The following is a 72,089-nucleotide window of genomic DNA, read 5'->3' as shown; positions in this document are numbered from 1 at the left end:
TTGATTCAATCCTATTATCTAATTCACAGAAATTATTCATATTTCACCAATTATACCAACAATACTCTTTATAGGAAAAAACGTCTCTGACCATGTATCACACATTGCATTTAGTTGTCGTGTCTCTTTAGTCTCATTTAATCTAGAACAGTTCCTCAATCTATATTTTTCTTCCATTACCTTGACCATTTTTAAGAAAACTGGCAATTGAAGAAGGCCTCTTGATTTGGATTTATCTGAGAAATCCTCATGATTAGATTAAGATTATGCATATCTTCTGACCACAACAATAAGAAACTAGAAATCAATTAAAAGAAAAAAATCAGAAAAAACACAAACATGTGGAGGCTAAACAACATGCTACTAGACAACCAATGGTTCAAGAAAGAAATCAAAGAGTAAATCAAAAAATACCCTGAGACAAAGGAAAATGGAAGCACAACATTCCAAAATCTACAGGACACAGCTAAAGCAGTTCTAAGAGGGAAGTTTATGGTGATACAGGCCCACCTCAGGAAACAAGAAAAATCTCAAGTCAACAATCTAACTTTACACCTAAAGGAACTAGAAAAAGAAGAACAACCAAAGCCCAAAGTTAGTAGAAAGAGGGAAATAATAAAGATCAGAGTGGAAATAAACAAAATAGAATTTTTTTTAAACAATAGAAAAGATCAATGAAACTAAGAGCTAGTTCTTTGAAAAGATAAATAAAATTGATAAACCTTTAGCCAGACTCATCAAGAAAAAAAAAGAAAGAGGGCCCAAATAAATAAAATCAGAAATGAAAGACAAGAGATTACTACAAACAATTATATGACGACAAATTGGACAACCTAGAAGAAATGGATAAATTCTTAGAAACATACAATCTTCCAAGACTGAATCAGGAAGAAACAGAAAATCTAAACAATTATTAGTAATGAAACTCAATCAGTAATCAAAAAATTTCCAAAATACAAAAGTCCAGGACCAGATGGCTTTACAGGTCAATTCTACCAAACATTTAAAAAAGAGCTAATACCTATCCTTCTCAAACTATTCCAGGGGCCAGCCGCGTGGCCGAGTGGTTAAGTTCCTGCGCTCCGCTGTGTCAGCCCAGGGTTTTGCCAGTTTGGATCCTGGGCGTGGACATGGCACCACTCGTCAGGTCACATTGAGGCAGCATCCCACATGCCACAACTAGAAGGACCTGCAACTAAGATATACAACTATGTACCGGGGGGATTTGGGGAGATAAAGCAGAAAAAAAAAAAACTATTCCAAAAACTGAAGAGGGAAGAATGCTTCTAAACTCATTCTGCAAGACCAGCATTACCCTGTTACCAAAAGGAGACAAAAACACAATAAAAAAAGAAAATTACTGGCCAATGTCCCAGATGAACATAGATGCAAAAATCTTCAACAAAATGCCAGCAAATCAAATTCAACAGTATATTAGAAGGATCATAGTGGAATTTATTCCAGGGGTGCAAGGATGGTTCAAAATCCACAATGTGATACACAACATTAACAAAATGAAGGATAAAAATCATATGATGTTCTCAAGAGATGCAGAAAAAGCATTCTACAAAGTTCAACATCCATTTATGATAAAAACTCTCAACAAAGTTGTATACAGGGAACATATCTCAACAAATAAAGGCCATATATGACAAATCCACAGCTAACATCATACTCAACAGTGAAAAGTTGAAAGTATTTCCTCTAAGATTAGGAAAAAAACAAGGATGCCCACTCTTGCCATTTTTATTCAACATAGCATTGGAAATCCTAGCCACAACAGTCAGACAAGAAAAAGAAATAAAAGACACACAAATTGGAAAGGAAGAAATAAAACTGTCACTATTTGCAGATGACATGATACCATATATATAAAACCCTAAAGACTCTGCCAAAAAAATATTAGGACTAACAAATAAATTCAGTAAAGTCACAAGATACAAAATCAATAGACAGAAATCTGTTGGGTTTCTATACACTATTAATAAACAACCAGAAAGAAAAATTAAGGAAACAATCCTATTTACAATTGCATGAAAAGGAATAAAATACCTAGCAATAAATTTAACCAAGGAGGTGAAAGACACGTACTCTGAAAACTATAAGACATTGATGAAGAAACTGAAGATGACACAAATAAATGGAAAGATATACCACACTCATGGACTGGAAAATTAACATTGTTAAAATGTCCATACCACCCAAAGCAATCTACAGATTCAGTGCAATCCCTATCAAAATACCAATGGCATTTTTCACAGATCAAGAACAAATAATCCTAAAATTTGTATGGAACAACAAAAGACCCCAAATAGCCAAAGCAATCTTGAGAAAGAAGAACAAAGCCGGAGGTATCACACTCCCTGATTTCAAAATATACTACAAAGCTATAGTAATCAAAACTGTATAGTACTGGCACAAAAATAGACACACAGAGCAATGGAACAGAATAGAAGCTCAGAAATAAACCAATGTTTATATGGTCAATTAACCTATGACAAAGGAGGCAAGAATATGCAACGGAGAAAAGAGAGTCTCAATAAATGGTGCTGGGAAAACTGGAGAGCTGCATGCAAAAGAATGAAACCAGACCACTTTCTTCTACTATTTACAAAAATAAGCTGAAAATGCATTAAGGATTTAAACGTAAGGCCTGAAACCATAACACTCCTAGAAGAAAACATAGGCAGGCAGCTCTTTGACATCGATCTTAGCAATATCTTTTTGGCTCCATCTCCTCAAAGGCAACAAATGCAAAAATAAACAAAAAGGACCACATCAAACCAAAAAGCTTTTCCACAACAAAGGAAATCAACAAAATGAAAAGGCAACCTACTGAATGGGAAAAGATATTTGCAAATGATATATCTGCTGGGGTGTTAATATCTAAAATATATAAAACTAATATCAAAAACCAAAGAATCCAATTGAAAAATCGGCATATACATTTTTCCAAAGAAGACATACAGATGGCCAACAGACCTATGAAAAGATGCTCAACATCACTAATCATCAGGGAAATGCAAATCAAAACCACAAGGAGCTATCGCCTCACACCTATCAAATGGCTACTGTCAAAAAGACAACAAATAACAAGTGTTGGCAAGGATGTGGAGAAGAGGGAACTCCACACACTGTTGGTGGGAATGTAAATTGGTGCAGACACCATGGAAAACATTATGGTGATTCCTCAAAATATTAAAAATAGAACTACCACAGGATCTAGCAATTCCACTTCTGGGTATCTATCCAAAGAAAATAAAAACACTAATTTGGAAAGATGTATGCACCTCTATGTTCATTGCAGCATTATTTACAATAGTCAAGAGATGGAAGCAACCTAAGTGTCCATTGATAGATGAATGGATATAGAAGATGTTGTATAGGGCCAGCCCCATGGCCTGGTGCTTAAGTTCGGCATGGTCCACTTCGGTGGCCCAGGATCCTTTCCCAGACACACACCTACACCATCTGTCAGCAGCCATGCTGTGGCAGCAACCCACATACAAAATAGAGGAAGACTGGCAGCTCAGAGGAAGATTGACAGATGTTAGCTCAGGGCCAATCTTCCTCAGGGGAAAAAAAACTAAAGATGTGGTGGGTATATATATACAATGGAATATTACTCAGCCATAAAAAAGAATGAAATCTTGCCATTTGTAACAACATGGATGGACCTAGAGAGTATTATGCTAAGTGAAATAAGTCAGACAGAGAAAGCCAAAACCACATGATTTCAGTAATACATGGCATATAAAAAACAAAACAAAACAGAAACAAACTCATAGACACAAAGATGTCTATGGTGGTTGCCAGAGGCGAGGCATGTAGGGGATAGGAGAAATATGTGAAAAGCATTAAGAGTTACAGACTTCCAGTTATAAAATAAATAAGTCATGAAGATGCAATGTACAGCATAGAAAATATAGTCAGTAATATTGTAATAATTTTGTAGGATGACAGATGGTTACTAGACTCGTCATGGTGATCATTTTGTAATGAATATAAATGTCAAATCACTATGTTGTACACCTGAAACTAATATAATATTGTATATAAGTAACAAAAGAAATCAGTAGCTATCTGAAAAAAAAAACCCAAAAGACAGATATTATTTTTATAATACCTATTTTACAGCTGGGGAAACTAAGCCTCATAGATGTTAAATAGCCAGGAAATGGAAAAACTGGGGTTTAACTCCAGGTCGTCTGCCTCCAGTGACTTTATCCTCTGAGCTATGCTTAGATCTTAGACTCCGAAAGGGTAGAGAGAGACCACATTTCGTAAACACTCAAGTGCAGCCTGTGGGACTTGAGAGCACACAAACTAGAGGGAGGCTGCCCAGATTCTAAGGGACGCTCTTCCGCTCATCAGCAGTTTCTTCCCGTCTAAAACAGAGGTGGTAATAAGAACACTGCACAAGACTGTTTCAGGAATAGAAACAGATCACGTAAATACGGCACCTGGCATGGCAATTTGGCACACAGTAGGCACACAACAAATATTTTTTTTAAAACACTAAGATGGTCACAGAAAATCTCTGCTTATGATTTTTAACTTAAGCCACACCTGTGCTGTGATCATCTCTTTGATGTAGCTTTAAGCATTTCTTCCAAGAAGCAAAAATATTTATTGCTGCCAAATGACTGCTATCTTCTGACTTCAGACTCTCTGAGACTCTGAAAGCTTCTCCAAGCGTATCCTCAGCTATTTTCCATCCAGTCCAAATCTGGCTTTCGTTAGCCATTAAAATTAAAGGCAACTTTTGGGGCTAGCCTGTAGCATAGAGGTTAAGTTCATGTGCTCTGTTTGGCAGCCTGGGCTTCACAGGTTCAGATCCCAGGCGTGGACCTACACACCACTCATCAAGCCTTGATGTGGCAGCATCCCACATACAAAACAGAGGAAGATTGGCAACAGAGGTTAGCTCAGGGACAATCTTCCTCACAAAAAAAGAAAAAAAAATTAAAGGCAACTTTAAACCAAAGAATAAAAGAGACATTTCCTAAGCTTAGCCTCACATTAGCATGTGAGAGATCCTGCATCAGCAAAAATCTTTTTTTTAATCAACCTAAACCTCTGACTAAATTAATATGAGTTGAGTTTGACCTTTAAAATGCTAAAAAATACAGTTCCCAGTATAATTCTTGTTCATCCCCAGACCGAACCATTCTCATAGTAAATTATGGCACTAACAGCTGGCTGCCAATGAAGTCAACTATTAATTGTATGTTCACTGCACTGCCTGATATAAATCAATATGAATAATGAGCAATTGTCCTCAGTCTATAGATACACAGATCCTACATTGCAAAATAATTTAAGGTTGGCTGTCAGCCTTTTCAGGCTAGATGTCATTTGGTCTTTGCTGAAGATATGGCAAAAATGAACACACGTTGAAAACCGCTTGATCTACTGTCTCTGGAGCAAACTTCTAGTCGTCTCTATGAAAATGAAAGTAGAAATTATTTTTATTGTGTATTCCAAGTAAACAACTTCTACATTTTTACAGATTCCAACTGGATCCGAAGAATGGGGCTCAGGGCGTCACTACTTTATGATCTCAAACTCTCACAATTCCCTCTCTGTCCACCACCTTCTACCTTTCCCACTCCCTCCTTTCTAACAAACTTGCTCTCCATCTTCTTAAAGGCCACTGGCCTCCTATTTTCCTAGTTCCCATTACTATCTAGCTTCTTTCACCTCTCTACCCCATTTTAACCTCATAGACACTAAGGGCTAGTGACACTCATTTTACAGTTGACCATCCCACCTCAGGTATTGCTTACACTAGGCCACCCCAGTGTTCCCCACCTCTGACTCCTGGATGGTAGAGTATTGCTAGGGGAAACAAAGAAATGACACTGACAGAATCTATCATAAATCCACTAACACTGGTCTAACACTGATGGGCTTTCTATACAACTCAACAATATGCAAGTGCAGGTTTTGTAAAGCGGCTTCTATAAGACACTCTCAGAATATGTTGACAAGTAGTTGGCGTGGGTGGAGGATTCCCTGCTGTATAAGCTTGGAAAACACTGGTTTAAACGTAAAGAAGCTCTTTTCTACAGAACTTGGTAAAGCCTCGTGTGCATTGTGGATTTCCAGATAGGACTTACATATGCACCATTTCTCGAAATTTTTGCCTAAGGAACTACTTTTTAACAGTACAACCACAACTCTAGTACACTGGGAAATAAGTTGGGGATATACTATATTAACTCATCTCTTAATAGCTCCTAACACAGCTGTTCTGAACCATGTTAAATAGGTTCTGGTACCAAATTCCAATGGTGGGATGGGGTGGGGGGGTCCCCACACCAAAAAGAAATTCTCAGACACCAGCTGGGTGTCCTACAATTCAACTCAATTCTGACACTATCTACCCAGAGATAGCATCGGGTTAAGGATTCAGTCCTACAAGACTGTCCCCTCCCACTTCAGACGCCAGTCACAAGTGCAGGTTGTTACCTGTGCTTCTGACCCGCTGGCTGTAAATCAGAGGTTCCCACAACTTCCTCCTTGGGTTCAGTTAACTTGCTAGAGCATCTCACAGAACTCAGAGAAACAATTTACTTACTAGATTACTGGTTTATTATAAAAGGACATAACTCAGAAACAGTCAGATGGAAGAGCTGCATAAGGCAAGTTATGGGGAAAAGGCACAGAGCTTCCATGCCCTTTCCAGGTGTGCCACTCTCCCAGCACGTCTGCTGTTCACCAACCCAGAGGTTCAAACCCTCTTCTTTTGGGTTTTTACGGAGGCTTCATTACATAGGCATGATTGATTAACTCACGAGCCATTGGTGATTGATTCAACCTCCATCTTCTCTCCTCTCCCTGGACGATGGGGAGGTGGGACTGAAAGTTCCAAGCCTCTAGTTATATAGTTGGCTCCATTGACAACCACCCCCCACCCTTAGGTGCTTTCCAATTGTCACCTAATTAACATAACAAAAAACGGCTTTCTCTCTCTCTCAACACTTAGGAAATTCCAAGGGTTTAGGAGCTCTGTGCCAGAAACCCGGTTGAAGTCAAAATACATATTTCTTATTATAAGTCACAGTATCACACGTCTACCCTAAAAACTCTTGACGCATTCTTGCCTCCTCAGCTGTAGCAAATAATTTACATGGCAGCTGGAGACCTTATCTCATGAACTCTTCAGCTTCCCTGCTTTACCCCTTCCGTTTCTTTTTCTCTTCCCTCCTAAGCTGACGAGTGGTGGAGGTGCATGCTGACAAGTCTCCCTCTCCTTGTATCTCAAGACCCTGACTTCTCACCTCATCTACAGAAAATTCCTCCATTAGCCACCCTCACTTCCTTACACTTGAAATTCTTCTCTTGGTTTCTTCCCTGTATCTACAAACATGTCAGCACTCATCTGGCATAAAAATTCTCTCAACCAACTATCTAATTGCCTGTGACCTCTCACTGTCCCCTTCATATATACTCCTGCCATGACAAGACTATTCCTGAATGTGCCCTGTACTTTGATTCAACGTCTTTACTCATACTGTTAAGCCCAGCTGTGACTATTACTATCTTCCCCATCTTGAACGCAGTCCATCCCAGAACATTTCACAACCCAGCCAAACAAATAGGAACCCTCAAGCCTCTATTCCTTTAATATCTACCAAGCTATATTTCTTTTAATATTTTTAGGGGCTCTATAGAAGTTTTTAAATCATCTTTGTTGAGCTAATAATTTACAAAATGTACCTATTTTAAGTGTACAGTTTGATGAGTTTTGACAAATATATACACACATTTAACCATCACCATAACCTAGATATAGAATATTTTCATGACTCCAAAAAGTTCCCTCATGACCCTTGGCCATTACTCTATCCAGGTAGTTCAGTCTTAGGCAACCACTGATCTGCTTTTTGTCACTAAATGGAATTAATTTTTGCCTGTTCCATAAATGGGTGAAATGTTCAATAAATATCAATTCAATTGCTTGATAGTATTTTTGGTTAACTGTATTTCTCAAGTCCTCTCTATCGTTACTGATTTTCTGTCTGCTTCTATCAACTGTAATTATGGATAGCCTACTTCTCCGTTTAGTTCTGCAGTTAGATGCATATTTGCTATGTCTTCTTGATGAACTGACCCTTTCAACATTATGAAATATCCTTCTTTATCTCAGGTAATATTTCTTGTCTTGATGTCTTCTTTATTTGACATTAACATAGTTACCTCAGCTTTCTTATGATTAGTGTTTTCATTGTATCTTTTTACTTTATCCTACCTGTGTCTTCATATTTAATAAAGTATGCTTCCTGTAGATAGCATATAATTGGGTCTTGGTTTTTTTCCTCCCTGACAGTCTCTACCTTTTATTTTATTTTTATTACTATTATTTTTTTGGTGAGGAAGATAGTCCCTGAGCTAACATCTGTGCCGGTCTTCCTCTACTTTGTATGTGGGACGCTGCCACAGCACGGCTTGATGAGCTGTGTGTAGGTCCATGCCTGGGATCCAAACCCATGAACCCCAGGCTGCTGAAGCAGAGTGCACAAACTTAAGCACTATGCTACCAGCCTGGCCCCTAATCTCTGCCTTTTAATTGGAGCATTTAAACCATTCACATTCAAGTTGATTATCAATATGGTTGGATTTAAATCAATCTTGTTGTCATTTTTATTCTACTCATCCCATCTTTTCTTTGTTCCTTCTTTACTCTTTTCTTGTTTTATTTTAGATGAATTGAGCATTTTTTAGGATTTCATCTCATCTCCACCATTGGCTTATTAGTTATACTTCTTTGTTTTATCATTTTAATTGTTATATGACTTACAACGCACATCTTGACTTATCACGGTCTCCTTTCAAATAGTGTTATACTTCATATATAATGAAAAAATGTTACAATTCCCCTATTATATCCTTTATTCTACAGTTGAAATTTTAATTTAAGGTTATAGATTCCATAATATATGATTACTACTTTTGCTTTAGACAAACAATTATCAATGATTTCTACTTCCAGAATGAATGAACAACTACCATCAGAACAACCCTCTATAAATAACACCTATAAATTATGGACAAAATATTTTTTAAAAACAACTACCTGAAGGCAATGAAGAGTGAACAAAAACAGGTAGAAACAGGAAAGGAGTCAATTAGAAGAAGGGAATGGCATTGAATGTGTTTCCCATTTTTTATTGTTTTTAACTTAAGAGCAAGCTCAGTCTGCACTAGACTGAATTGCTAAAATTCTGATGGAAAACCCCCAGTCATGCTGGCTTGAAAAAGCAGAAGATGAAGGTCAGGATAACCACACCTGCTAGAAAGTCATGGGGAAAATCCCAGAGGTGAGAGCCAATGACTGGGGACCCCAGATCCAAAAATCTGGTGCAAACATTGCCAAGTCTCTGGCTGACGCCTGAACCATACCTGTGTGAGGTGGATTCCAAGAAGTCCACTTAAGAGAATTAAATGGAAATTTAAGCTGCCACCAACCACAGGAAAAAAATAAGGTGAAGTTTCAGTTCAGCCAAGTAAACCATCTGAGAAAGAGTAAATACTCTCCAGAAAAACATAACAGCATCCAGAGTTTCCACAGGATGTCATTTACAATGTTCAGAATATAATCTAAAATTACTCAACATACAAAAAAAATTGAGAATATAAGATGCATTCTCAAGAGAAAAGACAATTAAAGGAGATCAACCATAAGATGTCCTAGATGTTGGAAGTAGCAGACAGACATTTCAAAGCAGTATATCACAATGTGCAAAGATATAAAGGAAAAAATGCTCATAATAAATCAAAGGACAGAATATCTCAGCAGAGAAAGAGAAATAAAAAAACAAGCAGATGGAAATTCTGTAATTGAAAAATACAATATCTGAAATAAAAAGAAACTCACTGGTGCATATTAATAGTAGAATGGACATAACAGATGTAAGAATCAGTGTACTTGAAGATAGATCAATAAAAATCATCCAATCTGAATAACAGAGAGAACAAAGATTGAAAAAGTTTTAACAGTCTCAGGGATCTGTGGTACAACAGCAAAACATCTATTGTATATGTATTTGGATTCCCAGATTGCAGAGAAAGAATGAGATGGGAAAAATATGTGAACAAATAATATCTAAAAAAGCTCACTGAAACCTAAGCAGCATTAATACAAAGAAAACCACATTGAGATACAATTTTCTCTTAATATCCTTATAATAAATATGATTGCTTAAAGAAAAATTATAACATTGTATAGTGGATTTTATAATATAAAATATGTAATATAAATTATATCTAAAGTAAAAAGATGAAGGAAGGGTATTTGCATTTCTACTGCTAAAAGGTTTCTGTATTTTATGAGAACTAGTACAATAATAACTCTAAGTAGACTGAAAAGTTAAGGATGTAATCTCTGGAGAAACTGCTAAAATTAATGAAAAGCTGTAGAGCTAAAAATCTGATCAGAAAATTTAAACAAAATTCTAAAAAAAGTTAATTAGTTCAAATGAAGACAGAAAAGGTGGAACAGAGGAGCACACAAAAAAGAGGGTAAAAAGAAATTAAATAATAAAATTTGAGCCATAAATTCAATCACATCAATAATGGCATTCAAAGTTAATTCACTAAAAATTCCAATGTAAAAGCAAATATTGTCAGAATGGATTAGCTCATTAGAAGGACGTAAAGATCATAAATATATATACAACTCATAACAGAGATGCAAAATACATGAAGAAAAATTGAAAGAATAAAGGGAGGAATAGATATTTCCACAATCACAGTTGGAGGCTTTTAAAGTTAATTACATTTTAAATAGTTTTTTTAAATGTTTAAAACAAAAAAAGTTGTTAATATTTATCCACACATTTGCCGTTTGCAAGCGTTCTTCATTACTTTCTGTAATCCAAGCTTCCATCTGGCATCATTTTCCTTTAACCTGAAGAATTGTTAACATAACTTGTAATGAAGATCTACAGGTGACAAATTCTGCCACATTTTGTTTGTCCAAAAAAAAAATAATCTGTTTTTGCTTGTAGGTTGAAAGATAGTTTTTCTAGATATATAATTCTAGGTGGACAGCAGTACTTTAAAGATATCATTTGTCTTCTGGCTTGCCCTTTTGTTAACTAGAATTCTGTGGTCTTTTTTGTTTAGACTTATTTTTTAGAGAAGTTTTAGGTTCACAGCAAAATTGAAAGGAAGGCACAGAAATTTCCCATATGTCTCCTGCCCCTACACATGCATAGCGTCCCTCATTGTCAACATCCCCCACCAGAGTGGTACATTTGCTATGATTGATGAACCTACATTGACACATCATAATCACCCAAAGTCCATAGTTTACATTACAGTTCACTCTTGGTGTTGTACATTCTATGCATTGGGACAAATGTATAATGACATGTACCCTTTATTATGTAGTACCATACAGAGTATTTTCACTGCCCTAAAAATTCTCTGTGCTCTGCCTATTCATCCATTCCCCTTCCCCAACCCCCAGAAACCACTGATTTTTCTACTGTCTCCGTAGTTTTGCCTTTTCCAGAATGTCATATAATTGCAATCATACAGTATGTAGCCTTTTCAGATTGGCTTCTTTCACTTAGTAATACGCACTTAAGTTTCTTCCATACCTTTACATGGCTTGATAGCTTATTTCTTTTTAGCACTAAATAATGTTATCACCTGGATGTACCACAATTATTTATCTTTTCACCTACTGAAGGACATCTTGGCTGCTTCCACATTTTGGCAACAATGAATAAAGCTGCTATAAACATCATGTGCAGGTTTTATGTGGATATGAGTTTTCAACTCCTTTGGGTAAATACTAAGATGCATGATTGCTGGATCGTATGGTAACAGTATGTTTAGGGTTGTAGGAAACTGCCAAACTGTCTTCCATTTTGCATTCCCACCAGCAATGAATGAAAGTTCCTATTGCTACACATCCTTGCCAGCATTTGGTGTTGTCAGTGTTATGGATTTTAGCCATTCTGATAGAGGTGTAGTGGTATCTCATTGTTGTTTTAATTTGCATTTCACTGATGTGTGGAGAATCTTTTCATATGCATATTTTCCATCTGTATATCTTCTTTAGTGAGGTGTCTGTTAAGGTCTTTGGCCCATTTTTTAATTGAGTTGTTTCTTTTCTTATTGTTGAGTTTTAAGAGTTCTTTGTATATTTTGGATTTCTTTTATCAGATGTATCTTTTGCAAATATTTTCTCCCAGTCTGTGACTTTTCATCTCATTCTCTTGACATTGCCTTTCACAGAGCAAAAGATTTTAATTTTAATGAAGTCTAGCTTATCAATTGTTTCTTTCATGGATTGTGCATCTTTGGTGTTGCATCTAAAAAGCCATCGCCATACCCAAGGTCCTCTAGATTTTCTCCAATGTTATCTTCTAGGAATTTTATAGTTTTTCATTTTACATTTACACCTATGATCCATTTTTGAGTTAATTTTTGTGAAGGGTGCAAGGTCTGTGTCTAGATTCATGTTTTTTCATGTGGATATCCAGTTGTTCCAGCACCATTTGTTGAAGAGACTATCTTCGCCCCATTGTATTGCCTTTGCTCCTTTGCCAAAGACCGGTTGACTATATTTATGTGAGTCTACTTCTGGCTCTGTATTTGTTCCATTGCTCTCTTTGTCTATCCTTTCACCAATACCGTACTGTCTTGATTAATGTAGCTTTCTAATAAGTTTTGAGGTCAGGTAGTGTCAGTCCTCCAACTTTGTTCTTTTCCCTCAATATTGTGTTGGCTATCATGGGTCTTTTGCCTCTCCACATAAACTTTAGAATCAATCTGTCAATATCAGCAAGATAACTTGTTGGGATTTTGACTGGAGTTGAACTGAATCTATAGATCAAGTTGGGTAGAACTGACATCTTGACAGAATTGAGTCTTACTATCCATGAACATGGAATATCCCTTCATTTATTTAGTTCTTTGATTTCATGTATCAGTCTTTTGTAACTTGCCTCATATAGATCTTGTACATATTTTGTTAGATTTATACCTAAGTATTTCATTCTTTTGTGTGCTATTGTAAATGCATTGTGTTTTCAATTTCAAATTCCACTTGTTCATTGTTAGTATATGGGAAAGCAATCGACTTTTGCATATTAACCTTGTATCCTGCAACCCTGCTATAATCGTTTATTAGTTCCAGTTCCTGGTCAGTTCTTTCAGATTTTCTACATAGACGATCATTTCATCTACAGAGACAATTGTATTTCTTCCTTCCCAATCTGTATGCTTTAGTTCCTTACTTGTCTTATTGCATTAGCTAAAACTTCCAGTATGATATTGAAAAGGAGTGTTGAGATGGGACATCCTTTCTTATACCTGATCTTAGTGGGAAAATTTGTAGTTTCTCATTGTTAAGTATGAGGTTAGATATCAATTTTTCTGTAGATACTGTTTATCAGGTTGAGGAAATTGCCCTCTATTCCTAGTTTACTGAGAGTTTTTATCATGAATCGGTGTTGGAGTTTATCAAATGATTTTTCTGCATCTACTAATATGATCATGTAGTTTTTCTTTTTTAGGCTGTTGATGTGATGTGATTAATTAATGATTAAACAATCATTAATTGATTTTCAAATGCTGAAACAGCCTTGCATACCTGGGGTTGATCCCACTTCATCTGTTGTCTTTTTTATCTTTGTTTAAGTATACATAATGTGTCCTTTTTCTCTATTTGCTCTTAAAGTTTGTTTTTTGACAATAGTTTTCAGCATTTTAATTATGATATGTCTTGATATGGTTTTCTTGATGTTTATTTTGCTTGCCATTTGTTGACCATCTTATATCTGTGTGGGTCTAAACATTTTATCAAATTTGGAATATTCTTTATTTCTCCAAATTTTTCTTCTGCCCCATTTTCTTCTTCTTGGACTCCATGAATGTTAGATTTCTTAATATTGTCCCATAGCTACTGAAACTCTGTTCTTTTTTTCTCTTTTTTAGTATTTTTTTCTCTCTTTCAGTTGAATATTTTCTATTTCTAGGTTTTCAAGGGCACTAATTTTTCATCTGCAACATCTAAGCTCTTATTAAAACTACCCAGTGAATTTTTCATTTTAGATATATATTTTTAATGTCCAAAAGTTCCATTTTGTTCTTTTTATATTTTCCATTTCTCTCCTCATTATGTTCTTGTTTTCTTGTAAATCCTTGAAAATATTTATAATAGCTATTCTAAAGTCCTTGTGTGATAATCCCATTATCTCTGGCATGTCTGGCTCTGCTTCTGTTGACTGATTCATGGTTATAGGTCACACATATTTTTTCACATATCTAGTAATTCTGATGCTGAACATTGTGGATATGTTATATTGTTGAGTGCTGGATATTTTTGTTTTTGAATTTGTTTGAATAGTCATATAAGTTACAGCTTAATCATTTTAAGCCTTTTTAAAAACTTTGCTAGGCAGGTTTAGCAGGAACTTTACTCTCAGGTTAATTTAGTACCGTTATTGTGGTATGACCTTTCTGATGTATCAATTAATTTTTCCAAATCTCCAATGAGGTCTCTCTAAAATTTGGTCATCTCTCTGCCATATGTGAGCTATTTGAATTGTTCACCTTATAGCTCTCTTATGACACGTTCTTTTCCTAGCTTCATGAACAAATGCACAGACAGTATTCATTCAAAGATTGTAGGGGCTCCCTATGCAGGCTCATGAAGCTCTCTCGCTGCATAGCTTTTTCCTGTCTGGTACTCTGTTTTAAAATTCATGCTGCCTCAGCCCCACAATCTCTATCTCCTCAAATCAGTAAGTGTAATGTGCCATGCATGAGTTCTCCCTCCCTCTGCCACTGTTCTAAAATTGCCTCTAGAGACTGGACCATTCACGTGGCTCATGTTTTTCTATTCTTTAATGCATCACAGTCCTGGACTGCCTGCTGTCCCAGTTCTGCAATGTCTGAAAAGATCTGGTTATTTTGACCAGGTTTTTAGTTGTTTGTGGTGGGAGAGTAAGTTCCATGACATGGCAAGTTCTATCATGGCCAGAGCAATGGATAAAGGTTTTTTGCTCTATTAAATTTATTTTTTAAAAGAACAAACAGCTCTGTTAGTTGGTTGGCAAACCTTTTCCAAAATTTTTTATATTCTCAATATATCTACAGACATATATGTATATAAAAGAAAGAAGCATTTGAAGACAAAGATCTGCTTGAGCTCCTTACAATGAATCTAATATGCTTTTCCCACCACAATCATGAGTGCAAAAAGCAGGTCAAGGCATTTTGGTAACACTATCCTCTCTCCATTGCAAAGGAAAGCTATTGGCTCTCCTTACCTGGATATTCAAAAACTCTGTACTCTAATCGCTTTTCTCAGTTACTTATTAGTTTTCTGCATCCATTTTAATGGATAACAGGGATGAAGGGAACTAAAATTGATGTTTAAAGGTACATACACACAGAGAGATGGGAATTTCAGAACTAATTACTTAATCTGAGCTCAAGCCTCTAATATTTGCTTCCACCTGGGTCACACAGGTAATCTAGAAGGTTGAAGGGACGAAGTGAGAACTGAGGTAAACTGCACAATACACAGCCCATTTAAAGAGTTCCAATAGACAACTGACATGAGGGATGCAAACCAAACGTTTTCAGCTCTTCTAATTAATAAGAGAAGAGAGAAATCATAGAGATACAAATTTTTTGAATGAAATCCTCTGACTTGTAAATTTTGGAAATTAATTTAAAAATACTCTAAGAACAGTGAGATTCAACCTACTGGCCACCATTATACTTTACAGCTCCTCTTCCACTCCTGAAATCAAATATTCCAGGTAACATTAACAATTAGGAGCAAAACCAATGCATTAAAGAGAACTTTCAATGGGGATTAAGGTCACCATGTGAATGACCGTGTATAGAAAAAGATTTCTATAATAAGAAATTAATATATTTTGTGAAGAAGGAATGTTCATATGTGTATCTTGACATTAAATTTACAGAGGCTTTTGTAATATTCCCATGAAAATTGTTATTAAAATTGATTCGCTATGAGATTAACGGAGAAGGATAAGAAACTAACTTAGAAGAAACAGGAAAAACTGGGTGGGAATAGTGAGTATGCCTTTAGTGGAACAGTTAGAAAAATGTTAATAGAGGAGAGCTCCTACAATGTGAAATATCCAAGTTGTTGTAGGCACTAAGCAACTTTAAATAAGGAAATAAATAACTCCAGAAAGTGGAGAAACTTTAGACTCTGTCATCAGTGCATGAATCAGGAGTGTGAGAGTGGAAGATAAGCTTCACTAGGGTGAAACATTTGCTATCACCACTTCACATGTTTAGGTGTAGAAATCCAGCATTCAACAGGCTGTTATTCTCCCTGAATATTCTGTTCGGAGTGAGAGTAAACTTAATCTAGAAGAGAAACAGTACTCTTATGCATAGAAGTCAAGCTTTCAATTATCTAGATAACCAGAGAAACATCACATTTTTTGTCTCCTTTTAAACATAAAAGTAACTCTTTATCAAAATATTAATATAACAATGTTAAAAAGTATTTTTAAAGCTATATAGAAATTGTCCTCTAATTTAGATAAATTAAATATCTAAATACAATTTACCACTTACACATTAATTCTTAACTGTAGTCAACTACCCACCTTTATGCATAAACTGAGAAGAAAGCTCCTTTCTAATTAAAGGGCATTATCCAGAAATCACGTCCTTTCCAGGGTCAAATCCATGGCCTCAAAGACCTCAATCCACCTTGATAACAAATGTTTGTGACTTTTTGTTTGATTCTTGTTGTTTTTCTCTATCACACACACACACAAAAAGTTATCTACACTTGACTTTTAAAGATAAAGCAGTGGTTCTTCAGCTCTCAATTTTCCTACTTTACAAGAAAAAGAAACAGAAATCTAAAAAGGCATAGCAGTATAACATAAGTTCCTATATTAGCATTGTTATCCCTTTTTTCATTCAATGGATTTGTTCTAAGTTTCCTTATCCAATTTTCACCGTTCAAGTAGCTGGCCCACCTGGATCCTGTCATGTGTACTTTCTAGGCCTCAGTTTCATCTATTAAAGGAGGAATTTGAATTGAATTATCTCTACGATTCTGTCATCCAGTTGAATTCTATAAAATAGCAAGCTAACACAAAATCTGGCTTGATTTCCAAAAACAGCAGTTTACAGCAGAAACTGTTCTCTAAAAAGGCTGTTACCTCTTCTAGAAAAAAGCACTTTCAAATAATATTTATATCTAAAACTTAAAATGGTTTTTAAACAGATATAAAATAACATTACCACAATAGGATATTAGGAAAATTTCAAAATATACATAGAAGTTACTCAACAAAGTGTCACTGCCCAGGAAATGGACCTACAAGTCACCGTGAGCCTTTCCCAGGGTCCCGCTAGCCACGGGTACAAAAATGTTAAACATAACCAAGAGGCAGGGTAAATAGAATGAAGAAGCAGTATCTTACTTTTATACCAAATCATAAATTATGCACCAAATTCTGGTCCCCACAGCACAAAAAAGAGCCATGGAGAAAGACTATTTCAATAGTAATGAATGGGGATGGCCGAGGCTGTAGTCTTTGAGGTTAAACTTTTTAAAAGTAAGACTGTTTAGTTTTAGTGACAAAGGGTAAAGGGGACACAATCAAAGTTATTATCGTTTTAAATGGAATGGACAGCTTAAACCTGAACTCATTAATCAAATCCTAGAACACCAGAGTACCAATTGAAATTGGAAAGAGGTTTTTACAGAGCAAAGGAAAGAAGATAGCTAACATGGAAATTCTCACTTTCAAGAAATGAGACAGGTCAAGAGGAAAAAAAGGATGTGTGTATGTGTGTGTGTGTGTGTGTGTGTGTCTGTGTGTAATTTCAATGCAATTTGAGATAAACTGAGATTTAATTTAATGAAGATGTACCTATTATTGGGTCCAGAACAGTACTACATCTGAGAGAAACGTTTAAAACATGGACCTTCTCTTTAAGATTTACAATCTATCTGAGAGAAGTGTACATTCACGGATTAACAATTCAGAGTAAGCTGCTCAGAGAACAGCTATGTTGGGGGAATAAATCTAACCTAAACTTTTTTGGTGGCATTGCTAGAGATAGAAGTCTAATAGGTTGACTATGTGTGGCCCTATGATAGTGTTCCGTACACTACCCTATTCTTAGTGAAAACTGGAAAGAATATAAACTATAATTTTCTGTTTACCTATAACCCTATATTTGTTTTTTTTAAAGATTGGCACCAGAGCTAACATCTGTTGCCGATCTTCTTTTCTTCTTCTTCTTCTTCTTCTTCTCCTCAAAGCCCCCCAGTACGTAGTTGTCTATTCTAGTTGTGAGCGCCTATGGTTGTGCCATGTGGGATGCCACCTCAACATGGCCTGAGGAGCGGTGCTATGTCCATGCCCAGGATCCAAACCGGTGAAACCCTGGGCCGCTGAAGTGGAGCGCGTGAACTTAAACACTCAGCCATAGGGCCAGCCCCTAACCCTATATTTCATGAGTCAAAAAAAGTAACCTAGATAGGAAAATAAGAAACATTACCAAAAATGCAACTTACTGTCATAAAAACTGAGAACATACATAAGCCCTAAAGTGATACGCAGCAAAGCAAAAGTGTGTACCTATGGCCAGTCTTTCTGGAAGGCCAATACATTAATGTTGGCTTGAAGAGGCAGTTGTTTAGTGATGAAGAATATGGATCACAGTCAGGCTGCCAGGATTTACATCTCAGCTTCAGCATGGAAAAGTTTTTAGCCTTCATTACAGTCATACACCGCATAATGACGTTTCATTATGCGCATAAACCACATATACGACTGTGGTCCCATAAGATTAGTATCACACAGCCTAGGTGTGCAGTAGGCTTTACCATTTGGCTTTGTGTAAGTGCACTCTATGATGGTCGCACAGCAACAAAATTGCCTAACAGTGCATTTCCCAGAATGCATCCCCATCGTTAACCGACATGTGACTGTACTCTCAAGTTCCTCATCTGTAAAATGAGGAGAGAGAGAGACTATCAGCTTTACAGAATGGCTGTGAAAATCAGATCAGACAATCCACACAAAGCATTCAACACAACGCCAGGCACATGGCAGACTCTCCTTAAAATACTAGCTATTACTAGAACAGCTTCCTGGGGCCAAGTGGTGTAATACAAAGAACCAAGAGTCCCAGCTCTTCCACCAGCAGCTAGGTGAGTTTGTGGAGACCTTTCATCTCTAGGATAGCAGCATCGGTGCATACTTGTAAAAAGAGAAGAATAATAATACGTGCCTCATGGTGAAAACTGCAGTGGGAAACTGAGTAAGAACATGTACAAAAAGAACGCTTTGTAATATATAAAGTGCTAAACTCACATGGGTTACTGTTAAATTAACAATTCCCTTGCACCTCTTTGAAGAGAACGACTGCCAATACTTTTGTCTGCTTTGTTCGCAGATGTGTCCCAGCATTTGGAACCATGACTGGAACATAGTAGTGGTCAATAAATATTGTTGAATGAATAAATGAATATCACCTGTCTATAATTCTCAAATCCACTTTGTTTAAACTTTTGTCTCCTTGAAGTCAGTATAGGTGAGGAATTTGAAGGATGAGAGTAGTTGCCTATACTGTTTTAGTTTTCTATTGTTGTGTAACAAATTACCACAAACTTAGTGCCTTAAAACAACACCCGTTTACGAGCTCATGGTCCTGTAGGGCAGAAATCTGGCGTGACACACCTGGGGCCTCTGCTCAGGGTCTCATGGGATTGAAATCAAGGTGGTAGCCAGGCTGCATTCTCCTTGGAGGCTCGACTTGGGAAAAACCTCCTTCCAAGCTCACTCAGGTTGTTGGCTGACTTCAGTTCTTTATGATTGTGGAACTAAGGCTCCCGTATCCTCGCTAGCTGTCAGCCAGAAGGCTGTCACCTCCTGGAGTCTGCCCACGTTCCTCCTCAGGGGTCCTCTCCATGAGCAGTTCCCAACATGGCAGCAGCAGAATCCGTCAAGGCCAACAGCAGAATCTCCCTCACAGTGAATCCCCCTCAGGTCTGGAATCTCTCTGACTTTGTTCATCCACTAGAGAAAAACTCTCTACTTTTAAAGGGAAACCTGGATAATCTCCCCTTTGCTATATAATACAACACAATCAAGGAAGTGGCAGCTCATCATATTCAGAGGTTCCACCCACACATAAAGGGGAGGGGTTATACAAGGGCAAGGATCATTGCGGGTCATTCTCATAATCCTGCCTACCATAACACTATAGCATGTGAACAAAGACAGACTGTCATAACGCATTGGTGAATTGTTTCTAAAGCTGCTGATAGAACACATGTCCAGGAGGATCCTTTATTTTTTAATGAATGTGTTTAAATATGCAAGAAGAGGGTCTGACAGGTTATATACTGAGCAGTTCACGATAGTTATCCCTGGGGACAGAAAATAAGTCTTTCAGAATAAGCATACACTATGCTTAAAATTAAAAATAATAAAAAGAAGAAAAAGAAATTGACTCACTCTATACTTTTCATCGTTTTTAAATGCAAATTCTAAACACTTGTTTCTCCTCCTTTTTAATTCAGCTCACCCACAAGGCAACAGAGTCAAGTAAAATAATTTCTTCCCCTTTGAGGCATCTTTCTCCAAGAGTTTCACAGATATTTCCTTATTAATCCTGCCCAAGTTCCTGCACCAGGCTTTCCTAGATTCTTCCCTTAAGGTTCAGAGGGCTCTGTCTTGCAGGTCCCAGAGGCAATACGAGCTTCTCAGCTCTGCAAACCCCACTCTTCTACACTATGGACTCGACACCATCATTTTTATCAAGTAAGATAGGTCTCGTCTATGTTTCTCAGCCCAAAGAAGGAAAATAAAACCTCAGAAAACCCTTCAGTTCAAAGAAAACCATGGTGCTGTAGCCAAGCTTAACTCCACAAACCATGTTGGCAGCAGTAGATTGGATCAGCTGTAGAGTCTACGAAGAATGAGTTAGAAATCCAAGCAGTAGGTGCGCTGATATTTTGTTGTAAAATTCATGTGTCAAAAAGTCTTTGACAAGCAGTATTTCCATACTTCAATTGAGCAACGGATTGAAGCCTGAAAAAAAGCAAAGGGAATGTATTCTGCAGTTGTCTCTTAAATCGTGTTTTACCCTCTGGTAGGATTTTCCCACGGAAAAAGCAATCCCTCCAATACACAGAGATTGCAAGCCAAGAAAACAGTCTCTAGTTAAATCAGTTATGTTGCATTATCTCATGTGAACAATGTGCGGCCACAGCAATCTTTCCACAGAAAAATTAAATGAAACATATTTATAATTCAAACGTAGATAAACACGGGCTACTGCATACATTGCCTATCATCTCTTCAAAAAAGCTCTGAGCTCTGAATGTAATGGATTCTTGGCTGGGGTGAGAGATACCAAAGAGATTTCATAACATATTTAAACTTCATCCTGATTTCTACACAGCCTCTCAGATACGCTAGAAAAAGTCCAAACTTAGTGGTCTTTTGTGCATCAGTATCAACCCTTACCCTGATCATCTGCTCTTGTAGTTTCAATAATAATTTTCTCATTGTGCTTCGGTATCCCTCATCTTTGACTGCCCTCATGAAGCCTGGATGGTTTCGCATTTTTGAAAGTATCACAGCAACATAACATATAGATCAAAACCAGCGTTAGCAAAGAGGAGCTGGCCACCTTAAGTAACTTTCCCTGGCTTCCCACGAAGGTTAGGAGTAAGATACATTTTTCAAGATGTTAACAGTGTGTGATCTTGTTGTCATTACTGTGACATTTTTCATTTAAAAATGCATGTTTCACCTCCAGAAAAACCTCTTATCTAAATCTTTCAAAGAACTGAGCAAACACATATGATACCGTCCATTATTATGGGGAAGTGTTTTAAAAAGCCAACTGTGCCACACAAGCTTTAAAAATTACCAATATTCCCACTGTTTAACTTCTGAAATATGTCACGTGCTGAGCAAAGTTGACTTCTAGTTTTCTAGTTAACTAATAGGTGAGATCCAGTGTTCCCTCTAGTACTCGAACGTGGTCACAAATATTTCCCTCAACTCTTAGTTTACTATGAGGGATTGAAGAACTGGGTTTATTTAATTGTATAATATTTATTATTATTTATAATTATTTATTATAAATTTATTGTATAATTGTATAATATCAGGGCATGTGATTGGTAAAAATGGGTCACAAAAAAGCCAAAAGACATAACCTTAACAATAAAATACAACAAACAGCAGAAATGAACCCCATGTTCTAATCCTCAAAGTTCCATTTCTCATGTCACATAAAGATTTAAATAATAGCAACCAAGTTTATTACACAACACAAAATCTGGATAATAAAGATACCATTGAATTAGTTCAGATAATGCTAGCTGCTCTAACGGGTAAAATCTGAAATCACAGTGGATTATCACAAAGGACGCTTATTTCTCATCTAAGGTTCAGGGAGGACCAGAGAACAGGAACTCCACGCAGTCCTTCAGGGACCCAGGCTGATGAAGGCTCTGACATTTTCAGTTATTAGCTGCCAAAGTTGCCCTAAGGGTAAACATCCAGCTAGTAAATGGAGCAAGAGGGAGAGTGGAACATCACAGAGAAAGTGTTCTGGGCAGGCCTAGAGTTGACCTGCATCACTTCCACCCACATTCCATTGGCCTGAACTCAGTACTATGGTCACATCTAAATGCACAGGAGGCTGCAAAATGTGGTCTAGCTGTGTGCTGAGTAGGAAGAAGACTGGCTTGGTGAACTTCAAGCCAGTTTCAGTCAAACTGCAAAGGCACTCTTAACTCTCACCCAAAAATCAACCAAAAAGAAAGAAAAAAGAAGGAAAGAAAGAACGGTTCTCTTCCAGCAGGGCAATGTAGTCTGGCTTTTCCAGAACTTCCATTTTTCCAGGCCATTTGAGCCCCAGTTCTTGCTCTTCTATTGAACGGTATGTCCATTCATATGGCACTCAATAACAGAGGAATCATAAAATATGGAAATAAACAGCTGAGCAGAAAACTTATGCAATTCAGTGTTCAGAAGTTTGTGGGCCAACTTGATTTGCTAATCCACAGTCTGTGCTTCTGGAGAGGAGAAGAAGGGGGAGTTCACAATCCACAAACCAATTTGTGTTGTTTCTGCAACACTGCAAAAGTGCGACTCATGAATATGCTAATGAAATTGCAATGAGAGTTTTGGCACTATTTCATCACCTCAACTAGATTAGAGAGTAATAACACTATGAGTTTACATGTCTTCAGAAACTGCTGTGGTAGTAGAAAAAAAAATTGGATCTGCGATTTTATAATGCAACAAAAATTACAACCATGCTACAATAAAATAATGACAATTATTTTGTATGTAAGTAATAGTTTGCAGCACACACACACAATAGTTCAATATTAAGGTCATTCACTGTTTTCCATGTTTCTGTTTTCTGGTGCTAATGTGAGTCTATATTTGTGAATGGGTTCACATCTCTGTGCCTACTTCCAAAGATAGAAAAGACATAAAAAATGGAAATACTGGGGGAAAAAACTTATTGGCTAGGCAGGAATCTCCTTTGAAAGTATTTAGCACTTTTCTTTGATTGTTAGTTAGCATTCTGAGAGCAGAAGGTCTCCAAAAAATCTATTCTTATGTTTATATTCCGATTACTAACATAATAGTCAAGTTATGTCCTGAGACTCTGGAACTGTCCCACAGATTCAAGCCTATTTAAGAGTTCAAGAATGCATTGTTTTAAGGTAGTGAGCTCTTCAACAGGTAGGGAACCGTACGAGGCCAAAAGATTACAGATTAACTGAAAAGCCTTCCCCAGCTTCATTAAGCAGCCCGAGGCACAAAGAGGCGTGTGAGCATTTTTTCCAAATGGTGTCCAGAGTGCCTAATTCGATCATTCAGCTGAGCCGATTCCCCTGAAAGACCAGAAATTATGCTTGGCCTCCAACTTCCCAATGGAGGTTCTCATTAAGAGTTACAAGAAGTGAAAGAAAATATGGGGAATAAAAATCCGTAGGCTCAAGGATTTGGAATCCTCTCTGATCCCTAAGGGACGAGGAGGCTGCAGGTTCCATAAACTGAGAGGACGCTGCTGATCTTCTCACTGTGTTCCAAAGGCACATAAGAAGAAAAGATACCAGGGTTTCTGTCACATCTGTTTAATCAAGAGAGAAGAAATACCTTTCCAGATTAGTGAGTAATGACCTTAAGTTTGTTAAGAGATATGTAGCCACTAAATACTTTCGTACACATTATCTCAAGTAATGCCATCCATCCGTCAGTCTGAGGCTAGGCATCCACTTATTTATGACGTTAATATTAATAATATTGTAATATATAATAATTATTATATTATTAATAATAATATTTTGGGCTATAATAATATATCCCCAAATGATGAAATTGTAAGGCTATTTATATAGATCTTCTTTCCCTCTGGTGTGTCCACTCAGTTTATGATTTTCAAAACAAACAAAAAAAACTGTCGCCAACTCTAGTGACACATTCAGAGTCTCCCTGACCCAGAATACCTTCATTTTGAGGGAAATTAGGTACTATTAAATAAAGAAGATGATTTTGCTTATAAAGAAGTTTGTTGGGATGCAAGAAAATGAAATAATCCACTCTAACAGTAAATAAGTAGCACTTTACACATTTGGGCTTCTGAGTACTTCTATTTGTGTGTGTGTGTGTGTGTACATGTATATGAGTACACACACACATATCACACACACAGAGGGAAAAAAGGAAACAGCCAAATACGAAATCATCTTTGAGTTGGCATGCATTGTGAGTTCTGTGCTGACTTTGACCCCAAACACATACCTAATGGCTTTCGGTGTTACGGTGTCAGAAATCAGCTCTAGGTTGGGATTTAGGAGACTTGAGTTCCAGCTCAAACAACTCAGTAATGTGAAAAATCCCTTCCAGCTCTAAAATTCTGACTCTCTGCCTTTGCTTTGCCTATGGAGACCTGGTCTCTGCGGCCACAGACACATCTCCACATTTCCTTGGATCTCATTTTGCATAGCTGGAAAACTATCTTATCTATGTTCTTCTATACATCTCCCGGGGATAATCTAGGGATGTAAGTGTGCCTGCTACAGTTGTCAATCTGAAATATTTGGGTAATTACTAGATTAATTCAGGAAGCGTATAATCTAGATAAAAAGACATTAGAAAAAATATTTGGACCAGAAGGGATCACTTATATAAAGATTCATTTTTCTTTGTTCCTTTTTAGTCTCTTTTCAGACCCATTTCATTTGACCAAAGACTTCAGTGGCCTGGTATCAAAAATGACTTCAAGAAATAAAGATTGAAAATTAAAACTAAAAAAACTAGTGTAAGCGAAAGAGTATTCTGGGATAGACAGCAACATAGAAAAACTCAGGTATATGAAAGTAGGATTTTTTAAATTTATGTATCTACAAAGGAAACTAAAGGATTTCATTAAAAAGTCAAGAACTTTTAGTTCTAGCTGGATCATAAACAAGCAGATTTTTATTCTAATTAAGTAACACTTTCTGAAAGACAGAGAGTGTAAATGCAATTTGATTTAATATGACCATCTAGAATATTTATACTATGTCACGGTTCTTACACTCTTTTGTTGGTGAACTCCTTTGAGAATGAAATGAAAGCTATGGACCCTCTCTCTAGAAAAATACACACGCATGCAATTTTGCATATAAATTCAGGACCCTACTGGGCCATGGACCACAGGTTAATAACTCCTGATTTACAATGTTACAGCTCTGTTTATAAAGTACCAGGGCTCTTGGATCAGAAGAGTCTGAATTTGTAGGGTTATTTACATAAATTTGCATACTCTATTCAATCTGCTCTACCTCTATGTTTATAAGATAAATTATTTAGTCTAACCTACTATGATAATATTCAAATTCAATATCAGTGACACGATATACATAAAATCTTTTAGCAGATTTTTAAGCCAGTCAATTTAATCACATCTCACAACCAAGCTGGGAACACCCCGGCCAAAACTAAGATTGTTGTTCCACAGGCTTTCATACAGTGAAGCTGGGCACACCCTGGCTTGGTCTTACCACAAAAATGCTACAGCCCTTCCTAATGTCACCTGCACCCCATGCAGCCCTAGAATGTGATGAAACTTCCCTTGGTAGTTTATTTACTAACCATCAAAGCTATTCTTTCATTACCTTCAGAATGTAATGGTTATTTTATGAAGACTCATTAAATTTAATGAGATACAGCCGTGTTTATTGCTATCCTATAAAAGGAGTAGGGCGGGGGAGACCTGTCTTCAAACTGACTCTTGCTTCTGTGGAGTACCAAAAATAAAATGTCAGCCGTTGCATTGTACTCAGAGCAAGGCGCTTCAGAATTCAGAAGTCATTCCCAAGAGTCAAAGTTGATTTAAGATCATTATGACCACTGTTCTTATTACAACCTGGCCTCATTAACAATAACAGCAAAGCCATACAACTCAATAGCACAAATACAAATAACCCAATTAAAAAATGGGCAGAGGATCTGAACAGACATTTTTCCAAAGAAGACATACAAATGGCCGACAGGTATATGAAAAGGTGCTCAACATCGCTAATCATCAGGGAAATGCAAATCAAAAACATAATGAGATATTACCTCACACCTGTTAGAATGGCTCTCATAAAAAACACAAGAGATAACAAGTGTTAGCAAGGATATGGAGAAAAGGGGACCCTCGTGCACTGTTAGTGGGAATGTAAACTGGTACAGCTACTATGGAAAACAGTATGGAGGTTCCTCAAAAATTGAAAACAGAACTACCTTATGATCCAGCAATTCCACTTCTGAGTATATAGCTAGAGGAAATGAAATTAGGATCTTGAAGAAATATCTGCACCCCCATGTTCACTGAGGCATTATTTACGATAGCCAAGACATGGAAAGAACCTAAGTGTCCATCAACGAATGAATGGAAAAGAAAATGTGACATATATAAAGAAATATTATTCAGTCATAAAAATGAAGGAAATCCTGTCATTTGCAACAACATGGATGGACCTTGAGGGCAATATGCTAACCGAAATAAGTCAATGAGAGAAAGACAAATACTGTATGATCTCGCTTATATGTGGAATCTAAAAAAGCCATCCTCATAGAAACAAAGAGTAGACTGGTGGTTGCCAGGGGATGGGGGAAATGGGGAGATGTTGGTGAAAGGGTACAAACTTCCACTTATAAGATAAATAAGTTCTGGGGATCTAAGGTACAGCACAGCGACTATAGTTAACAGTACTGCATTGTATACTTGAAAGTTGCTAAGAGAGAAAATCTTAAATGTTCTTACCATAACAATAACAACAAAATGGTAATTATGAGAGGTGAAGGACGTGTTAACTAATCTTATTGCAGTAATCATTTCACAATATACATGTATATGAAATCATCACACTGTACACCTTCAATTTACACAATATTATGTGTCAACTATATCTCAATAAAGCTGGAAAAAAACAGTAACAGCAATAGCCATAGTAATAATAACCAATAATAATAATAGCTACCAATTATTGTGCCCTTACTTCGTGCCGAGCATTATTGTAGACACATTAATTTAGTTATGCCATTAGTCATGAAGCCCAATGTTACATTTTCACGTGCAATCTAGAGGCTTGGTACAGCCTGAAGATTGTAGGGTGGGAGATGATGCGTTTGTAAGAGCCCCATAGGAAAGGCAAAAGAGTAGGCGTAGATCCCAAAGTAGAACCAGGAGAAAACCTAAGAAGGAAATCCAGATCCACTCTTAGGGGCAAGTTCTGCCTTGTAAGTTTACGGCCGGATGTCACAGTTGGAGCATCTTGTCTTAGAACTCATCTAACCAAGGGCATCCAGTCTGCCACCAGTGACCAAGAGCTGAAAAGTATTGGCCAAGAACCACTTAAATTGCCTCTGAACACTTGGAATTTGGAAATAGGATTTGCTGCCTCTGCGGTCTATCAGGCTGGAGTTGAAATCTTTAGTCAATGGTAACTAGGAGACCACAAATTTTATATGGCAGCCTTTAGAGCAGCTTTTAGGTTTTATCATTTTTAATACATGAGAATTAAATTCCAAGTTAGAAACCATGATAATTCCAGAATCTAAGTGAGGGGTATATTCATTATATTATCTTAATTTTGTCATTCATAAAGGAAAAAAGAGAATTCCACGCTGGGCCCTGAAATTAAGTTGTTTGTCTGACTAACCTTGCTTGTCTCCTCTTAAGTATTCTTTATTTTTAACCCTGCCCCAGAGGGCATCCAACTTCACAGGCGCTCAAAGGATAAGGTGGTGTGGAGGGCAGAACAGGGAACTTCTATTGCTCTCTGAGCCCAGACTCATTCCACTGAAAAATCCTCCACAGTGTATATGAATGTTGAGCATCTTGAAAAGAAAAATATTTCTATCTTCTAAATACATTTCTAATTAATTCTAAATATAAGCTTACGAGACGATTGCCCCTGAAAACTGACCTGTAACTGTGCCAGAAAATTGCATTTCAGAGGCCAGGCTGAAAGATAATCTGAGTGAAAAAACACTGGAGCAGAAGTGTATTTTTCCCTCCAAAATGTTCAGTCCAGCCTACATGGGGAAAGCCGGTTGATAACCAGAGGAACAAACAAAAAACAGTGCAGTGCTGAGGCTGGAGTCTGAATAACGGATCCTCCCAGGCACCAGGAAAAGTACCTCTGAAGTAGGATGCTTATCTGAAAATTTCGAACTACTTTTAAATCACCTTGAAAGTGAGCGTTAACAGGCTTTTGTTTAGAGGGCACCCATGTGAGCTAAGACAATGTAATTAACAGTCTACCAGTCAGTTTACTAGGAAAGAAGTTTCTCTCTAGGAGTGACAGAGTCCTATAAGGAACCACCCCTTGGAGAGTGCAAATCTTTCCTTTAGGAGCCATAAGGAATTGTATAGTGAAGTACTTTTCCAGGGCTCTCAAAGGCATCCTGTCATCTACTCTGACATCTATCTCACTCAGTTGCCAAAAAGAGCTCCTAACTGCGGAGACCAGGCAGGCCATTTACATCTGGTGGTGTTTACTGTTATACACACTATGGGGCAGTTTTAATTAAACAACACTGATTTATCATCTTCCTTAATAATTGTTTATTACAGCGTTATGTGACGTAAGTACAAAACTTCATTGTTCTTAGAACCAGAGCAGCTATACATATTTTTTAGGCCCTCTCCTTCTATCATCTTAGATTATATGAAAAACAACAGCTGCAAATTAAGATAAGAAAGAGTCTGAAGTTTAAAAATTATGGGTAATATGTTTCATGAAGGCAGCAGTTAAGTTTAAAGCCTGAGTTTGAATCCAGATTAACACCTCTGTTAATCTTGGTCAAGGAAGTAACCTCTCTGAGCCTCAGTATCCTCATCTGTACAATGGGGATCATAATAACAATAATAATCTACTTCACAGGGTTATTGAGAGGATTACATGAGATGACGTACAGTATGTGAAGATGTGTAAAGTATATTACTTAGTGCCTGGTACATAGTAAGAACCCAATTAATGACAACTATTACTAAAATTTGAGAAAGGAAAACTTAAAAATTATATTTACAAAAAGTTATTTTTACCATTCTAAGAAATGAGCTAGAATCTCTACGGAAACTTTAAAAGATAAGGTAAGCTTGTCTACGCTTATTTGGATGAAGTTGAGTAAAAGTCTTTTCCTGTTTTAATGCAGTGATCTAATTAACCTTTTGCCAGTATTAAAATGACCTTCAGTTGGTCTTGTGACCTCAAATGCTCCATGTTGTTGACTTTAAACAGGCTTTTTGGGATGGTCAGAAATAGCATCTGGTGAAAAGGGCAAAAGGTCAAATTCATTTACTTTGTAATAAATAGCAAATGTATTTTGCATTAGCTGCTTACAAATATGGAGAAATGCATAAAATTCACTTGTCAAAGCAAGAAGGTAAGTGATTATGTAAGGAATTTAGAATAAATCAAAAAATTCCAAAAAGGATCCAACAGTGATTTTTGGTCTCATGCCACTTATTTTATACCAGGAAGTGATTAAATTATTCATTTTTATAAACTAAAGAAATACATTTCCAGCTAAGATTAAAATGAAGTAAAGATGAATCTAATTAAACAACACTGATTTATCATCATAAACATTCCTGTCTCAGGCAGAGAAATCACTGAGCTATAGTGAAAGGAAAAAGATAAATGGAGCTTGTGAAAAATGTCAGAACTGTAGAACTGTATGATTTCTAAAACTCTTTCTTGTTTTACCAGCATTTATGCTTCAAAAAACAAAACTCCAGTGGCATCTTCCACATTATGCACAAACTTTATGGAGAACGACTCAAAAATAAACTATTTTATCCACAGACCCACGTTGGGAAAACCATGAATAACAGTACATTGTTTAACCAAAATCTGAAAATATAACCGTGTCTGATTTTTGTATCTCCGATTGAAATCTTGGTGGGTTTTCTTTTTTTCCAGACTATTCATAGAACAGATTTCTTTCTACTCATATAACTCTAAGCTGAGTTTCATCGGTATGTAATAATCATAATTACTCTTGATACAGCAGAAGTAGTCATATCTTTTTATTTACAAATTCCATTCATCAACTTAATGTCCATTTCCGTTTCAAAAGGACACCAAAAGGAGGGCATGAAAGCATTCAAATATACTGTTAATATGTAGGGAGTCTAGAGTCTTTTTCCAAATGAAATCAAGTTCAAACGGCTGCCAGTCCAGCATTGTTAAGAAAGATTTGTAAAGCATCTCCTCATTGGAAACATATCCAGCTTCTCCCTCTTCCCTGTAATAATTGTTAAGCTATTTAGTCAATATTTGGCTTCTGTGCATAGCTACCCACATTATGCAGGAGCACTTTATGCCTCGAGTGATCATGTAGGGCCATCACTCGCCTTATATTTCTCTAACCTCAAATGTTTCCCACTGCAGCAGGCTCATTCAGTTATCATTTATATCAGTTATCGGTTACAAACTGATCATTCCTGTCCCTCCATTATTAATTTTTTATTGCCCCTTAGATCATACCCCATCTTTCAAGTGGTGTTTCAGAGCCCAAATCATTTCTTCCTGCAAAAAATCTAGCCATAAATGCCAACTATTTGTAGTGCATTATCATTTGTAATGTCCTAATTATTTTACATAATCAATAACATCAAGTCCCTTTTCTTGGGGACTTTCTGTTTATTTACATTTTATTCTACACACGTCAGTTTCCATCAAGAGCAAAACCGATTTTCTTGTCCCACATCTGCTCTCAAGACAACCTTAATTCACCATAAATCTATTTGTGTTCACTCCATAGTTAGACCCAGTTGGTTATGTTGATAGAATCCTGGGGCCAAACACATCTTGCTCTGCAAAACAAGACTTAAGCATAATTCGAAATGCTACCCTGCTGATGACCACGGTGACTAGAGGTGGTGTTTTATTTCATTGTTGATATTTTTCCAGAGGTCTCTGTTTATGATGTGATGCATTTGGGCCTAAGCACATTAGCTGCATTATTCATTGGGTACATTTGTCAGAACATGCATGTGTATAAAGAACTAATGATCCATATTAAATTAATGGCGCTATAAAAAAGAAAAATACTCCATACAAGCAGCTATGTCAGAAACTACAGACTTTGATAAACCATAGAAAGGACCTAATCAGATGAAGCATTGGACTGTTCTGTCTCCAAAATTACATTTCTAGAAATGTACTTGTACACAATGTTGGTTTTATTAAAACAAATTAATTCAGTCATTAAGGAATCATAAGGCAAGTGTCTCATAAGTCAGGACCTCCAGTGTAACAAATTGATTAAATGACTGTGTAATAGTCTCTTTAAACAAATCTAGTGTAACAAGTTAATAGATCTGCTCAATTACCATGCTGGGGTGATGAGGATGTGGGCGACTCTCTCATTAAATCTGGGAGATTGTTCTTAGGAGGGTTTTTTTTTTGCCTTTTCTCTCCATTTTTCTGCAAGGGCTGTGTTGTGCTTTGCATTTGAGGTTTATTTTTAGGTCTCTAGAAATTGATTGTTCTAATGGCAATTAAAAATAAAAAACTGAATTTGATGCTGCTGACTTCTTCAGTGGATTTGTCAGCTGCTGTTTCAGATCGGTCCTCTTTCTCTCTCTTCCTCAACCTTTACCTTCCCCTACCCCCACCTCAAACCTGGGCGTTGGCTGAAGGGACGCAGGGCACCCACCGCCCACTCTCTGTCTTCAGTATGTAAAACAGCGAAGTCCCTCCGGGATCAGGCTAGAGCTTTCTCTAGTTTAGCAAAATTTATAGCAAAGCTTTCTAACCAGGGAAACTAGCGCTGCCCACGCCCCCAGAGGGAGATGGGGAGGAAGGGGTGGAGCTGGCAGAGGGCACGTCCGTTTCTTCTGAGTCGCGAGCTAACAGATGTCCTTATGATGTAGCCATGGATTGATTTCGACAGAAGTTTTTCCTCGGGCTTCTACACAAGAGAAAGAAATTTGCCAGCAAGTCCCCAGGCCTTCCTGGGCCTCGTTCACTCAGTCTTCCGACAGGGAAGGTAGAGCATCTCGGAAAGTACTCTGTGTGCGGCTCCGGGTTCTGTTAGTAAGGACTGAGAAGTGACAGGGGAAGGGCGGGAAGCGGGGGAAGAGAGAAAGATTGGGAGGGAGAGAATGGTTTCAGCCATAAACCCCACACTGACATCTCTCCCTGGGGCGTGTTGAAATCCTCGAACCGGAAGATGGAAGCCACATACAATACAGAGGCGCTCGGGAAGCTTTGCCTCTCCTCACTCACTCCGAGGATGCCCATCTGGGGCTGCTTCTGGGGTTGGGACAGGGCAGAGTAACTTTGAACCTCTTGCCTTTTCCGAGGTGTTGATGCCCATGACACCCTCTCGCCAAAGGCCCTGGAAGAAAAATCTATTACCCCACTGCCATTTTGTTAAGTGTTTGCTCCTGCGATGTGACCCTGCCACTTTATCTGTTGGTTTTTATTTTCTGAGTGCATGTTGCCCATATGTTACTCTAATAGTTGCTATAATTCTTGAGCAATGGGGCTCGTATTTTACGGGGCTGAATTAAAAAGAATGCACTTTAATAAAAACCTGAGCAATACACTAATGGCCTGACATTGATATATTTGCATAGAGATGAATTATACGGGCCTGCTTGACACGACTTTTAATAAATGATTGAGGAGGTTATTATAGGGATGCACTTCAGGGTGTGTTAACAGGTTATTTTAGTGCATCCTTAGCCAAAACTGGGAGCAATACAGTCCCGCATACAGTTGCAGGGCACTTTTTTGCCTTACATCTTGTGACATTTATTGGGACCGCTCTGTCCCCACATTAAGGTCGCAAACTACATTTTATTAACCATTAGTAACGTTCACCGTGAATGGAATCGGGAAGTGAAAAAGAAAAATGAAGCTGCCCCCTCCCCCATATGCTCCCACCCACATTAACCATCAAGGTAGTCAATAATGAGCGTTTGATTCCCGGAGCCCTCACTTCGGAAGTCACAGAGGGCTGGCTACGCTCAACTAGAACCCGGCAGGAAAAGCGAACGCTCTCCCGGAACCGTACGGCGAACTCCTGAGCAGGGGCGACGATAAACCGCCAAATGAGAAATTGTCAGCGGAAGTGGATGACTCAGGAAACAGTCTGCCTGGGTCGGTGCGCACATGGACACATGAGGGTCCCTCTGTGCCCAGAGAGCCAAGAGCTCAGACACTCCTTAGATAAGGCACCCAAGAGTATATATTCAAATACCTGTTTGTATGCGCATCGTTTTGTCCTGTTTGAATTTCTTTTTACCATGTGCATGCACTACCTAGAAGAATAAAAATAATATGTAATTCATTTGTAACTGAAGGCAGACCTGCCTTCCCTCTCTGTCTTTGGACAAGCTGCTCAAACTCGCTGGCTCGCAGGGTTTCCGAGCTGGGGACTCGGGCAGCGCGGCCCGCAGTGCGCCGCCACCGCGCCGCGCCCTTCCACCCGCACCCGGCGGGGCGCCCCGGGGAGACGGCGCGGGAGCCGACCTTCACCTCAAGCGGACGAGGAGAGTGGCGGAGGAAAGGCCCCCGCCCGAGCCTAGTGGGCGTGAGTAGAGAACAAAGGTCAGGGCGGGTCCGGCAGGGCGCAGGAGACCGCGGAACGCCCTCCCCGCGCCCTTAGGCCCGGGGCGCCTGCGATCTCGAAACTCGTTTGCGAGTGGCAGGGGCCCTATGCCCTGGTGGCGCGCCGGGGTGTGGTGCGACCCCGCAGCGCGACCCTCCCCCCCCCCCGCCTCACCTTCCCAGCCTCTGCCCGAACAGATGTTTTCGTCCCTCGCGGAGACTTCTAACTGATGTTCGGGACAGCTGGTGGATGGCGCTAGCAACCTGTAACTGTTCTAGAACATACCTGGTGGGAGCTGCCGGGGAGGGGGGAGAGGTAGGAATAGGGGAGGATGGGCAGGGGAAGAATCAGGTGTATGTGTGTGATATATGTACACACGTGTGCACGTTTCTCTAAATGTCTATTTAACAGCTTTTGAAAGGGTGAGGTCCGGCACGGCTGTGGTTGCCTTTACGGTTTCCTCGTGATAACTTAACCGAGCAAGAGAGGCAGAAAATGACGCCGCAGCACCGACCGCAGCGCGCCCAGCTCTGGGGGCCCAGGAGCCCGGAAAGAGGGCCCGCCCCTGTCTATGAACCGCGAACCCCCAGCAGCGCTCCCGCTCGCCGCCCCCGCGCTGCAGCTCCGCCGCTCAGGAGGCCGGGAGGAGCAGCCCCTTCCCAGGGCCGGCCGGCGGCGAAGGCTCAGCGCCCGAGCACGCCTGAGGCACGAACAGACCCCGGGCCGAGCCGAGAACGCCGACGCGACGGCGCTCGGGGCGCGCTGGGGCCTGGGAGGCCCCGCCCGGCCTGCAGGGGGCGCGCCCGCCTCCGTGGGCACCGCCCCGCCTGCCTCCGGAGCGCAGAGCAGCCTGCCCGGCTTGCAGGGGGCGCGCCTGCGTTCATGGGCTCCGCCCCGGCCTGCCTCCAGAGCGCCGAGCAGCCCGCCCGGTCTGCAGGGGGCGCGCCCAGGCCGCGGTGGGCCGCTGCGCAGGCCTCCGAGGCTCAGTGTGCGGCCTCGACGCGGGGCTCCAACTCGGGGAGGTGGGGAGGAAGGCGGAATGGACTGCGCTCGCTCTGCCCTGGGTTTCATTGGTCTGCGAAGCCGCGCCGTCGGGCGCCTGGGCAGGCGGGCGGCCCCGGGAAGGCGGGAAGATGGTGCCACCCGGCTCGGGGTCCTGGGGGCGGCGGGGGCGGGGTACTGCTCTGGCCCTATGGTTTCGGCGGGAAGCGGGCCTCAGGCCGGGAGCCCCACTGGCCGCGCACGAGTGGCAGTGGCGAGTGGAGCCACAAGCACCCCGGCGTGTGCCCAGCGTCCGGGGCTGGAGCCCGCGCCAGGCACAGGCGAACTGGAGCCCGGTGCGGCGACCAGTGCCCTGAATCCCAGCCCACTTCCTTCGGCTGGGTTCAGTAAGGAGTTTACCAAAAGGCGGAACCCGGACCAGAGAGGGAAACACGGTGCCTACTTCCGAACTCTCTCGAATTTCCCAGGCCTTGTCATCCCCGAAAGAAGACAGAGAACGTGGTAGCGAGAGTTCGATGGTGTGCGGAGACAAGTTCCCCGAAACCTGCTCTCCAGTGACTGGGCTTTAGCTCAGTCCAAACCGTGGGAGGGTCTCAAGGGAAGGAAGCTGGAGGAGGGCTCTGTAAAGAAAGGGGGGTGGACCACGGAAGGCAGCGGGCGTAGGGGCCCTTTCCCCCTCTAGAGGGTCTTCTGGAAGGATCCGGGACGTGCTGCGCCTGTTGCCCCGCGGGGAGGCTCGCCGCCCGGGCAGGTGGGCTGTGCGCGGCAGGGGTCCGCGCAGCGCCCGCTCGGGGCTCAGGGCGGCGGTGAGCAAACGAGACGCTCCCGCAGCCGGGGGCTCCGTCCACCTCGGTCCCCACGTCGGCCTGCAGCGGGTGCCGCCAGGAAATCCCCCGGCCGCGCTCTTGCCGTCTTGTCCCCTTTGAGCCGTGGACCCGAGCACGCAGACTGTGCGCATGAGAGAGCCGGGAGAGGACCCGGCTTGAGCCCGTGTGTGGCACTCCCCAGCGGGAGACCTGCCGGAGCAAACAGAAGGCAGCGAGCCAACAGCGTTTTCAAACTGCCTTCCCGTTTAATCAAGATAAATCCCGACTGTCTCCTTCTGACCTTTGTGTGTGATTGAAAGGAAGCCTCGGCCGCCCAAACTCCGCATCTTTTCCTTCCAGGTCCTCTTTAACCGGACCTCCGAGCGCTCCCGGGCTTCAGGCCCTGCAGGGCGTCCCCTCTGTCCTCACCTGAACGGAAAGTTCTGGGAGGCCCAGGCAAGGCACAGCCTCTCCAAGCACTTGGGGAGATTACTTCAGCCCCTGCCCTTAGGCGGGACCGCAGAGCACAGTCCAAACTTTTCCCTCAGGAATAGCCGTCCCAGCCCAGGAAGTCTCTGAGCCAGGGGCGGCCCTTTCCTCGCTGGGGAAGCCCAGTCGCTCATTCTCTGCTCTTTTACAGGCGCCTCTTTTTAGAGAGAGCCTCATTTGTGCCAACGTCGGTGAGAGACGGCTCCGGGAGCCAGCTCCTTAAAAGGGAAGCGTGTTTTCTGCCCATCTAAAGAGGACCAGGTAAAATAAGAGAGCCCGGGCTTCAGCTGTGGCACTGAGACACGCGGACCATGACTCCACTCCCTGGTAAGGGACGCCCCGATGTCGAGGACGCCAAGGCATCACACCCAGGGCTTTCCTAGGCTGCCCAGACTGCCAGGGGACAGTGGAACGGCTGTTGCTGTAAATCAGCAATATAAAAAGCTCCGAAAAGGAGTTGAACGATGAAGCCGTTACAGGTGGAAGAATGCCGTCCCTTTGGGGGAGGAGGCCGGTATTGCTAATTATATAGTTTTCTTCAAGAGACCCGAGGTCTGGACTTACTCGTTCCTGCTCCTCCTTGGACCCTACATTTGTTCATGACCCTGTCTCCGGAAACAAAAATTTTTAAAACCTTCCCCTTGGAAATAGAGTAGTCACTGACAGTTGGCTTTCAACAGAGTGGCTAAGTAGGAAGAGAATACAAAGGCCAGGAGCTCCTGAATTCCCTGTTCTAGGGGAAAGGAAAGGGAATGAGCTAAAGAAAACAGCCTAACTAACCTTGGCCAACTGGTCAAGAGGAGGTTGACTTCACCCCCCACCAGCAGCTACCTGCAGCCAGTTCTGCTGCAGCTTCTGAGACCGCCCACAGCCTCCAAGAACCGGTTCACCACAAAGGGGTCTCTGAAGATGCAGAGGTCTCCGCCTGCATCCAGACCTTTCAGGTGCTGAGAGCAGCAGGAGGCAGACATGGAGGATGGCCAAGAGAAACACTTCCAAGTCTTAGAGAGAGGGAGAATCCTATAACAGCAGGAAACCCCAGGTAAAACATGTGGGCGATCACTGTGTTAATTTGTACCATCCCAAATTTTTGTCCCAAAGAAAATATTGCTGGAAATCTAACTTGGGTATTGCAGACTCTCTGAAGAGATCAGCGAGCCATGAATCTCAACTGCAAAGAGTATTTTCAATGGCCAATAAGTCCTCCTCTTATTTATTGCTTTATGCATAATTATAACCCACGTGCCTTGGAGAGTCACATACATTACTACAAATGATGATTACTGCTGAAGATTTTATTTTAAAGTAACTATGTTGTGAGCTGATAAATGAATGTATTATAATACCCTCACTTGATCTTCCATTTTACCCAAAGAGCTCTACATTGAATTCACCTATTTGCTACTGAAGCTGTGCGCACTTACTTTCACAGCAATTCATCAGGTGTTTACATGTATACTCAGAGCTGGAAGAGACTCCTGAGAGCTTGGGGATCATTTCTCTGCCTTTAGGCTGGGAGAAGGGAAAGGGTTGCATTAAATGTCTGTCGTTTTCTTTAAAACCTTCAAGAGAATGCAGTTCCCTATGGTTTCCTTGTTTTGTGTGTGTGTGTGTGCATGCACACATTCAAGAAATGTTCCCTGAATACCTTCTCTCTGCAATGTCTTGAGGATACAACATTAACCCTGGAGCATAAGATCCTGTGCCCTTGCAGTCTGACTGTTCTGAATTTCAGTTTCCAAAAGGTAGTACAGTTGCAGCTCTGTCCAAGCTGTCGCCCACTCTGGCCTTTCAAGTCTCTCTGAGGCATGTTCTTCCCCTGGAGGAAATAACACAACCCTATACTGAAAAGAAGAAGGAGAGAAGAAGGGTGGGGGGGGGGGGGGGGGGGGGGGGGAAGAGGAAGAAGAAAATGAGAGGGAAGGAGGGGGAAGGATAAGATGAGGGAGGGAGGGAGGAAGTAAGGCTGTGCACCTGGGAACCATCATGATCCTTCTAGGTAGAGCCTGGGTCCTGGCTGACAGTCACCTAAGTGTGCTGAAAGCAAGATCCCTTGAAGTCATCCACTTCTGCGTCAGTCTCTGTCTCATGGAGATGAATGACAATGTGCTGGTTTCCTGTTTGCCTCTGCAGTCCCCCTTCTCTTGGTAATTGCCTTTATCAGAATACCTAGGCAGGCACCAGGACAGCTTCTTCACGCAGAGGCAATGAAGCCCAAGTCTTCAAGTGGCTTTGCAGTTCTTAGTGTTACTCTGATGCGCTGATTTCTCTCTGCTGCTGTATTGTGAGGGGTGTGCAAGAGTAGAGGAGTCAGGCAGGGAAGAAGAAACTTCTACCCACCAACTTCAGTTAGCAAGTAATGCCCAAGCTTACGCTGAAGGAGCAAGGTCTATAGGAGCTTTCCTCTTAATCAAGAGCCAGCTCTCCTGACTTTGCGGGGAGGGGACCTCCTTTGTTTGTCTGGGGGCTTGCTGCCCTTCCTTACTTCCTCCCACGTAGCCAACAGCAGCTTCAGCACCATCACTCACCCCCTTTCTCTCCTGCCTTCTTGCCACCTTGACTCTCTTGGAAACAGTCATGTCCCTAGTTCTCAAAGGAAAGGTAAAGCGAGCAATTCCAAACCCTCAGTCCTAACTCGAAACCCAGGGTCCCTTCTCTCCATTGTACCTTTCTTCCTTTCCCTGAGCTTTTCCCCCCCGCTAGTTTCCCAGCATCCAACCAGCCAGAGTAAAGTTGGAAGTGCATCTGTGGCCGTGTTCTATGGGAAGATAAGTAATACTGGCCTGCAAAGCCAGAACCAGGTTCTTTCCATATCTGATTCCTTCCTGGGCAACAGCAGTATGACAGTTTTAGCCAAACTATACATCCATGTTGTAGGATGCAACCATCACATCTTACATCTGTGTGCTACTTTATATTTGATAAAGCCCTTTTGCTTTTGAGTTTCACAAAAACTTTGTGGGGCAGTAATTATTATGAAGATAATTTTATAGATGAAGAAAGAGAAGCTTACAGAAGTTAAGTGACTTTTCTCGGGTCAAGTTGCCAGTAAGAAATAGAAGCCAGAACTAGGGTTCAAGTTTTTTGACCCTCATGAATTTATCCAGTGCTGCTTTCACACCATGTGGGGTCATTCTGGTGGCATTTTCAAATGACTTTAAATAATCACGAATGATGCCTTCCTCAAGTCTTCACCTTCAATACATTACTCTCCATCCAGAGAACAGAGATAGGTCTGTTAGATGCTGTATTAGTTATCTGTGCTATGTAACAAATTACCCTCAAATGTCCTGGTTTAAAACAGTAAACACTGGTTATCTCACACAGTTGCTGTGGGTCAGGAATCCTGGAGAGCCTGCATGGGTGATTCTACCTCAGGGCCTCTCCTAAGGCTGCAGTCTAGAAGTTGGCCAAGGCTGCAGTCCTGCGAAGGCTTGCCTGGGGCTGGAGGATCTGCTTTCAGAGTTCACTCACACTCCCTGCAAATTAGGACTGATTGTTGGCAGAGGCCTCAATTCCTCCCCAAACCGACTTCCCCATAGTGCAGCTTGAGTGTCCTCCCACTGTGGCAGCTGACTTCCCAAGTGAGGTACCAAAGAGAGAGCAAGGAGGGAGTCACAATGCCTTTTATGACCTGATCACACACCATCACTTCTGCTGCTGCACTCTATTCATTAAGTCACTAAATGCATCCACAAGAAGGGGGGACTAGGCTCCTTTTTTGTTGTTGTTGTTGTTGTTGAGGAAGATTGGCCCTGAGCTAACATCTGTTGCCAATCTTCCTCTTTTTGCTTGCGGAAGGTTGTCCCTGAGCTAACATCTGTGCCAGTCTTCCTCTAATTTTTGTATGTGGGATGCCACCACAGCATGTCTTGACGAGTGGTGTGATCCGAACCCACTAACCCCGGGACACCAAAGCGGAGCACAAGAACTTAACCACTATGCCACTGCGCCAGCCCCAGGCTCCATCTTTTAAAGGAAGGAACGTTAAAGAATTTTTGGAAATATTTGAAACCACCACAGGTAGTTAGGCTTTAAGTTTCACATAAACGAAAATATCCCTTGCTCCTACTTCTCTTCCCCTTTTCACTTTTCATAAGCTTTCCTCAGTTGAATAGTTATCCTACACAAGACAGCAGATCCTGAGCTGGGACCAACCTGAGGCTGGACCTTTCAGGATGATGATGATGATGGTGATAGCTGAGACTTCCATAGCCTACTATGTGCCAGGCACTGTCCTAGGAACTTCATATCTATTCAGTTCTCCCAACAATACCATGAATTAGATACAATTATCGTCTCCATTTTACAGATGAGAAAACGGAGGTGAAGAGAGAGGTCGAGTCATGCAACCAAGATCACACAACCCGTCAGTGGTGGAGCTGTGATTCAGACCAGATAATCTGGTTCCACAGTCCTACGACCGCCACTGTGTGATCTGATTGTGGCAAAGATAAGAGGTTTCTCAGACCCTCTCATTCACATGAGACCATTTGGATTTGGGAGAAAATTAGGCAAATCCTTACAGACCAAGTAAATGAAACAGAGAGGGAAAAAAGAAAAATCCAGAGGAAAAATACGGTTTACAAAATTCTTTTCAAGGGCTGAGCCACAGCCTCAAGCACAAGGAGCAAAGCTGCCCATGATGAACAGAGGAATGACTGCTGACTGTAGACCCATGTACGGGGCTCAGTTTGGAGGCAGGAAAACTCGTCGGATGCCTTTGTTTGAAGGTGGTTAGACCATCTGTAATAACTGAATTAATGGATTTTCAGCAGCCTTGCCTTTCTGTGATCTACACAAGCAGATTTGTCCCGAACAACTTACTGATGATTGCTAGTTTTTTCACAGTTTATGCACCTCCAAAAATAAAACCATATTATAGAGGTGTGCTGGTTTTCTTCCTCAATTTGATATATCTGTCTCTCGTGCAATAACCAAATATATAGGATAGTTATACTTCAACATTTCCTTTTCCTTTGCCACGACAGACATAGGCAATAACATTAGAGAGGTGGTAAGGCTCCTCTATAAAAACAATATACACCTACACCTAATGTGTGTAGTAAAAACTCCTTCTTCCCCTAGATTGAGGAAGGGCTCCATCTTTGAATGTATCTTCATCCAAACTGGCCCTTATTATTGAAAGTATACTAAAATAGAAGCTCGGGATGAAGCCTCTACTTCAGAGTTCTGGCCAGGCCCCAGTAGATATTAAACACCACAGAGACATTATGCTCTACTTTTTAAAGCCTTCAAGTGGAGTATTCACTGAAAATGTCTGGTTCAGGCCAGGAAAAAAAAATGATGCATATCCAGACATGTCATCTTTGGGGTGAATGATCTGTTGGATCAAAGAGGAAGACTGGAGAGCAACCTGAGGCTGTCAGATAAACTTGCTGGTTTGTGGAACAGCCCCACGCCAATGGATGGAATGCTGAAGGCTAAACCTCAGGAAAATACCCCATCCCTTCTGTCATCCCCTCACACCGTCAACTCTACTCTACTCCTCAGTCAAGCTTTACACGAATAGATGAGGGCTTTGTAGTGTGTGTTTTCTGCAGAACTTAAAAAGGGCTACATGAGGGAGAATGTCTTTCTCTGTGAAGCTTGCAGTCTAAATGCTGCAGAACACAATGCACATTTTCCTGTCAAAAAAGGAAGTGTACTGAGGAACTGGCTTTTTTAAAAAAGTCATACTGAGGAGGGGGTATGGTACGAGGGGGAAAATTTAGTGCAGAGAAAGCTGTTCAAATTAGCCTAAAACGGAGTTTATAGATGAAATCTACCGCTTACCTCTGTTGTTATTACAGGATCCTATTGTCAATGATTAACAAAGGAGTCACTGTCTCTTTAAGCTATTCAGTGCTAGGAGTTCCCAACTGGAATTTCACCTCTCCAGAGTGTGTGTGTGTGTGTGTGTGTGTGTGTGTGTGTGTGTGTGTGTTGGCTAATGACCAGCTTAAAGGACAAGACAGTTGGATCTATCCAAGTTGATCCTGGTCTAATAACATACTCATGCACATGCCATTAGGCTCCAAAAGGCTTCAAGGACACCCTCAGATTCTGTTGCCTAGTACAGTGTTTCCAAGAAGAGCTGGCCTGCAGTTCAAACTGCCTGCACACTGAGCGATGAGGAAATGCACATCTTTCCTGAGAATAATGAGTCATTTTTGTTTCCCCCTCTCCCCACTGTTTCCCAGTAGAGAAAGGAAAAGTGGATAAAGTGTTCACATGCTTGGAAAGCCACTCAGTAAACCACAGCTTCTGCGGAAGAAGGCGTAGAGCTTTAAACGACAGAATCCTCTCAGTGTGAACCAGAGAGAAGGTTAATCACCAGTTAGGAACCTGAGCTTGGACCTTTGGGACTGGGAGAATAACTGAGTGGGAGCCTCAAATTGTGAACGCTGCTGGGACATCGAGAGACGCATACAGGGCCCTTGCCTTCCACCCTACATCCCCACCAACCTCACTGACTTTTCCTTTTTAGGAAAGGAAACATACACACACGCACTATAAAACAAAAATGAAAGAGCAGTTTTACTCTTCCTTTTACCACACACACACACACACACACAAATCCTCCTTTTTTTCATTTTGTTTTCCACATGGACATTTTGTTACCTGTAAGCATTTTTAAAAGTAGAGGTCAAGTGGGGGGTGGGGGAAATGGGTGAAGCTGGTCAAAAGGTAGAACACATCTGGGGATGTAATGTACAGCATGGAGACTAATTAACAATACTGTATTGTATATTTGAAAGCTGCTAATAGAGTAGATCTTAGAAGTTCTCATCACAAGGAAAAAATATTGTGACTATGTGTGGTGATGGATGTTAACTAGACATTGTGGTGATATCATAATATATATATATATATCAAAGCATTATGTTATATAACTTAAACTTATATGTTACATGTCAATTATATCTCAATAAAACTAAAAAAAAAAAAAAATAAAAGCAGTGGTCCAGCAGGTTACTTGCTGTTACCTTTTGTTTTTGAATCATGACCCCTTTAGCTGTAATGACTGGTAATCAGATGCTTGGGGCTAGTTAATGCCATAAAAATTTTGAGCCAAAATGAGAACTGATTCGTACTCTCCTTTGCTTGAGCTGTAGAGTGTTTCCTCAGCTTCCCCACCATGCTGACTCTTAGGAGAAACATTCTCACCACACATACACAGAACTAAACCAAACCAACCAGGATAAAGGGATGCCTGACTAAGGCAGCCCTTGCCCACGTCTCCCTCACCCTCAGTTTTATGGGGCCAGTTGTAACTGGTGGCCAGCTGGAATCCTAGGTGGAAGTAAATTAACTGGAAATCTCAAGTCACTGCTGCAGTCAACTGGAAAAAAGGAAAGAGTGCCAGTGCAGCATGGCCCCAGAGCCCGACTCTGGCTGCTGCCCACACCGCTCAGTGCTCAGGCCAGCAAGCATGCAGACCCCTCTGCCCTCTGCATATCTGCCTGCAGGGCGGAGGCCAGGCCATCAGCTTTCACACCTCTCAGAGGCTCTGAAGGTGAAGGTGAAGAGCTCGGAGGGAATGCTTCCTAAAGGAACTGGAACAGGTGTCTTTCCGTATTTCCAACTTGGAATAAATCCTATAACCTTATGCACTTCTTGAGAAGAAGCTTCCATTCTAGTTCCAAGTTTCCTATGACCGATACTACTATATTACTGCTATTAATCATAGTTCTTCTTATTACATCCCTGGGATAGCGTTTCTAACTATCTTGGGGATAGTTTTGTTTTATTAGGAAGAAAGAATAAATAAAAAATTGCTTGGCTTTTCAAGGCAGAAGATGAGGGGGTGAAGGTAAAAATAATAAAGTAGATAAGAGGCTTTCATTTGTTGCAAATTAACAAATAATAAGGTGAAGTTTTAGGATAATAGACTTACACCCCCCCACCCAGGTTCTTTCATAAAAAGAGAGAAAAAGAGGAAGAGAGGGACAGGGAGAGTCAGAGACAGGGGAAGAGAGAGAGAGAGAGGGAAGAAGGAAGGAAAGAAGGAAGGAAGGAAGTTCTTAGTGTCTACAGCCAGGATTTAAATTGCATCACCCTAGCACAGCAAAGCCTCTTTTGAAATAGCTGCCTCTCATAGGACACACACCTTAGTCTTGCTAAGAATGCAGAAATTCGGAAGTTTAAAACTTATTGGGGACTTTACAAACTAAAGAAAAGAAATAGGGCAGATTTGCGTCCTTTCTTTCCATTAAACCATGCCACCAGGAATATATTCTACAATAATTTCCCTCAGGCAATTTCATTCCCAGTTTTCACACTTTTTTATTTTCAAAAAGGAACAAAACAGACCCACACTTTCTTTACCTAACACTAGCCTGAAGAATCTACTGAATTCTATTGATTTTTCTCTCTTTGAACACAAGCTCATTAACCTGAAACACTGAGGAGTAACTATATTTCACTGAGCCTAGAACTGAGTGTCTGAAAACAAAAAGATCCCAAGACGGTGGTACAGCCTTCTCCCTGAGATGCCCTTTTTTTGTTTTTTTTTGTTTTTTTTTGTTTTGCAAATTCAGCTGCAGAAGCTGGGACATTGCTTCCTTAACCATAAAGACTTGCACGTTCATTAGAACTTTCTTTAAATTCACCCTTCTTTATTGTAATGTTTAGCAAAATCAAGGTTGCCATCTTTCCACTAACTTCTGCATTTTTACAGGCTATAGGGGGAAACGTCCACATCACACAGCAGTGCTGCAGCCCGGTCAGCCCCGCAGCCTCCTCTCAGCTACCCAGCTAGGGCTCCACCGAGGAGCTATCTCGGATGTATGGAAATGAGGGCTTCCCGAAACCCCCCAGGGACTTCCTCACACAGGAAAAAGTGATCAGGAAAAAATTAGACAACACAGACGTCAGAAACAGCTTGCTAGACAAGTCTCTCCAAGATGCCCTATGAGTGGGGCTGTATTTCTTTTATCTTCCCAATCCAGGAGAATGAGAGATGTGACTCCACTCTCCCCCCCCACCCCAAATAAATAAGTTAATAAAGTAAGAGCTATTTTACCCAAGAAACCAATATAAAAATTTTGTGGTCTTGACTTTTATTTAAGATCTCTGATGAGATCAGACAATCTGCACCCTTTCGTTCAAGGCAAGAGACATCTTCAAACTGTTTTTTAATTTGATTTATCCTTTGAAACAGAAAGTGCATTACATTTAACTGGTCTTGCAAAGGGGGTTTTCTTCTCTTTACAAACCGAATTCCTTATATAAATTAATAAAGGTTAAAGATGCTAATATATCACCGTTATTAGCTTAAAAAAGAAAACAATTTACATAGTCTATAGTATTCTTATGATACAAAACACTTCAAATTCAATTACAGCAACTAAATGGATTTTTGTTTCTGACCCAGAGAAGTTGTAACAATTCCCACCATCTACCTTAACACGAATTTTTATCAGAAAGGAGTTAAATTAAATACAAGCTATTGTAGCCCCTCCCTCCCCAATACTTTCTTCAAATCACTAATAAATAGCAACAAACGACTGTGCAATTTCAGAGAAGAACCGAGAGGCAGGTCTGAGGCCTTCCCTGGTTCCCCTGTCTTCTACTTCAAGTCCTGGAGGCGGGAGCCGGGCGCGGGGCCAGCGGGTGGCCAGGGGAACAGCAAGAAGGGACGAAGGGAAAAGAGAGATCGAACAAATCCGACCAGGGGAGGGGAGCAGGAGGAGAGGGGATCGAGAAGATTCTTTTCTAAGCGTCTCAAATTAAGTTCAAAAAAGGAAGAGAACGTGTGGTTTGAATAGCTCTTAAAAGGGGAAGGGCAGAAGAAAGAAGGAGGTCCATCTTTTTATACCAAATCCAAAAAACATTTTACATTTTAAATATTCACAATAAAGTAACTTCTAGTCAGTGTGACTCACGATTTATTTACAAAGAGCCTTCAACAGGTTACTTTAGTCGGCACAGCAGTTTGTGGGGGGGACCGTCCCTCTTCCCATCCGCGGCGGGCGCCCGCCCACGGGGCTCCGAGGTCTCCTGCGCGGTGGGCATCGACCCTTCGCGAACATCTCCCCGCGCCCCGCCCGCTCGCCCGCCCGGCCGCGGGGCGGAGGTGGGGCCGGGCGACGGGCCTGGGGACCCGGCGGGCGGGGAAGGAGGTCAGCGGCGAGTGTCAGCCCCGTGATGGACGCGGTGCACTTCGTGGTCCTTCCTGCCGTCTTGTCCACCCCCGAGTCTCTCCCACCCCCGACCCGTCCGCTTCTAGGTTAAAAAAATAGATATGTACATCTCAGAAAACAGCCGCGCCCGGGCGGGCGGGCCCGGCGAGGGGCGCCGCGGCCTCGGTGCCCTCGCTGTCGCGGCGGTGGCGCTCAGGCCGCGCCCTCGCTCTCGGCCGCGTGCAGCAGGAGCCCGCCGCCGCCGCCGCCCGACTTGTGCTTCTTCAGCAGCTGCGTGATCTTCTCGTCGTCCGAGTTGGGGTCCAGGGGCTTGTTGTAGTCGTCGTCCTCCTCCTCGTTCTCCGAGGCCCCCTTGAGCCGCTCGGTCTCCGAGTCCTGCTTCTTCTTGGCGGTGGCCATCTCGGCCGCGTGCTTCTTCCTCCACTTGGTCCGGCGGTTCTGGAACCAGACCTGAGGGCCGGGAAAGGGGAGGAGAGGGAGACAAGGGCGGAGGGGGTTTAACGCGAGCAGATCCGCAAATGCCACCTCTCCCGCGGCAGCTGTCCCTGCTGCGGGCCCCTGACGGCTGGCCACCCTCCCTCAGAGACCTCCTTGTCTGGGCCGTCAAAGTCAGTCTCCGTCGCCCCAGGTTCCTCCGAGTAACAGGCACCAACAAACTGCCGTTGCCATAGCGATGGTAACACAAGAGTATTGAGGTTGTCAGAGAGCGATTTCTCAGAAGAGAAAAAACTTGGAAACTTAAAATGAGTCTCCCTAAAAATGAGTCCGCTTTCCTACTTTCCAGTTTGAAGTAGAAAACTTTTCCCCTTCGTAAAGTTGCCCCATAATGACTGTGACTGTATTCGTTATTTTCTTTCTCAGATTAAGATATTTCAAACAACCTGAAGCGTACTTGCTGTTTTGTGTGATTTGTGGGAGAAGGCACAGCATTTCCCCCAATTATCTCTGCTCTCCTTTTCGCTTTTGGATATTTGCCTGTTTCACTTCTCCCGGTCTGAATACACACAAACATGCTAGGAAAACACTCCCCGCCCTATTTACACTTGCAGTGTATGATGTAAAGTTAAAAAAATCTGCTGAACAGAAACCTCAAATCACTAATGCTAACCAACATAAACATAAACGCATGAAAATATTTAATAGCTCAGTCAAAATCATCACAGTGGTTTCTCTTTCTCTCTCTCAATCTCTGTCTCTCGGGTTTAATGATTTTCATAAAATCAAAGTCAAGGCTAAAATTTTCATCAGTTATTTTTCAAAAGCAAAATTTTGCCAATTACATTTTCCCCCATTATTACCGTTACATTATTTCCCACTATTAACATGCCAGGTCTTTCAAATATTATTTTAATATTGTTTCTCCCCAAGACAATCTTTTTATATACAAATACTTTAGGCCTATTCACGATGTTTGACACTGTGTTTGATACACATATTGCAACCTAAAGCATCAGGAATAAGCAAGCAATTTCCCAAATATATTGAATTATCTTGTCTTTATGCTTCTCATCCATTTTCTCATCCGTTATGTATTTTACCTAGAGAATCGGAATTAAGAAAGTGATTTTTATTTTCTTTATACAGCTATAATAATTCACTTCTAGCCATGCAGACATATTTATGGTGACAAATGAAGACCTCTAGATTACTGTGGTAGGCTCTGTACCAACCACTGCAAAAATAATTTTAACTGTGATGGTATTCTAATGGTCACATACAAAATCACTCCTGAAATGCATTTTATGATGCTTGTCCAGGGAGAAATACACTCTAACCAGCAGACATGGCTAATGTTATTCCTACTTAATTTAAAGAGCAACAATATAACTAATGAAAATACACTTACCCCCCCCCCAAAAAAAACCCCAAATACAATAAACTGAAGAAGAGGAACAAAAGGGAATACTGGAAATACAGGAAACTGTGGATTTAATTTGCCTAGCTGGCTCAATCCCTTTATTTTCCAGGGAAAGATTTCTCAAATTTGATTCCCTGGAAATACACTGTACAAGTCAATTATAAGCCAAGTGACATTTTAATTATAAATTGTCACAAACAGTAAAATATCTTACATCTGTGGATAAACTTAAACAGAATTCAATTTCATAATACAGTAATAATCTTGTCAATTCATTTGGAAAATTACTATTCCAAAGTGACTGCTTTCTGCTAAGCTAAAAGCAGATAGATTCGTCCATGCTAAGTGTTTAGATCCTTGGATTTTTTTTTTTTTTTTACCCTGCAAGTTAATATAGTAGCACTATAATGGTGATACACATTAGGAACTTATATAACTAGTGGGGCCTGAATTGATAAACAAAAGCTTGAATATCTTTACAAATAGAATAAATGGAAGCTATCTAACTGGCCTGATCTATCCTCAGGGCTGATATTTTGGTAAGGCTTTTATTCTCTAATAATGGCGAGTTCCCCCAGCACATTCTACTATCTAGATTAACCTAATTTCAAAGGCGGGGGCTTGATTCCTTTTGTTCATCAACAGTTTGCAGGCCCGGGAGACCCCAGAGCCTTTGTAACCCCCACCCCACCCGCTTTGCTGATCTCATCTTCTCCCCAGGCTCCTCAGACCCGCACCCCCCGGGCGGCTGTTGATAGTTTGGTGCGAGAGCGCGCGCATCGCGGGGGGATGGGAAGGGGGAGGGGAGCGGGGGAAGGGGCCTATCCCTCGAGCTTTGCAAGGTCCACTCACCTTGACCTGACTCTCCGTCATCCCCAACGAATAGGCCAAGCGAGCCCTCTCGGGCCCCGCCAGGTATTTCGTTTGTTCGAAAGTCTTCTCCAGGGCGAAGATCTGCTGGCCTGAGAAAGTGGGTCTCGTGTGTTTCCTCTTCCCGTCTTTGTCCAACAAAATGGATCCTTGATCTGCGAGAACAGATAAACAAGGGAAGGGGAAAAACAATCGGTGACAAGTGGATCCACGGAAAAGGAAAGGATTCGAAAGACAATGTCTAGGTGGGAAAGGAAAGCTTATTCCGCGGCAGGCCCCAGAAATGTCGCGGCGCTTCCAGTTGCGCGGCGCGCGTCCCCTGGCCTTTGACGCCCACCTGTTTTGAAGCAGCCGGGTGGGTTGGAGCAGCAGTCGGAACCCGTGCCCGGCGCGCACGGCCAGCGGCGAGGGCGCGCACTGAGAAGTTCGCCGGCGCCGAGCCGCCCGGCCCAGTCCTGGGAGGAGCGCGGGGCGAGGCCCCTAGCGCCGTGGCCGTGCGGGCGGGCTCGCTTGGCCCCGAGGCTTTGCACGAGGCTGCCTAGTTTGTTTCCCGGAACGCTCTCCTAACCTGCGTCCGCGCAACAAAGAACGCCTTGTTTTTCGCACACAAGAGAGCTAAATAGCCCCCAAGTCTAACGCCGCTGCGGCCGAGGGGGAGGGGGCGCCGCCTTTGTTGGCGGTCCCTACAGGGCCATCAACGCGAATACAATAGCGTCTCCCCGACACCCTCACCCACCCGGGCCGCCTGCCGTCCCGAAGCTTCCCAAGGGAGCCTCCGCTGGGCTCCCGCCACTTCCCTCGGGAACTGTCGCTCAACCACACGAAAGAGGTCCGGAGACTCAGATGAAACTTTGGGGACTCGGTCAAAAGCAAAGAATAGAGCAAGAAAAGGACCCAGTGCTAGGCTCCGAACGCCACCTGCGAGGCTGGGAGCCTCCGCGGCGCGGTGGCCAGCTACCCAAAAGAGGAGAGTGATCCCAGGGCAACTCGGTTTCAAGCAAGGTCTCTGCGGGATACTGCTTTATCCCCGGTCCTTGTCCCGTCACCTCGTTGTCCGTCCGGTTCTTTCTTGTGTTAGGATGTCGTGGGCCACGATCCCCCTCAGTACGCCCTGGCCCGAGGCGGAAAGCGAGGGCCCAATGGTGGGGAACGGCCCGAAGCGACTCGGCGCTCGCCCTCCTCAGCGGGCCGCGGGCCTTCAAGGCGCGCACCCGGGCCGACTGCACTCGGGGGAGCGAGGGCGAAGAGGTGAGGTGGGGACACCCTGGGCTGAGGCGTACTTGCAAATACACGCGCTTCGGCTCAAGGCTGTGGAGAGCTCGTCGCTGCCGGTCCCCACCGGTCCTCAGAGAGGAGGCCGGGTAGGCTGGCGAAGGTAGAATGGGGCCCTGGCCGGCAGACAGGGGACGGGAAAGCAGGGGTGCGGGCGGGGGCGCAGTGGCTCTCCTGCCCTCCCCTCCTCTTTAACTCAGGCCGGCCTTGCGGTGCCGGCCGGGCCGCTCCGGGAGCAGCCGGGGCCTCGGGTGAGACACACGCCCCGCAGCGCGGTGTGTTCCACGCGGGCGCATGCACACCCGCTCTGCGAGGCGTGCCCAAGACTTGGGGAGAGGGGAGCGCTTGGACGCAACCACGCGAGCTCAGCAAAGCAAGAATCCCTAGCTGGACGCCCTGGCCCAGACTAAGTCGTGCGATTCCAGCACTGCCAAACTAACCACTGGGGAGCAAGAGGGTGGACTGACCCGCAGCGGGCAGAACACGCACAGCCCGGCGCGGGCGATCGTACTCACGAGGGGTGCAGGCCAGGCGCGCGTCCCTCCAGGGCGGGCTCTGCATCACTCCTGGCCAGAAGATGGGCGTCCGGCCGGGCAGCTCGGCTAGCGGCTTGGGGTACCGACCCACGGCGGCCACGGCAGCGGCGCTGGGGCTGAAGTAGAGCCCGGGCGGCGGCGGCGGCGGGCTCAGGCTGCTGAAGCGGGGCAGGCCGGCCAGCAGCCCCGCGGGGGAGGAGGCGGCGGCAGCCGCAGCCGCGGCGGCGGCGGCAGCAGCCGAAGCCGAGGAAGCGGAGGTGGACGAGGAAGAGGAGGAGGAGGAACCGGAGGGCGAGGCAGAGGGCAGGGCGGCCCCTGAGGCCACGGGCATGGAGGGCCGGCTCAGGATGTCGTTGATACCGTGCGGGGTGGCGGCCGAAAGCTGCTGCGGGGGGCTGCCCAGGGATGAGAGCCCCCCCGCGGCCGGGGGCTTCAGGCTGCCTGGGTTGTGGGCGCCCAAAGGCGGGGAGGGCGACGATGAGGAGGACGAGGAGGACGAGGAGGAAGGGGGGCCGGCAGGCAGCGGGGGATACGCGGCAGGGTACAGTGGGGTCTTCATTTCGGCCATGCTGTGCAGGGCGGCCAGGGGCGGGCTGCTGAGCAGGAACGCGCTCTGCCGGGTGCCCTCCATGGCCCCCACCGCTAACATCCCACGGCCAGGCCGGAGCCCGCAGCCACGCAGCGAGGGCGCCGGCCGGTGCCCCCGGCGGGGCGCAGGGGAGCGAGAAGCGCCGAGGGCGCGAGCAAGGAGTCGCTCCGCGCACCCGGAGGCGACCTGCCAACCGGGCCGAGAACGCCGCCGCCGAGAGTTGTCTCGGAGCTGCGCAGCAGAAATGTCCAAACACGCCACTCGAGAGGCGGTGGCCGCCGAGACCAGCGAGCGTCCGGGTGGTTTCGGCTGTGCTTTCGCTCCTCGAGTCCTGGATTCAATCTCGGTCTCTTCTGTCCTCCTCACTTTTCCTCGCCGCTCAAAGTGCTCTTCTTCTCATCTTCTCCCCTCGGGAAATAAGCAAAACAAAACCCAGGCCGGCCCCGGAGAGTTTGTAACAAAGTTAAGAGTCACCGAATCTCCACTTTGATGTTGGAGGGTAGGGGCTGGCTCGCTTTCTTTAGGGAGGTTCAAAGGACGCCAGGTTCCGCCCGACGCTCTCCTCTAATCTCACTCGGATGCCCTGCTCTTTGGGCCGCGAGGCTGATTCGCACTCGGCACCCGCTGCGCCCGGGGAGAGAGCGCATCCAGCCGCGGGAGGATCTCGCCTCTGGGCGGGCTTCCTCCGCCGGCGCTGCCCGGGGCTGCTGCGCCAGAAAGGGCAGTGCCACAATCCAGCGGCTCCCCGAGTCGGCGCGCCGACCCGCCTTCCCCTCTGGGCCACGGGGCACTAGAGTTGCAATATTGAAAAGAAAAAGGAGGAAAAAAAAAAAAAACCACAGAAAAGCAAGACTAAGTGTGAAAAGTCTGAAGGCTTCCGTTACGGCTCCGCTCGCCTATCCACTTCTGCAAACCGGCCTGGCGACCCCCGCCCCACCCCCGGGCGCCCTCTCTTCCTCTCACTCTCCACCTTTGCCTCTCCTCTCTGGCATTTTCTTCGTGGCTTTACAGGCTTCGCTTTTCTGAGTCCTGTCCTCCGGCCAAGCTGACCCTCTCCGCCGTTCTTCCGCTCCCTCTCTCTCCTCTTCTCTCTCCCTCCGGGCCTGACAGTTCAGATGAAGCTCTCAAAGGTAATAAAACATTTGCATCACTCCCTACCCGTCTTTAGCTGGGGGACGAAAGGGAGGGGGACGTGGGGCTCCAAAATGAGAACTTTGAGCGACGTCACTCCGTGGAGGCCGGGAGGGGCGGGGCCGAGGAGCCGGGTGCGGGCCGGGGGCGTAACCACCGTCTCCAATAGCGCGCAGCCCTCGACCTCGCGTCGCCTCTGGGGCGCGCCCACTCGGGAGCGCCGCGCCCTCTCATTGGCTGAGGAGGGCGAGCCGTAGGGCCCTGCCCGCCTGGTCTCCGCCCCCTCCCGCCTCCATCCCTCCTGTGGGTGGGGCCAGGGGGCGGGGCCTGGCGAGTGGTGAGGTTCCGCCGCTGGGCCAGTGGACGCCTCAATTAATTGTGTTAAATAAAATGGGAAAGAGGAAGGGGGAGCAGAAACGAAGAGGGTATTACTTTTTAAAGAGAAGAATAATGAAAACCCAGCCCTTTTATGGAAAAAGCAGTTCATATTCTTCCCTCGCCTCCCCCTTCGCCTGCTCGCGTCACCCTGCCCCTTCTTCCCCCGCGAGCTCGCGACGCCTCACCTCGAACAGAATCTGGTCCCTTGTAAAATGGAGCTAATGGAGCAGGCAGCCGGCGCAGCCCTGGCCCAGCTCCTTCTTTTGAAGGGATTAATAAAAGGCCATCTGGGCTCTCCCAGAATTGTGTAAATTAATTTGTTGCTCCTTAAGCCTATAGATGTCCTTAATCCCCTTGTAGGCCGAAGGATCGTCCTCTTCCATCCTTGCCATCTCCCGCTTTCCCTCTCTGTTCTTTCCCCTTCATTTTTCTTCTCATTCTTGGGTACCCCCCGGGATGTTATCTTTTATAGGTTTACTCCATTCGCAGGGAACGGAATCAGCGTAATGGGAATATTTATTTCTTGTGTGATGTTTAGACCTGAGAGTAGTGAGTCTTTTTTTTTTTTTTTAACTTTTCTCCTCTTTGATTATCGTTGTTATTTGTTTCGAGTTTACTTGGGGCCAGAATCACCAAAATTGGGGTGTAGTCTTTAGATGCAGAAGTATCTCGGTATCCCCCGGGGACTGTAAGGTTTTGAAAAACGTCTCCAAAACTCTGGCCCCTGCCCTCAATTCCAGGCTTGTTTCGGGAGATGGCGACGTCCTGGCTTCGGGGCTGCGGTGATGGGGTGTCTAGGGTTTCGAAGTTGGACAATGGTTTCCCTTACTCCCTTTCAATCTCTTCCATCTCTGGCAATCTTTAAATTCCCGGCAGGGGTGAGCTGTGTACGTGAGGAGGAAGACCCTTGTACAATTTTGAGATTTCGGGATGTTAAAGTAACACACTATTGAGAGGTGGTCACTACAGCCATTTGGGTGAGATCATTAAGTCCAAACTTAATTCTCACAAAATGGAAAGAAATAGCTCAAGAATAAAACTTGAGCGTCACCACGCATGGATGGAGTTTGGCGATAAGTGCCAAGCACGAAAAGCCGAGAGGGCTTATTCCCCTTTGATAACCTTCGTTTCCAAAGCAATGGTCTTTTAACGGTGGCAGCTTGAGCTTTTAAAAATTTTTTTCATCTTTTGCCACTTTTATTATTCACTTCTGAGACAAAAGCAATGTTCTTATTTCGTCCCCCTCTTCCCGCTCCACCCTTCTTCGTTAACTTCGAGACTGGGCTCAAACCATCACTTCAAAGACCTTAGAATCTGACCTGGGAGAAGGTGAAGTCCTTCCTCAGCGTGAATTATGCCCAGTCGGGCAAGAAGAGAGCTGATGTGGAGACCATCCGCACATTCCCCGAGAGGATGCTGTGCTGGGCTGTGGGTCTAAACCCCAGCGCCCTGCTGCTTCAGCAGAGAGACTGGGGGAGGCGGGTAGCCCTGCAGCCCGGCCCTGGCCCGGGTGTTGTGGTTCCTCTGCCTCTCGCTTCGTTAAAAACGAAACTTTTTTTCGCCTCGAGAGACTCCAACCCGGCCGTGGCACACAATCTCCCGCCTGACCACCGCTCCTGGGCCGCCAGCGACCTCCTCACATGCCCCAGGACATCGCCTTCTCAAGGACTAGGTAGGAATGGAGAGGGAAGGAAGCTAGTGAAAGATTCCAATTTCAGAAAGCGACCCCCTTGATTTTATGTCAATATTGTGACCCGGGAAAGAATTGAACATTTTTCTATTGTAAATTTAGTATCTGATGTGGGTAAAGAGACAGAGAAAAGTCAGAGAGAGAAAGAGAGATGGAGACAGACTGATTCAGCTCAACCCAACTCCGGGTTAACTGCCATCGGTAAATAGTTGCAAAGCTGGGTGTGAGTAAGTCTCCATTGTTTGCTTTTATTTATCATTCACAGTGCGGAGTTAAAATAGCAGCGTTGGTCTTAATCGGGATACTAAAAACATTCTGGAGTCTGTGTACGTCGATCTCCAGGGGTGAACCCCGGGTGCCTGAATCCCGCGTGGGGCAGCGTGTGCTCTAGGCACACACGGCGGGGCGCCGCAGGCAGGAGGGTGCCTCCCGCCCGCGCCGGTTGCCATTGGTCTGCTCCGTCCGTCTCCACCTGGGAGCGGGGAGAGCAAGGGGCGTCCCGGAGGGGTGGGCTGCCCTTGTCACTCTCAGGGGGAGGTGGCCCTGCCCCCGCGGAGCTAAAACCACCCTCAGGACCGAGTCCTGGAGGAGCAGATCTCGACGCTGATGCAAGAGGCCCGTCTCTGGTCGGGGCCGTCACTTAGACGCAGCTTACAAACGCCCTAGAGAGTCAGGACTTACTCTCCCTCGGGGGCCCCCCAGAACCCGCACGCCTTTCTGCCTATGACCTAATAATAAAGCCGGACCTTTCTAAACAACCCCTAGGAGTAGAAAGTGTAACACGTGGTCGCGACGCACCCCTCGCATCTCTGCACAGTATATGGGGGAGGGGGGCGGGGGGGGGGCTGTGTTTGAAAGCGAATGATTTGCATTTTAATTGAAAAATAAATGAAAACGGTTTGGCAAATTCTGAGGTTGCAAAAAAGGCTGAAAGGGCCGGAGTAAGGAAGCCGACGCGCCCCCCTGACTTTCTCTAAGCGTGCGAACAAACGCGCCTGTTTTCAAGTTCCTCGTTTTAGCCTGCTCTTCCTGTTCCGCAGCCTGCGCCATGCACTTGCGCGCCCTACCCTCGGTCTAACCCTTGACTCAGAGCCGCCTAGCGCGTTTTGATACGTCTCTTTTAAGTTGAAGGAACTGCCACTAAGTTCAAGCTAACTCCTAGAAGGAATGCAAATGAAATCTCAGCTAAATGTACTTCAAGTCAGCGGTCGGGGATAAACGATAACTATTGTTCCCCAAGCCTGTTCATGTGAAATGTCTGGATACGCAAGTGCAGCCATAGGAAACCAATTCTATACTCGCGAAAAGGGAGGAGAGAGGGAGTGAAGGGAAGTATGTGTTTATTTCAGGCCAAAAACCTCTCTCTCTACAGTGTGTTTGCTTGAATCATCTGGACCACTTCTTTAATAACTCCCTCCCTCCGGCGGACGAGTGCGGCCTGTTCGGCTGAGCTGGGAGGCCGGCTGGGTTTATGTTAAATGGTGGGAGAGGTCGAGCGGCGGCTAAGTAGAAACTCAAGGGAGAGGCCACGAGCTTGGCACAGCCCGCTCTCGGAGAAGGAAGGTGGGGAGCAGGGAGAGCGTGTCTGTCGGTCTCTCTTTGCCTCCTGTAAATGCTTTGGGTGGGAGCTGGACCCTTGGCTGTTTCGGCTGACCAGGAATTAAGGAGCCGATCTGGGAAGGGTTGGGGTACAGAGAGGCCAAAAACGCCGGATGGTGCAGAGCGTTGTAGGATCCTGTGGTCGGCGGCCTCCCAGCGGAGGCCAACACAGAACGTGTGAGGGAAGCGACCAGCGTAGACAGCCTCGTCGGACCTACAACCAAAAAGACCTCAACCTCAAGCCGGGACATCCCTTGGTGATCTGCAGAGTGGCCGCACGGCAGCTCTGCCGCACAATCGCCCAACACGCACTGAGCTCTCTTGGGGGATACGTGCACTCGGAAGGGAAAGTTCTGGAAGGTCCAAGAAGATGGAGGATATTAAGGTCCAGACACGTCTGCAACATCAATACCGAATTCAGAAATGAGAGTAAATGCAAGAAAACACCAGTGACCTACTAGAGAGAAAATTGCCTTGAACTTTAGCAAAGCACACGTAACTTCAGCAAAGCACATAAACGTAGGTGTAATCCACTCCTCCCCCCCCCCCCCCCCCCCCCCCCACCCCGCCCCAAGCATTTTCTGCAGAGACCCGTTTGCTTCCAGGGAACCCACTTGCTTTGAAATATCTTCTGGAAATCGGGATCTGGCGCGGAATCACAGGCCTGAGGGAATGTCCGTGCGTTCCTACAATGTCCTTACAGAATAAAAGGCTAGTCCGGTTTGATCCACCACATTACACCGTATCTGATGTGAACTACCATGAAAAACTTATACCTGTATAAAGAACGCCCATTAAACACCTTTTAGGTAGTTTTAAGCTAGTTCCTCTTTATGTCCTGCTAAAAATTGTGGCTCTGCCTTGGGTGTGCGTGAGTGTGTCAATATTGGCCCTGTCAGCCTCCTTGAATGTGCCTCTCCTTATTCTTTGGTGAGCAAAAGTTACTTATTTGCGACGCGGCTTGGCTTACAGTGCCTGGGTGCTCGGAGTCCCTTTTAAAGAAACTCTGAGGAGTTACCGCCCTCTTGTGGAAAAAACTTCTTAGCGTTTTATTCCGTCTACAGAAGACAAGCCTGCATTGTTGGGCTAAAAGTACCGTTATTTTCTCAGTAAGGCAGTCTGCCTCTGTGTAACTGCTATGCTCCTTGATTAACTTTCAGGGGTTTTTTTGTTGGTTTTATTTATTTTATTTTTTTTTTTGGTGAGGAAGCTTGGCCCTGAGCTAACGTCCATTGCCGGTCTTGCTCTTTTTGCTTCAGGAAGATTGCTGCTGAGCTAACGTCTGTGCCAATCTTCCTTTATTTTGTATGTGGGCAGCCACCACAGCATGGCTTGATGAGTGGTGTGTAAGTTCCAACCTCAGATCTGACCCTGTAAACCCCAGGCCACCAAAGCAAAGCGCCCCAACTTAACCACTATGACACGAACCAACCCCAACATTTGCTGAATTTTTGTCTGGACTGACAAATTCATTAAGTGAAGGGTGGGTGGGGCAGTTCTCACTTTAATTCAGATAGCAAAGGCCCTCTAAAATGAACATTTAGATTTTAAATCTTTATTCCTCACCTACCCTTCTTTACACTCCATTATTTGACTGAATTGTGACAAAGCAAATCTCAGTTTTTATTGGAATTATTTTAGTTTTCTTCTTCTCTGATTATCAAAACATTACTATGCTCAATAAAGAACATTTGGAAAGTAGAGAGGATTGTAAAAACACAAAAAGTCACCCTTAATCAGGTCTTCAGGGGGAAACACTTCTGATATTTTGGCATATTTGCTTGCCATCTTTTCTCCAGTTGTTATTCTTAATGGTTGAAATCATATTGAGTATATACTATTGTATCCTTAAGCCCATTTCTATCCCTGCTTTCTTCACTCATTGAAGCAGGTACAGATCAGCGCTGTATTCTCCCAGACTGGGTCCCCTGTGATGTGAGAGTGCCCTGTCGTGGTCAGAGATGTGTCAGAAGACCTGGGCTCAGCATACTCCAGTGACCTGTCATCTCTCAGAGAGCAATATGCACCAATGCCACGGTCCCTGCTCTGAGTCTTCCACTTACCATTAACCCCTTCAGATCCTCAGACACTTTGCCACTAGTCCTCAGAATTTTATGATGTAATTATGATAACAGTAGCTAACACTGAGTATCCACTGTTCTGAGTACTTTACAGTACTAAGTCAACAACAACTCTGAGTCTCTGAATTAGGTACTCCAGTTGGCCCCATTATAGGGACGACGAAATTAAAGCCCAGAGAAGTTAAGTGACCTGTGAAAACTATGCATTATACAGCTGCTAACTGGGGAAGCTGGGAGTTAAGCCCTGGGGAGTTTGGCTCCAGAGTCCGTACTTTTAACCACTGTATTGAACTGTCTCTCTGAGAACAGAAAAAAAATTTAAATGCACGTGAAAGCAGTCCGAATATTGCAAGTTGATAAGCAAATAGAAAGTGAATCTTTGCATTTTCCATTACAGGAAAAAACACAGTTCACATTTTCTTAGGTGAGAAAAACATTGAAAAGAATTTTGGAGCTTGTTGAATTCTTTTTTAAATTCTTCAAATAGAAATTTAATTTCTGAAAATAATATTAGACCTTGGTTTGCACAGGAGGCAAATAGTTAGGTTTCAAAATAATTTTAGTTACTTTTTAAGAAGTAGTAAACTTTATTTTTAGAGAAGTTTTAGGTATTTTAATTACTTTTGACCTTAACTTTTAACTTGAACATACACACACTGGAGCTTCACATCCTCTTCCATGAACCTAGGAGAGTGGGTGATTGTAGATTTGCTTCGCAAATGGTCTAGAATATGGCTCTGGTCATAGGACCTTGAATGGTCATTCAAGGACCAGGTAGCCTTCAAAACAAACCAGTCAACCTGGCCGTTTTACCCTGCAAAATTGCCAAGGATGTGGGTTATCCCATTGGCCACCAAGAAAATCTCAAGTCCCTTGGGATGCTTCAGGTATCATGGAGTAACGAGCGAATAGGAGTGGTCCTAAAGCCATTTTACAATCAGCACAGCACAGCTATCAATGCACCGGAAGTGAAACCCTGACTATTAGAATGAATTTGCTGTTTGCCAGCCTGGGGTTCTGATTCACGCTCTACCCGCTCCTGGTTGTGACCTTGGGTAAGTTAATTACTCTTTATTTAAAACTAGCACTTTGTCATGCTAACAAGTGACTTTCTTGCAGAGATGCTGGACCTACTGCATTGTCTTTCTTCGCATTGTCTCGTAGAGGCCATCTTGCAGCAGCTGTAGGCCCCTGTGTATACGGGGGTGCGGTTTACCCAAAGCAAGTGGGCCTTCCTGATCTTAACCATCAGTGGAAGAGCAGATCCTTGGGAAGGAAGGAGATACTTGACGGCAGGCCCTAGATCTTTAGAAAAGAGAAAATGCCTATCTGACTCAGTGTCCCTTGTTTCGGTTTGGATTTTGAGCTGTCCAAGGTGCTCTAAGGTAGAGGTTAAAGAAGCTCTATCACATGGAGGCAAAACTTGATCTAGAAAGGAGGAAATCCTGTCAGGAACCTCAAATTGACAATGAGCACATTGTATAAACTAGTTTGCCTAGTTTCACGATACTCATTTTTTCACTTCAGTTTTCCCTATGCTATTAGTAGGACTTTGTTTAGATGTTCTAGCATGGCCTAGGAATTGCTCCTGGAAGGTGCAAATCTGCTGTCCACATTTGGACAGAATGGTAAAGAGAGATCTGTGCCCTCCTAGGCCATCCACGTTGGCTGTCCAGCTACTTCTCCCTTCCTCCACAGAAATGTTGCCCCGCCTTAGGAAGGAGAGCACTGGTGTATTATAAGAAGTGACAATTTGTGTTTCCCACAGAAATGAACAGTCCTCTGATAGGATGGAGAGACTACAACAACCAGTGATAACAAGGACCACATTGGTTTAATGTGTTTCTCAACCCTCTTAGAACTAGAGCCACCTTTGGTAACACATATTGGTAATGGCTCTTTCACTACTCTGAAATGGTATTCATAGGAAGTGCAATCTACCTACAGACATAATTTCCGAAAGAAAAAAAGCTCAATATACAGCCTGAACTGTAACATAAAGGAGAAATAAAGGGAAAATAATTTATAATAATATAATATGTAGTTCTATATGTAAATTCACAGGGACTGTCTACCCTGAAGACAATGAAATAATCAGATGGACCTATATAGAGAAGCACAATAAATGCAAATACAGGCTGATTAAGGAATTTCAAATATTATTAGTGGCATTGACATTTGTGTGTTGATTTTCAGAAATGGTGAATAACTCTTGAATGAAACAAAGTATGCCCTTCCCTTAATTTACATGAAAGTTGCCTTTCTAGATAATTCAGTGTTTATTGAAAGCATATAAAAATGCTTTGTGTTTATACATAAAACAGTAAATTCCAAGCTCAAAAATAATAAGTACGTTTTTCACCTACATAAATGTCCGTTGAGAGATTTTTTGCATGAACGTCCCGTGTATTGTAGGTTGTCTGGTGCTTATTTTGTGCTCTTGACATGAATGGAGAATTGAGGAAAGGGCATTGCTTCATAGAGATGGAAACTATGAGTTCTGCCTGAAAATATGAGCCTTCCTCGAATTTCCCTCTAATTGTGCCAAATATTTGGAGATTTTCCATCAGAGTTTACTGACTATTCCCTGGCTCCACTTTTGTAGTACTTGACTGCCAACATCTCAATCAGGTAGGGAAAAACAAAAACTAGGATGGAGGCAAACTGCATAGGATCAGGTCAAGGAAAGAAACAGAGTACCTCACTCAGCCCCACGAGAGAGTGAGACCCAACACACATGGAGATAATGTGTTGAAATCAGTAGTATAGGACATTATCCCCCAGAAGGGTAAGGACAGAGAGATTCGGAGTTCCCTAAGGCCTTTTGAGAATCTCACCTCAGGAGTCGAGGACCAAGACGAATAAAACTGTTCAGACCAATAAGGAAGAAATATTATGTCTTTTTAAAATTTTTTTTAGATTTTATTTATTTATTTTTATTGCGGTCATATTGGTTTATAACATTATATAAATTTCAGGTGTACATCATTATATTTCTATTCCTGTATAGATTACATCATGTTCACCACCCGAAGACTAATTACCATCCATCACTACACACATGTGCCTTATCACTTCTTTCACCCTCCTCCCTCCCCTCTTCCCCTCTAGCAACCACCAATCCAATCTCTGTCTCTATGTGATTGTTGTTGCTTTATCTTCTATTTCTGAGTGAGAGCATATGGTATTTGACTTTCTCTGTCTTTTTTCCCTTAGCATAATACCCTCAAGCTCCATCCGTGTTGTTACAAATGGCCATATGTCATCGTTTCTTATGGCTGAGTATTATTCCATTGTGTATATATACCACATCTTCTTTATCCATTCATCCCTTCATGGGCACCTAGGTTGCTTCCAAGTCTTGGCTATTGTGAATAATGCTGCAATGAACATAGGGGTGCATGTATCTTTACACATTCGTGTTTTCATGTTCTTTGGATAAATACCCAGCAGTGGAATAGCTGGATTATATGGTAGTTCTATTCTTAATTTTTTGAGGAATCTCCATACTGTTTTCCATAGTGGCTGTACCAGTTTGCACTCCCACCAGCAGTGTAGGAGCATTCCCTTCTCTTCACATCCTCTCCAACGCTTGTTATTTCCTGTCTTGTTAATTATTGCCATTCTGAGGGGAGTGAGGTGATATCACATTGTAGTTTTGATTTGCATTTCCCTAATAGTTAATGATGTTGAACATCCTTTCATGTGCCCATTAGCCATCTATATAGCTTCTTTAGAGAAATGTCTGTTCAGATCTTTTGCCCATTTTTTAATTGAGTGGTTAGTTTTTTTGTTGTTGAGATGCATGAGTTCTTTATATATTTTGGATATTAACCCCTTATCAGATATATCATTTGCAGATATCTTCTCCCAATTGTTAGGTTGTCTTTTCATTTTGTTGATGATTTCCTTTGCTGTCAACAAGCTTTTTAGTTTGATATAGTTCCATTTGTTCATTTTTTTCTATTGTTTCCATTGCCCGGTCAGACATGGTACATGAAAATGTGCTGCTAAGACAGATGTCAAAGAACGTACTGTCTGTTTTCTTCTAGAAGTCTCATGGTGTCAGGTCCTACATTCAAGTCTTTAATGCATTTTGAGTTGACTTTTGTTTATGGTGTAAGATAATGGTCTACGTTCATTCTTTTGCATGTGGCTGTCCAGTTTTCCCAACACCATTTTTTGAAGAGACTTTGTTTTCTCCATTGTATGTTCTTGACTCCCTTGTCGAAAATTAGCTATCCATAGATGTGTGGATTTATTTCTGGGCTCTCAATTCTGTTCCATTGATCTGTGCATCTGTTTTTGCACTGGTACACATGCTGTTTTGAAGAATCAGCCACAGTTCTCAGGTTTGAAGCCTCTCTTGGGTTGGAATTAGCCTAAATTAGGGATTTAAGAATCCCAGAATAGTATGAGTTTAGGTCATCAGATTATTTAACCTAAGCAGACCTAATTTCTCTCATCTTCAAAATTTTGATGAATGGAGGAGAGTTGATTTAGGTCATTTCTATGGTGTCTTTCCATGCTCATATTCTCTGAGTCTAATAATTGACCAACAGCCAAGTGTACACAAAAGAGCAACCGAAAGGCAGATATGGAACAGACTGTAGGGCTACAACTAGGAAACCAGTGAGGAGACCTCGCACACTCTGAAGAAGGGCACAAATGAAAATAATGTGAACCAACTGCTGAGATTTGGCTTCCAGAGGGACTGGCTTTCGGGAAGTCTGCTACCTGCTGGCTGTATGCAGATTCTGTACTAGGAGCAGCGCAGCATACTTGTGACCACAGCTCATTTAGGCACTCAATTTTAATTTGACATAGTTTACATTATGTTGATTTATTACAGCCAAGTGTTCTGCACAGCATTCATTTCCTCAGCATTCTAAGGCCCATAACAAGGGGTAGTTCATTCCATAAAAACTCTCCACAGAATTCCTTCACAATTATTTATTATTTAAAAGGATTCTATTACAGCCAACAGATCCCAAAGACTTACTAGAAGGATGGCATTGCTGCCTATCTGCAGTTTGGAGTGTAAAGAGATATATGGGCAGGTAAAAAGATGTTTCAAATATTTTGAGAAAAAAATCAAAATATCTTCCTACATTTTTGATGCAAATCGAATCCAGAAACTGCTTCTGGGTGTGGTGCTGGAGTTTTAAAATTAACTTGAATTTCTAAAATATCTGGACTATAGTGAGAAGAAAGAGTGCTTTATTAGGAATCAGCAGCCTAGGTCCTAGTACTCAAGAGTCTGGTTTTCCTCATCCTTAAAAAAAATAGATTAAAACATATGTCTATTCCAAAACTTTTGCACTAGTGTTCACAGCAGCATTATTCATGATAGCCAAAAGTGGAAGCAACCCAAATGTCCATTAACTAATGAACGGATCAGTGAAATGTAGTATATCCACATAACGGAATATTATTTGGCAATAAAAAGGAATGAAGTACTGATTCATGATACACTAGAGATGAATCTTGAACACGTTATGCTAGGTAAAGAAGCCAGTCACAAAAGACCACACAGTGTATGATTCCATTTATGTGAAATGTGCAGCATGGGTAAATCCATAAAGATAAAAAATAAATGAGTGGCTCCTTGGGGATGGGATGGGGGTGAGGGGAGCAGGAATGGGAAATGACTGCTATTGGGTACCGGGAGTTCTCTGGGGCATAGTGAAAATATTAAAAAATTAGATTGTGGTGATGGTTGCACAACTCTAAATATACTAAAAACCTCTGAACTGTATACTTTAAATGGGCGAATTTTACAGCATATGAAATATATCTCAGTAAAACTATTTTTTTACAAAAGAGAGATTGTGAAAAAAGTACCAAGAGAAAAATGCTCTATTTGGGTAGGAGGAGTCGCTATTGTCTTTACCTAAGGAAATTTGCTGGGAGGGGAAGTGACGAACTGCCAATAGTTAAAGGAACAGATACTGGAGGAGGGTGTGGGAGTGACTGCCCCATAAAAGGAAGATTAAATGAAAACATAATAAAACAATGTGGAAAAATGACACAATTTACTTATTGTTACTTCCCAGTTTACCTTATGTTTCATATGTGAATAAGATGTAATTGGCTTGTAGAAAACAGCAGACATGCATTTCAGATACTTTTTATTGTTTCAGAATCAAAGTCCATAAGCCAGTCCTTGTCTATCCTAGAGACAAAGAAAAGATATGCAAGCCAAGAAATTCTGATGTCCTACTGGGTGTTAATTCTACCTCTTAATCAAGATCTGATTACCAAAAAGGAAGACAGAACATAAAAATGCTATAAAGATTTAAAGTTTTTCCCTCTTCTCCATAACTCACACTGTAAATGTGCTCATTGTGACATTCACTAGAGCAAGAAAATTGAGATGCTGTTGCAAGATTCTGTACAGCACAGTCTCTGCCAATTATGATGAGTAACTAAGTCCATACGCTTGCTCTCTAAGGCTCTGTAATATCCAGGTACTCCAATTCTGCTCCTGCTTCCTCAAAAACATACTATATGCAATGAACAGTAAAAGGTAATTAAAACTGCTTCATAGCTTAATCACACTTAGTCTTATATTTGTCCAGTGCAGACACTGGTTTGCTGGTGATATAGCTGTAAAACATTATCTTGAGCCAAGAAAATGAATCAGATATTTAATGGATATGTGGAAACGGAAATTTTCTTGTAAAATTACAAAAATGCAAGCCAATGATACACTGAACTATAATAAAGTTTAGCATTAAAATTCTGAGCAGGAATGCTAGATGCTGTATTCTTTTACCCTGAGGATTAGATATTCTGCAAAAGAATGCTTGAAGACCATGTTCATTCTCTTATAGATAAATATACTTCACAGGCTGGTCTACAGAGCAAGTGGCTGAGTTTTCCCCATTGCATTGTTTCCATACATGGAATGGCTTAGAGCAAGACGCAAAATCCTAGTTGTCAACTAACCAGTTCTGTTTAGATCTCTAGATCAAAATCGAAGATGCCTTATAGCAGAATATCAGGTCAGAAGCTTAAATCCATAAGTAATCAACAGGAGAAGTTTACATTCTTTACAGCACTATAGTGCTTTATCAGTTATTTCTCTTTAAAAGTAAGGTTTTGTCTTTGGTTGAAATTGATAGCCTTTTGGGGCTGGACTGGCGGAACAGCAGTTAAGTTCACATGTTCCGCTTTGGCAGCCGGGGGTCCGCCGGTTCAGATCCCAGTGAGGTGCTTGTTAAGCCATGCTGTGGCAGGCATCCCACACATAAAGCAGAGGAAGATGGGCATGGGTGTTAGCTCAGGGCCAGTCTTCCTCAGCAAAAAGAGGGGGATTGGCAGCAGATGTTAGCTCAGGGCTAATCTTCCTCAAAAAAGAAAAAAAATAAGTGCTTGGAAAGACTGAGAAGTATGCCTTAACTAGCATATAAGTCCAGGTGTAATGAGTTTATCAAATCCTTACCTAAGAGCAAGCTTTAATGACAGGAGCAGGGTGTAGGACTGTATGACTACATTGAACGTCTTAGGGCCAGGAAAAGAGACCATGCTGGAGCAAGGGGTCTTCACAAAAGAAGGAGTGAAAAATAAGGGAGTGGCTTTGATAAGCTTTGACATCAGAGCAATAGAGAGGAGAACATAATCACAGAGCTTCCAGGTGCCACGTGAGCCCAGGTGGCACACACAGAACTAGGAATATAAAACCTTTGTAAAATTTCCCAGAGTTCACAGCTTCAGCATACTGGTTTTTGTTTTCCCCCTCAAAGCCTAGTGGTTTTATGTGTTTATGTTTAGGGACATCAAGAAAGGGTGATACCTGGGAGATTTCCTCCCACTCTTGCACAGATCTTGGGGAGAGCTTGTCTCCAAGCAGGGAACATCACGGGGCTCGTGTGTCGAATGTCTGTGTGTCTGTGAGCACTGGAGGAAGCTGGCGTGCAATGCAGGGAAGCTCTTTGGCCTGCAGCGTCCACATACAAAGGGCCTCGAATTCAGATTTCGGAAGTTACCTCCAAGAAAGAATGTGCACACAGTCACAGACAATCACATACACTGACCAACAGAAAGAACAAGACAATCACCTTTCAATTTTAGTCCTGTGTCCCATTACCCAACCACGTAGCCTTTATAGCAGCTACATTAATATTTTTAAATAAATCTTATAATTATCCCGTGAACAATAACAATGCATATGATAAGAGTGTTAAATTGTTAAAGGTAAATAGAACGGAATACTTGTAATCCTATTTTGGAACTCATTTATCTTTAATATACCAAGAACTTAAAAATATGGACATAGCTCGGGCCCCTCTCAACCTTTGACAGGCTCTGATGCTAAGTTGGACGGGTGGTGTCAGCTGCTAAGAAAAGAGGCAAGTAAACTTAATTCCTAGGGGCTCCAATAATGGAAAAGGAGGGGAAAAGGACTGCCCTGGTCTAAGAAGATACTGGAGACTCTTCAGTAAAAAGGTCTTCATGAGGGTCCCTGGCATTATTATTTAGATACCACATCACAACCTACCTCTGCTTGAATTATCCTAACATTTTAAATAAAACTAGTTTTTGTCTTTGATACATCCAGATAATCCAGAACATCAAGTCTCCCCTTGACTTTAAGGACATAGAATAGGTCTTGATCTCAGGTCAGCTAGGTGCTGAGAGGTATAACAAAACCACTAAGTCCCATCCTAAGGAGCCTACTGGTAACTTGGTTCTTACATGTAAAAAGATAACTAGCAATGCAGGACAGAGACTAACTGGTAAGTACCACGCCAGTGGTCTGGTCAACTACAACTATGGGCGGGAGTTCATCGAGAAGAGAACCTCTGATCAAACAGGAAGCTGCGGGAACCTCTGATCAAACAGGAAGACTAGTCAGAATCTAGTCTAAGCTGAACCTTTTCACTTTTGAGTGTGTGTTTGTGTGTTTTCCCCAGACCAGATATTCCTGTGCACATTTGTAGTAAGCCAGAGGAAGAAAATGCAGTGGAAAAGCCTGAAGATTCTAAAGAAGGAGAGGATGATTGTATAAAAAATGTCCAAGAGGATGAGACAAGGTAGAAAGGTAAGCCTTTTTTGGGGGGTGAAGGAGGCAAGATTAGGTATAAAGAAACATCGATGTTTAGGGTAGGAGAGGAGTAGATGAGGAAACTTCTGTCCGGTAAGCAGGAAACATCTATTTGATGGAAAGATTCAGGGAAGAGTTGGCAATGTGAGAAGAGAGAGAATTCAAGAAAGCTGCCAAGATAAATACGTCACTGGATCAAGAAGAGGTGGATAAAAGGATGACTTAGGGTCATCCTCCATCCTTGGTGGAGCTACCCAATTGACTGCACGAACTTTTCAGGATTGGATGGCTGCGACTCCAGACTTTCCATTCTGTGTGACTGAAGCAGCCCTCTCTGAGCTGTCCATTTACATCAGTCTGTCCTGACCTTTGCTTCCCAGGCCTGACGAGCAAAGCAGCGTCAATGGGTGCTCCTTTCTACAGTTAGGAGAAACTGCAATTATGTAAAAAGACATATTTTCCTGTCAATTGATTCAAATGCATAAAAAATACAGTCAGATGACTACAGATGCCAAGTCACAAATTGGATTAAATTTGAGTGAAGTGAGGCATTATTCAGGCATAAAATACACACAGCCAAGACCAGTCCTACCTCCTCCATCAATAAGCAGAGAACTACACTGGAAATTCCACCTGGAGCACTTGCTGGAGTCCAAGAGGGATGTGATTTATGTTTTTAGCCCTGACTAATACCACAATTACTTGAAATATGGTATGCTTCCACAAGGCATATTTTTACAACTAATATTTTCCCTTAACAAAGATAAGATATAGTTCATATCACGTAACTCAGTTTAATGTTAGGCTTGGAATAAATTAGTTCTACAAATGGAATTTTAAGTAAGAGTAAAAGCATTGTGAAAAAAAAAACACAAAGAGATTCCTGCACCAATGGAATAAAATGTAATAAAAGCAAGTATACACAACACACAGGAACAGAAAAGCAGGCAATGTGCAAATACAAACTAGTGTGGGTCAGGAAGGCACAGACACAGCCAAAACAGACCCGCAGACATGAACTGCCAAGATCACTCTGGGGCCCACCTTATGCACACAGAGCCGACAGCCCTTGAGTAGCGGGGCGCAAGGCAGGGTCGCTCAGATTCATCTTTTCCATTTCTGGGGAGAGGGGAAACCTCTCTGAAATCCTCCTTTGAACTTTCCCTCCATCCAAAGTCCAAATTCTCAGCTTTAGAAATTTTAACTGGATGTTTTACATTGCAACCAAGGACACAAACACATACGCATAGAGATGTTGCCCTCCAATATTTTCTATTTTACTCTATCCTATTTTGTTCTTTTAAGTTCTGTGGGACACATCTGATGAAGTGTGTCCCACTCAAAATTCACATGTTGAGGTCCTAACCCCCAGTACCTCAGAGGGTGGCCTTATTTGGAGACGGTGTCTTTACAGAGGTCATCAAGTTAAAGTGGGCTCATTAGGGTGGACCCTAATCCAATATGACTGATGTCCTTATAAAAGGGGGAAATTTGGACAGAGAGACGTGCATAGAGGGAAGACAATGTGAAGAGGCATAGGGAGAAGACGGCCATCTACAAGCCCCAGATGGAGGCCTGGGACGGATCCTTCCCTCACACTTCCAGAAGGAACCAACTCTGCCAATTCCTTGATTTTGGACTTGTAGCCTGCAGATCTGAGACAATAAATTTCTGTTGCTTAAGCCATCCAGTCTTAAGTACTCTGTTATATGGCAGCCCTGGCAAATTAATATAACACATTAAGTTGATTTCAGGATCCATTAATGGACCTTGAAGAGCAGTTTGGAAAAAATAAATCTGGTCCCATTGCCCTCTCCAGCATCCTCTGTCCATCTCGAACACTTGCAGTGACAGAGAGCTCACTACCTACCAAGGCAGGGCATTTCTTCTCTGGGAATCTCTGGCAGAGCTAAGATCTGATGCTTTGCGACTGTCCCACAGTTTGACTGCCATCCTTTGGAGTCACATACAAAAGTCAGATTCCTCTTCATCGTGTCAGTCTTTGAGCCTGGTATTTGCATTCTGGGGCTACCATATTCATCCCAAATGTCTCCTATAAACTCTCTGCTTTCTTCCAGATTGTTTTTTCTCAGTCCGTTGAACAGGCACAGACTCATTTCTCTGCCTTTCTGCTGACCTCTCCTGCAAAGTGGGATTGCCTGCCCTTCCTGTCCTGCTGGCTAAACCCCACCCTGTTCTAAAGGCCCCGCCCACGCTCACCTTTACAAATCACTTCCTGTTCCTGAGAACCCACAGCAATCTCTTCTTTCTCAAAACATCTAAAGCACTGTGCTAAAAAGTAACGAAAGACTGGCCCATATTTATTAGTACTTAGGAACACTGAGTTCTAACAATATCTGCTGAGCTTCTCATTTAATATAGGGAGCTCGACGAAGCGGCAGCTGCAAGTATCAGCTTCCTGGTGGAACGCCTGAGTTCGCATCTTCGCAGCTACCTTCTAACCTCCTTCCTTGTTCAAACCGGTTTTTCCCAGGTCTCTTCTCACCGCCTCCTCGTGAGGTAAGAGGAAGCTGTGAATCAATAGGCCGGGAAAGAATCGTGGAGTCTGGTAAATCGGAGTCTAGGCTGCTGACAGAACTTTGTAGTCCTCCCGAAAGCCTCCCTTCCCATCTATTTTTCGCCCTCTCCTCTCTCTCATTCTACACAGCACCTCGTATGATCTCTGCCACTTTCACAGTTGTAAACACTGGGGAAACTTGGCTGCTTCTCTCATAGACTTCTCCACCCCAGAGGTCCTACTTGAGCTCTCTGCTCACCCATTCAATAACTGATCTCACGGCATCCCCAAACTCCATCGGTCCAAAATGGAGCCCATCATCTTCCTGCCTTCTCCAGTATTTCCCCCTCCGGAACGGCCTCATCATCCACCCATCTGCCCAAGCTAGAAACGTGCATATCATTATAACTTCTCCCCCACAGTCCCTCAGGCACAAACTATTGTGGATTCCACCTTCCCAATAGATCTCAAATTAACCTCTTCAGTTTAAACTCTGGCCACTGCCTCAATTCATCTTCTCAGTGTGTCTCACCTAGGTTACTGCATCACGCTCAGTGGTCTCTCTACACCTTTCTCCCTCCATGCAGATCACTTTCCCTGCACTCTCAGTGATCTTCCCAAATGTTACTCAATTCTACCATTATTGTACCCAGCAGGGTCCAGCCAGGAAACAAACTACTCTGGAAAGCAGATGTCATTTTGTACTGAAAATTGATTACAAAGGTGATGAAAGAACTTAGAAGTCAAAAAAAGGGTAGAGAGTCAACCCAGAGATTAGTAACAGCAGAGGAAAGAGCCACAACCACCCCAAGGGGGAGGAACAAAGGGAAATATGGTTGTTAGTGGAGCCCAAAGCCTGGGGTTACCCAGCAGAAGTGGGAACTACATATGGCCTGTGCAGAGAGAGATGAGGCCACAGGGCAGATATAGTTGCAGCTGGTGATGCTGCCTCAGGTGGAAAGAGTCGAGGAGAAACCCCTTGACTTTTGTCTTCCCACCACCATCGAGTTTCCCAACAGTGCCTCCCTTTGGCCGAATCCAGCCAGAAGCCAGTGGATACTAGGGCCTGGGAAATGCAGCCTGCAGGGACCACACTGGGCACTACAAGGGAAGGGCTATGGAAGGATCCGGGGGCAATCAGGCCCAGCACTGGATGACCTTCCTTCTAGAAACTTGACAGTGTCTCTCTCCAAAAGCCTTCAGCACAAAGTACAATTTCTTGCTATGGAGGACAAAGTCATATACTCTTGCTCTGCCTCCTGCTTGTCTCCTTAGGGCCGCCCTTTACCAGGCCTACCAACCCTGCCCAACCCTTATATTCAACTCAGTGCTCCCAGCTGACTACCTACCCGCAGTTTTCTGAATATGCTAAGCTCTCTTACTGCTAAGCCTTTCACATGCTACTGCCTGAAACCCAAATCCCTCCCACCCCCTCATCCCCTTCACACACCCAGCTCCTCTCCAAGACCAGTTGTGTCTCAGCGTGCTTGTCAGTTCCCGGGAAGCCTCCCAGGGCCTCCCACTTCACGCTCTCCCCGGCCTGGCTGGGTGCCCTTTCTGTGTGTTTCCATGGCTCACCTCTGGCATAGTGTTATCCCCTGTTACTGAAATTGTCAGCGTTCTGGTCTTCCTCATTAGAATGTAAACCCCTTAAAGGTAGGGACAGTGCCTTATTCTCCTCCTCGCTTTCAAGACAAAGCATTAGTGCCTAGTATATTTAGTAAATACTTGTTGAATAAACAAATAAATTTGGTTTTAAGGGAAGTTATACTTCACTTAGGATGGCAGGGCCAGTTCTACTCAAAACTTGTGACTTCATTTTTTAACCACAAAGTTTATTTTTAAAAATACTCCAAATACTTTTAATACTGGAAAAAGCTTCCTTTCTGGAGACCAGGGACTCCCTCCCAGATATCTTTGGAATATGACTTTAAAACTGAAAA

General features: G+C 43.0%; 1 protein-coding gene across 1 annotated transcript; it reads right to left on the bottom strand.

Annotated features, from left to right (window-relative positions):
• Window positions 1-46,743: 46,743 nt before the first annotated feature.
• NKX6-1 (NK6 homeobox 1) lies at window positions 46,744-52,456 on the bottom strand. The gene is made up of 3 exons (XM_046657149.1): window positions 51,091-52,456; window positions 49,286-49,458; window positions 46,744-47,025 (listed from the first exon to the last, which is right to left on the bottom strand). The coding sequence occupies exons 1-3, from the start codon at window positions 51,758-51,760 to the stop codon at window positions 46,768-46,770; spliced, it is 1,101 nt and encodes a 366-aa protein (XP_046513105.1). The 5' UTR covers window positions 51,761-52,456; the 3' UTR covers window positions 46,744-46,767.
• Between the last annotated feature and the right edge of the window lie 19,633 nt (window positions 52,457-72,089).

Source organism: Equus quagga, chromosome 3 (genome assembly GCF_021613505.1).
Source record: "Equus quagga isolate Etosha38 chromosome 3, UCLA_HA_Equagga_1.0, whole genome shotgun sequence".
NCBI lineage: Eukaryota > Metazoa > Chordata > Mammalia > Perissodactyla > Equidae > Equus > Equus quagga.
The sequence above is the reverse complement of the archived record's forward strand: the minus strand, read 5'-3'. Positions and strand labels throughout refer to the sequence as shown.

Excerpts from the sequence above, each read along its gene's own strand:
- NKX6-1 (XM_046657149.1), bottom strand. The coding sequence starts at position 51,760 with ATGTTAGCGGTGGGGGCCATGGAGGGCACCCGGCAGAGCGCGTTCCTG. Across the intron at positions 49,459-51,090 it reads GCGCCTGGCCTGCACCCCTC|ATCAAGGATCCATTTTGTTG; the intron begins GTGAGTACGATC and ends CTGTTCTCGCAG. Across the intron at positions 47,026-49,285 it reads TGACGGAGAGTCAGGTCAAG|GTCTGGTTCCAGAACCGCCG; the intron begins GTGAGTGGACCT and ends CCCGGCCCTCAG.